Source organism: Rutidosis leptorrhynchoides, chromosome 3 (assembly GCF_046630445.1).
Source record: "Rutidosis leptorrhynchoides isolate AG116_Rl617_1_P2 chromosome 3, CSIRO_AGI_Rlap_v1, whole genome shotgun sequence".
Lineage (NCBI taxonomy): Eukaryota > Viridiplantae > Streptophyta > Magnoliopsida > Asterales > Asteraceae > Rutidosis > Rutidosis leptorrhynchoides.
Window position 1 is genome coordinate 423,441,512 of NC_092335.1, and position 72,089 is coordinate 423,513,600.

The following is a 72,089-nucleotide window of genomic DNA, read 5'->3' on the forward strand; positions in this document are numbered from 1 at the left end:
CAAGCAAAAACGACTTTCCTACAGTAAAACATTAATTGCTACAGTAAAAATGACTTTGCTACAGTAAAACACTATTTGCTACAGTGAAACCGTATTTTGCTACAGTGCTACAGTGAAAACGACTTTGCTACAGTGATTTGCTACAGTAAAACACTATTTGCTACAGTAAACACTATTTGCTACATTAAAACACTATTTGCTACAGTAAAACACTATTTGATGTCGACGAACTAGCAAACAAAAACAGAAAAGGCGGCCATGCGATCGCATGGTAAAAACACTGAAAACTCATGCGATCGCATGAGCTACAGTAAATCGAAAAGTAATATAAATACGCAGTTTGTTCGACGATGTTTTTCACATTTCTCTTAATATTTATATTTATATTATAATTATAATTTTAAATTTAAGTTTAATAATAATAAGGTATATACGAGGGTGTTTTTAATTCGGGTTTCAAACCGCTTTAAGCTAAGGAAATATTGGGTATTGTTCGGGGTATTGTTCTTGAATCCAAGGCCAACCATACAGTCGTCTACCATCATTACGTCTACGCAATTTGCCAACAATATTGAGTCTCAATATTGAACTGTGAGTTATAGTCTCCCTTTTTAAATACTTTAAATATTTTTGGGCTGAGAATACATGCAATTTATTTTAAACGCAATAAGACACAAGTACATACAAAATTCTACACTGAGTTAAACCGAAAATCCCTTAGCTTTGGTAACTAGTAGCTGCCAGTACATAGGATATGGACTGGTGGGCGCGAATAATTGTATATGGATCCATAGGGCTTGACATCCCCGTCCGAGCTAGAGCGCTAGCCTTTTAACGGACGTATGTTATTTGAGTTTAAGACACGTTGGTTTGCGTGTATTAAAACGAATGGGGTAATTATCACTATAGCGTTAAGTTTAGTTACCAGGGTGCTCTGTTACGTAGAATCTATTGATAAACTTTTGATGAAATCTTGTGGTCTATCTTTATACATGTTTATGACTCGAGCAATTAAACCTATAACTCACCAACATTCGTGTTGACTTTTTAGCATGTTTTATTCTCAGGTCCTTAGAATGCTTCCGCTGTGATGTGCTTGTTGCCTGCATGGAGTCTCTCATGCTTTGTACAAAGTTTATTGCATTCAAAATAAAACTGCGTTGTGTAATAAATAATTGGACTGTGATGTCAACCTGTAAATTAAAGACTTATGTATTTCGGGGTTTTGCTTATACCTAAGCACTTGCCCACATGTTTATAACTTTCTATGTTTAGAAAGTCACTTATTTTAATGAATGCAATATTTTATCAAAACGTATCATATAGAGGTCAAAACCTCACTGTGGAATCAATGATTAACGTGCCGCGTCAATAGCGATTTTGACGGGTCGTTACAGTTGGTATCCGAGCTTGAGGTCATAGGGAACCAGAAATTACATTAGTGTGTTTAACTGGTAATTGTTAGGATGCATTAGTGAGTCTGGACTATGACCATATTTGTTTTTACTGATTTTTGCATATAATTTGGTCAAAAACATTATATGTAATATATTATATGCTAACGTAATTGTTGTTTCAATTATGTGATAGATGACTTCCTCTAATCCTATCATTTTGTACGACTCGGAATCGGACACTGAATCTATTCTATCCACAACTGAAAAGGGCGTTCCAATACCTATTAAAGAAGAAATTGTGTTAGCCGGGGAATCTCAACTCCCGGTAAACCCAGAGGAGGTTCCAGCTCCACCCAACTCTAGTTTTCCGGAGCCACAGTATCGTTGGCATGGACCCATGATCCCTGGAGTAAACGAGGATCGTCCATTTCTAAACAAATATGGACATTGGTCCAGATATACCGCCGACGGGCGGGTTGTGCCGATTACGCCTGGCAGATTTCGGTTCATGACCACCGGTACATATTCTTGCAGTTCGTCATCATATTCTCCTACACATGACTCAGACAGTTCGTCATCAGACGAGATCAGTAAGGAGGAGGATTTCGCTAATGAAATAAAAGAGATCACTAAAGAGAAATTCCAACTTGCTATAGATAATAAAAACAACCACAATAATAAAATGTCCTTAATTATTAAAAAAGAACAGGACCATTCGATCCGTAACCACCCTTATTGTATTAAACCCACTGAGGTAACGGGTACCTCAAAACCCCAACTAAAAATAAAATACACTGCCAGAATGTCTGTCGGACCATGTGCACACAAACAATTGGCAGAGAGAACCAAATGGGAAGAAGTTTCTGATAGTTCTGAATGAACGACCTCGCAACCATAAATCTTCCATGCGCTATTTTATTGCTTATGTGTGCTACTCTATCTTGTTATGTAAAATAAGCATATGTAAAATATCAGTATTGTATGGTATTGTATTATTTTGGTTTATTAATAATAAATGCATGGAATGATTATTTGTATTATTACTACTTCTTATTATTATTATTACATAATAATGTAGTAACTCGCTATAATTTTCATAGTGGAATATTATTAGGATTTTAGTAGTTAATTCCTTGTACTAGCTATTATGTATGAACTTAACGGGTAGGTAATACCCTAGAAATAATTATAAAATGCTAATAAGAAGAAAAGGCTTTTATAATAATCGGTTCATATTATTAATATGCTACGATTAAATATTGACAACTCATTTTACCTATAATATTCTATATGATTAAATTATATCTGTTGTGTTTATTGAAGAAACATGTCTCAAATGTCGGATGCTGAGTTTGAGCAACTAGTCGAGAAACGTGTGAATGAAAGAATTGCTGCAGCCGAGGCAGCAAAAGCAACAGCCGAAGCAGCAGCCAAAGCAGCAGCCGTAAACACAAACTCACGAAACGGATGCTCATATAAAACTTTTCAAGGATGCAAACCACAGACGTTTAGTGGAACTGAGGGACCAGTCGGTCTAACCCGATGGTTTGAAAAGATGGAGTCCGTTTTCAAAATCAGTAATTGTGCGAACGGAGACAAGTCAAAGTATGCTTCGTGTACGTTGCAAGACGGTGCACTTACTTGGTGGAACAATTATGCTAAAGCAGAAGGAATAGATACGGCATATGATATCTCTTGGGAAGAACTGAAAAAGATGCTAATCGAGGAGTACTGTCCTCGAAACGAGATCAGAAAAATGGAATCTGAGTTACGTAATCTGAAGGTTATCGGCGCGAATCTCAATAACTATGAAAAGCGTTTCATGGAACTAGCCTTGTTGTGTCCCGAATTGGTGCCAAACGAGAAACGAAAGATAGAAATGTATATTGACGGTTTATCGATCAATATCAAAGGAAATGTTACATCGTCCAAACCAAATACGATGCAGGAAGCCATGACAATGGCACACCAACTCATGGACCAGATCACAGAGAGTTCGATTAAGGCACCAATTACCGAAGTCAAGACAACTGAAGGAAAGAGGAAATGGGAAGACTATAAGGGTAAAAGTACTCACCTGAAGAAACAAGAAGCTTTTAAAGGTTAACAAGATGGGGCAACTGCAAGTCCAAACTATAAGGGACCTCATCCGTTCTGCAAAAGGTGTTACACACATCATGCAGGCTATTGCCAAGTGGTCTGTGATAAGTGCAACAAGAAAGGACATGTGGCGAAAGATTGTTATGCCACCGTTTCTGAAGTAAAGACAAAATTGACCGATGTCAAGAAATGTTATGGATGCGGGAAGTCTGGTCACTTTATAAATCAATGCCCTGATAAGGAGAAGAACAAAGAACCCGCACGTAGGAGGGCATTTAATGTTAGTGCCAGTAAAGCACGTGAGGATCCTAATCTTGTCACGGGTACGTTTACCGTTAATAATCAACTAGCTTCTATTGTGTTTGATACGGGTGCTGATAGAAGTTATATGTGTAAAGACTTTAGTTTTAAACTAAAATGTGCATCATTACCTCTAGACGATAAATATACTATTGAATTAGCTAATGGTAAACTGATAAAAGCCGATAAAATTTGCCATGGTTGCGAAATGAATCTCGCTGGTGAAACCTTCAAAATCGATTTGATACCCGTAGAACTAGGAAGTTTTGACGTAATCGTTGGCATGGACTGGATGTCCAAAACAAGAGCGGAAGTTGTTTGCGCTGAGAAAGCAATCCGCATCCCTCGTAAGGATGAAACGTCATTAATGATTTATGGGGAGAAGAGCAACTCAAAGCTGAACTTTATCAGCTGTATGAAGGCCCAGAAACTTATAAGAAAAGGTTGTTATGCTATTCTGGCACATGCAAAGAAGATCGATACTGAAGAAAGAAGCATTAATGACATGCCGGTTGTAAGAGAATATCCCGGAGTATTTCCAGAAGAATTACCGGGGCTACCTCCACACAGATGTGTAGAATTTCAGATTGATCTCATACCAGGAGCTGCACCTGTAGCCCGATCTCCATATAGACTTGCACCTTCAGAAATGCAAGAATTACAAGACCAGTTGCAAGAATTATCGGACCGTGGATTTATTCGTCCTAGTTTTTCACCTTGGGGTGCTCCTATTCTGTTCGTCAAGAAGAAGGATGGATCTATGAGAATGTGCATAGATTACCGAGAATTAAACAAATTAACGATCAAGAATCGGTACCCATTACCGAGGATTGATGATTTGTTTGATCAATTGCAAGGATCAAGTGTTTATTCTAAGATTGATCTACGCTCCGGATATCATCAGCTGAGAGTGAAGGAAGAAGATGTTCCTAAAACAGCGTTCAGAACCCGTTACGGTCACTATGAATTTTTAGTCATGCCTTTTGGATTGACTAATGCTCCAGCAGTATTCATGGATCTAATGAATCGCATCTGTAGACCGTATTTAGACAAATTTGTCATTGTTTTTATCGACGACATATTGATTTACTCGAAGAACAAGGAAGAACATGAGCAACACTTAAGACTGGTACTAGAGATACTCAAGAAAGAAGAATTGTACGCAAAATTTTCGAAGTGTGATTTCTGGTTACAAGAAGTACAATTTTTGGGCCATGTTGTCAGTAAACATGGAATTAAATTTGACCCCGCCAAGATCGAAGCCATTAGTAAATGGGAAACACCGAAGACTCCAACACAAATCCGCCAATTCTTAGGTCTTGCTGGTTACTACCGAAGATTCATTCAAGATTTCTCTAGAATCGCCAAACCCTTAACTGCATTGACTCAAAAGGGAAAGAAGTATGATTGGTCCACGGAACAGGAATCCTCATTCCAGTTATTAAAGAAGAAGTTAACGTCTGCACCCATTTTGTCATTACCAGAAGGAAATGATGATTTCGTGATCTATTGTGATGCTTCACGCCAAGGTTTAGGATGTGTATTAATGCAACGCACAAAAGTCATCGCATATGCCTCACGACAACTAAAAATTCATGAAAAGAACTATACGACCCACGATTTAGAACTTGGAGCAGTAGTTTTTGCACTCAAAATATGGAGACACTATCTATATGGCACCAAGTGTACAGTGTACACCGACCATAAGAGTCTTCAGCATATTTTTGATCAAAAACAACTCAATATGAGGCAACGTCGCTGGGTAGAGTTGTTAAACGATTACGATTGTGAAATCCTTTACCACCCCGGAAAGGCTAATGTTGTAGCTGATGCCCTAAGTCGAAAAGAAAGAGTAAAACCTCTTAGGGTCCGAGCTTTGAATATTACAATTCGTACTGATCTCACAAAACAAATTCAAGCAGCACAGTTAGAGGCTTTAAAAGAAGAAAACGGAAAAGGCGAAATAAGCAAAGGGTTAGAAAAACAACTTGAAGAAAAAGCCGATGGAACCCTGTATTTTGCTGGTAGGATATGGGTACCAAAACATGGTAACCTAAGGCAACTAGTACTGGATGAAGCACACAAAACGAGGTACTCAATTCACCCAGGAAACGGAAAAATGTACCACGATCTCAAGAAGTTTTATTGGTGGCCTAATATGAAAACAGAAATTGCTACTTATGTAAGCAAATGTTTAACGTGTGCAAAGGTCAAAGCTGAGCACCAAAAGCCGTCAGGATTACTGCAACAACCAGAAATTCCGCAGTGGAAATGGGAAAGAATAACCATGGATTTCATTACGAAATTGCCAAGGACTGCAAGTAGTCATGATACTATTTGGGTGATAGTTGATCGTCTAACTAAATCAGCTCACTTTCTACCAATAAAGGAGACAGACAGTATGGAGAAATTAGCACGCCTATATTTGAAGGAAGTAGTTTCCAGGCATGGTGTACCCATCTCTATCATATCTGATCGCGACACCCGATTCACATCACGTTTCTGGCAGTCATTACAAAAAGCATTGGGAACTCGATTAGATATGAGCACCGCTTATCACCCACAGACAGATGGTCAAAGTGAAAGAACAATACAAACATTGGAAGACATGTTACGGGCATGCGTGATTGACTTTGGAACCAGTTGGGATCGACACTTACCGTTGGCAGAATTTTCATACAATAACAGCTATCATACGAGCATCAACGCAGCACCATTTGAAGCACTTTACGGTAGAAAGTGCAGATCTCCTATCTGTTGGAGTGAAGTAGGAGAAAGACAACTTACTGGACCAGAAATTATTCATGAAACCACCGAAAAGATCATTCAAATACAACAGCGATTGAAAACGGCCATGAGTCGCCAAAAGAGTTATGCTGATGTAAGAAGAAAACTGCTAGAATTTCAAGTGGGCGACAAAGTCATGTTGAAAGTGTCACCCTGGAAAGGCGTTGTACGATTCGGTAAACGAGGAAAGCTAAGTCCTAGGTATGTAGGACCCTTTGAAATCACCGAAAGAATTGGAACAGTTGCTTATCGATTAAAGCTACCGCAAGAACTTAGTAGTGTTCACAACACATTTCACGTGTCAAATTTGAAGAAATGTTTAGCTGAAGAGGATGTCGTAATTCCTCTTGATGAAATACGAATCAATGATAAACTCCATTTTATCGAAGAACCTGTTGAAATCATGGACCGTGAGGTCAAACAATTAAAACAAAGCAAAATACCGATAGTTAGAGTTCGTTGGAACGCAAGACGAGGACCCGAGTTTACTTGGGAACGTGAAGATCAAATGAAGCAAAAGTATCCACATTTGTTCACTGATATCGCTCATGAAACAGGTACTACTCAAAATTTCGGGACGAAATTTTCTTTAACGGGGAGGTACTGTGATGACCCGAAAAATTTCGACTAATTTAAACCAATTCTCTTTATGATTTAATATTATGTAAATATACATATATGTATGTATATATATATATATATATATATATATATATATATTATAAGATGTACAAACAAAAACGACTTTCCTACAGTAAAACATTAATTGCTACAGTAAAAATGACTTTGCTACAGTAAAACACTATTTGCTACAGTGAAATCGTATTTTGCTACAGTGCTACAGTGAAAACGACTTTGCTACAGTGATTTACTACAGTAAAACACTATTTGCTACAGTAAACACTATTTGCTACATTAAAACACTATTTGCTACAGTAAAACACTATTTGCTACAGTAAAACACTATTTGATGTCGACGAACTAGCAAACAAAAACAGAAAAGGCGGCCATGCGATCGCATGGCAAAAACACTGAAAACTCATGCGATCGCATGAGCTACAGTAAATCGAAAAGTAATATAAATACGCAGTTTGTTCGACGATGTTTTTCACATTTCTCTTAATATTTATATTTATATTATAATTATAATTTTAAATTTAAGTTTAATAATAATAAGGTATATACGAGGGTGTTTTTAATTCGGGTTTCAAACCGCTTTAAGCTAAGGAAATATTGGGTATTGTTCGGGGTATTGTTCTTGAATCCAAGGCCAACCATACAGTCGTCTACCATCATTACGTCTACGCAATTTGCCAACAATATTGAGTCTCAATATTGAACTGTGAGTTATAGTCTCCCTTTTTAAATACTTTAAATATTTTTGGGCTGAGAATACATGCAATTTATTTTAAACGCAATAAGACACAAGTACATACAAAATTCTACACTGAGTTAAACCGAAAATCCCTTAGCTTTGGTAACTAGTAGCTGCCAGTACATAGGATATGGACTGGTGGGCGCGAATAATTGTATATGGATCCATAGGGCTTGACATCCCCGTCCGAGCTAGAGCGCTAGCCTTTTAACGGACGTATGTTATTTGAGTTTAAGACACGTTGGTTTGCGTGTATTAAAACGAATGGGGTAATTATCACTATAGCGTTAAGTTTAGTTACCAGGGTGCTCTGTTACGTAGAATCTATTGATAAACTTTTGATGAAATCTTGTGGTCTATCTTTATACATGTTTATGACTCGAGCAATTAAACCTATAACTCACCAACATTCGTGTTGACTTTTTAGAATGTTTTATTCTCAGGTCCTTAGAATGCTTCCGCTGTGATGTGCTTGTTGCCTGCATGGAGTCTCTCATGCTTTGTACAAAGTTTATTGCATTCAAAATAAAACTGCGTTGTGTAATAAATAATTAGACTGTGATGTCAACCTGTAAATTAAAGACTTATGTATTTCGGGGTTTTGCTTATACCTAAGCACTTGCCCACATGTTTATAACTTTCTATGTTTAGAAAGTCACTTATTTTAATGAATGCAATATTTTATCAAAACGTATCATATAGAGGTCAAAACCTCACTGTGGAATCAATGATTAACGTGCCGCGTCAATAGCGATTTTGACGGGTCGTTACACACACCATGAGGATGACGTGACTTCAGAGGAATTCGTCACTCTCCGTAACAACGGAGACAATGTTAGCTTCTTTGGAGCCATTTGCCGGATTAGCTCCACCGGGACAATTAACCCTTACATGTCCAGTCTTCCCGCACTTCCAGCATGTCAGATTCTTTCTAGAGTTTCTCTTCTGCCTATCCGAACACAACACTATCGTATCTCCTGATGACGAGACCCCGTTACCTTCCAGTCTTTTCTCCTCGGATAGGAGCTTGCTAGTAACGTCTTCAAACTTCAGAGTTTTCTTCCCATACATCAAAATAGGTTTCATGTGTTCATAAGACGATGATAAAGATAATATCAACCTCAAAGCTTTATCTTCATCATCCGTTTTAACTCCAATAGCCTCCAGTTCTGAAACAATACGTTAAGAATACTTAGATGATCTGAAATCTTTGAACCCCCATCCATACGCAGAGTATGAAATTGTTCTTTAAGACACAACCGATTTGAGATGCCCTTGCCCTGGTACAACTGCTCTAGTTTAACCCAAAGCTCCTTTGCCGTTGATAACCCGTGCACATTTGCAAGCACGTTCTTTGCAAGACATAAACGAATCGCACTTGCTGCCCTCAAATCCATATCATCCCATTCTTCTTCATCGAACTTACTGCTAGAATCACTGCCAGGAACAAGGGTGGGTTTACCCTTCAAAGCCTTGTGTAAACCGGACTGAATCAACACATCCTTGACTTGAACCTGCCATAAGCCAAAATTGATCATCCCATCAAATTTCTCTACATCAAACCTCATTAGACTTAACTTCGACATCGTATCCGTATCCTATAGACAACACTTTCTCTGATTTTGCTCAAGTTTCGAATAGCCAAAAGATGTAGCAGGTAGCCAGGACCCTTTAAATCAGAAATCCACAACTCGCCACTAACAAATCCAACTATTACTACGAATCAGAAAAAATATTGTCTAACCAGATACCCTATACGATCAATAGAACTCGTTTCTGATGTGGACGATCCACTCCCGTGGCAACCACAGAGCATACTCCGACTCCTATAACCGAGACCTCCGTCAAACCTGACGCTCTGATACCAGTTGTTGGGAAATTACGGTCTCACTAATTCCCACCACCCAGCCCAACAATAATAGTAAAGAAATAAGAACAATACACAACACAAGATTTAACGTGGAAACTCCAAAACAGGAGAAAAACCACCGCCCCCAAAGAGAGAAATACACTATATCACAAATTGTTACAATGATATAGACGACTCTCTTAAACCAACTACACTCTCCAAAATATTTAACTAATACAACTCTCAAACAAGAGTAAGAAAGAAAGAAATAATCAAATACTTAAAGTGTATTGATTGGTGCAATTTGGAATGAAGACTTAACCCCTCTTATATAACCAAGTCACTCACCCCTCACATCTTCCTCCCACCAATGTGGGATAAACATATCTTCTACTAGCCAAAATAAACCAACAAAACTTTCAGAATGAAGTATTAGAAAGGAACTTACTGTATCATTAACGTGTTACGCATCCAGTGCATCAATCAAGGGTACCTCTAGCATTTGTTTTTCAGTCTACAATACAAACAATTAAAGTCACATTGTTATAATTCAAAGAAAGATAAATACAAGTTTAAATAGTCATATATTACCTTGCTTTTCTTTTTAACGTCATGAAGCTTAACTTTAAAAGTGCACTTTTAACTTTTAAATAGTCACATTATTAGAATTCTGTTGAAGAGTGCACTTTTAACTTTAAAAGAATCTCAGTAATTTTGATCAAGCATATCAGTAACAAAAGGCATAGATGGAAAACAAATAAAACTTATAAAAAGACATTATAGATGTAAGACCTAAAATATATACTTACACTGTGAAAGAATATGAAATATTAAGTGTTGTTCGTTTTGGAAAACGAGGAAAACTAAACCCGAGATACATTGGGTCATTCAAGATTATTGATCGTGTCGGACCGGTAGCTTATCAACTTGAATTACCGCAACAATTAGCGGGCGTACATAATACCTTTCACGTCTCGAATCTGAAGAAATGCTTAGCTAAAGAAGATCTCATTATTCCTTTAGACGAAATTAAAATTAACGAAAAACTACAATTCGTTGAAGAACTCGTCGAGATAATGGATCGTGAGGTTAAAGGACTTAAGCAAAACAAAATACCAATCGCTAAGGTTCGATGGAATGCTCGTAGAGGACCTGAGTTCACCTGCAAGCGTGAAGATCAGATGAAGAAGAAATACCCGCACTTATTTCCAGATGATACGTCAACACCTCCAACTGCTTAAAATTTCGGGACGAAATTTATTTAACGGGTAGGTAATGGAGTGACCCGAACTTTTCCATGATTATATATTATATGAGATTAATATTTACATAAATAAATGTTTCCAACATGTTAAGCAATCAAACTTGTTAAGACTTGATTAATTGAAACGGATTTTGTGTTAATGTTTGACCACTCAGTTTGTTCGATGATTCACGAACTTTTATAACTTGTATATGACATGATACTATATATATGAACATGTATATATGTTTAACATGATGAAATGATAATTAAGTATCTCATTATGTATATTAACGGGTAGGTACTGTAGTGACCCGAACTTTTCAATGTTTATATATATTAAATGAAATTGTTATTTACATGATTAAGTGTTTCCAACATGTTAAGCAATCAAACTTGTTAAGACTTGATTAATCTAAATAGGTTTCATATAGACAATTGACCACCCAAGTTGACCGGTGATTCACGAATGTTAAAACTTGTAAAAACTATATGATGACATATATATGATTATATATATAGTTAACATGATATTATGATAAGTAAGTATCTCATTAGGTATTTTAACAATGTGTTATATACATAAAATTGAGTTTATTGAATTAAAAAACTCGAAACGATATATATAACGATTATCGTTATAACAACGTCTTACTAAATACATATGAATCATATTAAGACATTGATACACTATGTTTAATCATGATAAATGATAAGTAACATGTCATTAAGTGTATTAACAATGAACTACATATGTAAAAACAAGACTACTAACTTAATGATTTCGAAACGAGACATATATGTAACGATTATCGTTGTAACAACATTTAACTGTATATATATCATACTAAGATATATTAATATATCATAATATTATGATAATGTAATAATTTAACATCTCTTTAGATATAATAAACAATGGGTTAACAACATTTAACAAGATCGTTAACCTAAAGGTTTCAAAACAACATTTACATGTAACGACTAACGATGACTTAACGACTCAGTTAAAATGTATATACATGTAGTGTTTTAATATGTATTCATACACTTTTGAAAGACTTCAAGACACTTATCAAAATACTTCTACTTAACAAAAATGCTTACAATTACATCCTCGTTCAGTTTCATCAACAATTCTACTCGTATGCACCCGTATTCGTACTCGTACAATACACAGCTTTTAGATGTATGTACTATTGGTATATACACTCCAATGATCAGCTCTTAGCAGCCCATGTGAGTCACCTAACACATGTGGGAACCATCATTTGGGAACTAGCATGAAATATCTCATAAAATTACAAAAATATTAGTAATCATTCATGACTTATTTACATGTAAATAAAATTACACATCCTTTATATCTAATCCATATACCAACGATCAAAAACACCTACAAACACTTTCATTCTTCAATTTTCTTCATCTAATTGATCTTTCTCAAGCTCTATCTTCAAGTTCTAAGTGTTCTTCATAAATTCTATAAGTTCTAGTTTCATAAAATCAAGAATACTTCCAAGTTTGCTAGCTTACTTCCAATCTTGTAAAGTGATCATCCAACCTCAAGAAATCTTTCTTATTTACAGTAAAATATCTTTCTAATACAAAGTAATACTCATATTCAAACTTTGATTCAATTTCTATAACTATAACAATCTTATTTCGAGTGAAAATCTTACTTGAACTTGTTTTCGTGTCATGATTCTGCTTCAAGAACTTTCAAGCCATCCAAGGATCCTTTGAAGCTAGATCTATTTTTCTCATTTCCAGTAGGTTTATCCACAAAACCTGAGGTAGTAATGATGTTCATAACATCATTCGATTCATATATATATAACTACCTTATTCGAAAGTTTAAACTTGAAATCACTAGAACATAGTTTAGTTAATTCTAAATTTGTTCGCAAACAAAAGTTAATCCTTCTAACTTGACTTTTAAAATCAACTAAACACATGTTCTATATCTATATGATATGCTAACTTAATGATTTAAAACCTGGAAACACGAAAAACACCGTAAAACCGGACATACGCCGTCGTAGTAACACCGCGGGCTGTTTTGGGTTTGATAATTAAAAACTATGATAAACTTTGATTTAAAAGTTGTTCTTCTGGGAAAATTATTTTTATTATGAACATGAAACTATATCCAAAAATCATGGTTAAACTCAGAGTGGAAGTATGTTTTTCAAAATGGTCATCAAGACGTCGTTCTTTCGACTGAAATGACTACCTCTTACAAAAACGACTTGTAACTTATATTTCTGACTATAAACCTATACTTTTTCTGTTTAGATTCATAAAATAGAGTTCAATATGAAACCATAGCAATTTGATTCACTCAAAACGGATTTAAAACGAAGAAGTTATAGGTAAAACAAGATTAGATATTTTTTTATTGTTGCAGCTACGGGAAATATTGTAACAATTCTATAAAAATCATATCCTAGCTAACTTATATTGTATTATACATGTATTCTAATATATTATGTAATCTTGGGATACCATAGACACGTATGCAAATGTTTTGACATATCATATCTGTGAAAACCCGTCCTAATCCATCCGGACGAAGTCCATATCGATTATAAACGATTCACAACAGTTGATTACATCGTGAGGTACTTGACCTCTATATGATATATTTTATAAACATTGCATTCGTTTTTGAAAAGACAATCTTTCATTTCATTGAAAGTTAATAGGCATGCATACCATTTCATAATATATCTAACTATAATTGACTTAACAATAATCTTGATGAACTCGACGACTCGAATGCAACGTCTTTTGAAATATGCTCGGAATGACTCCAAGTAATATTTATAAAATGAGCAAATGCACAGCGGAAGGTTTCTTTCGTACCTGAGAATAAACATGCTTTCAAGTGTCAACCAAAAGGTTGGTGAGTTCATTAGTTTAACATAAATAATCATTTCATAATTTTAATAGACCACAAGATTTTATATTTCTATTTCTCATAAACATACGTCTCATGCATAGAGACAAAAATATCATTCATATGGATTGAACACCTGGTAACCGACATTAACAATATGCATATAAGAATATCCCCATCATTCTGGGATCTTCCTTCGGACATGATATAAATTTCGAAGTACTAAAACATCCGGTACTTTGGATGGGGCTTGTTGGGCCCGATAGATCTATCTTTAGGATTCGCGTCAATTAGGTTGTCTGTTCCCTAATTCTTAGATTACCAGACTTAATAAAAAGGGGCATATTCGATTTCGATCATTCAACCATATAATGTAGTTTCAATTACTTGTGTCTATTTCGTAAAACAGTTATAAAAATAGCGCATGTATTCTCAGTCCCAAAAATCTATATAAAAAGGGAATAATGAAACTCACCATACTATATTTTGTAGTAAAAATACATAGGACGACTTTGAACAACTGAACAATGCAGGGTTGGCCTCGGATTCACGAACCTATATCATTTGTATATTTATTAATATACATAATTTGTAATCGAGCAAATATATTATTATTAGTGATGTAATTCATTTATATAGTAGATTACTAAGTTTCATGATATATGTTTCATTTTATATATATATATATATATATATATATATATATATATATATATATATATATATATATATATATATATATATATATATATATATATATATATATATATATGTATATTAATATAGTTAAATATATTTTTATATAAAAATCATTTATTTGTTAAATTAATAATTGTAATAATACTAGATTAAGGATAATAATAATAATGATAGTAATAATAGTAATAATAAAAATAAAAAATTTAATAAAGATGATACTTTAATAAAAAAATGAGAATCTTTCTAAAATGATTCTTTTAATAATAAAATAGTTGTAAGAATAATAATAATGATTCTAGTAGTAAAAATAATAATAATAATAATAATAATAATAATAATAATAATAATAATAATAATAATAATAATAATAAAAATGATAGTTTTTAATAAAAATAACATTTTAATAAAAATGATAATTCATTTAATCATACCTTAATTATTTTCATAACTATACCTACATATTGTCTAATCTTATTTATTTCAAAATGCGAGAATCATATACTTCATATCATTATAATTATAATTATATCCATTAATATAATCATGTTTTAAACAATAATAATATTAATAATACAATATTAATAACAAGTAGAAAATAATAATACTACTACTAATAATGATGATAATAATAATAATAATAATAATAATAATGATAATAATAATAACAATAATAGTAGAAATAAAAATAAATGTTTATACCTTTAAAAGCCTTAAAAAATAAACGCCATAAACGGAGCTCGAACACGCAACCTCTCGCTTATTGATCAACACTCTTAATCATCCATCTATCTTTGTTTCTCTATTATTATTTGGATTTTATATATATTTAATACGTATTTTCTGTTTTCATAAAATTGATTAATGGATCATAATCCCATTTATTAAGTCTCGGCCCAACACAGTAATGGCCCTATAACCAAATCCCATTTCACGGCCCAAAGTAGTTTCCTAAGCCTAACTCAATACAAAAAACCTCGGCCCATCACATAAAAATAATTAAATGGTTTGTAGCCGCCTTGTCTCGATCCCAGGACCTCTCGTTAACACGACCATACCTTAAACCACTCAACCGAATGTGCTTTTCTGAAATATTTCTAGGATTAAAACTGTATAACGCGTTCTATTTTCTTGGTTATCTTCTTCTTCAACGTTACATAATCATCATCATTTACGTACCTTTTCATCAGCTCTTCATCCTTCGTCTATCATCATCATGAACCCATCATCGACATCAAAAGGGCTGTAGCAGCAGCAGTAGATTAATGGATGATGATGGTGGCGGTTCATGGTGGAGGTGGTGGTAGGTTATTGATGTAGTGTGGCGATGGTGGTTGTGGGTTTGAAAATGGTAAGTGTTGTCGACGGTTTACTAACAGAAACAGAAATAAGCTTAAGCAGTAGCAGTAAAACAATAACTGTGCCAATAACTTGATGGTTTTCATGATGGTGATATGATGGTGGAAGGTTTCGGTCAGAAATGGAAAAATATAGCGGTTTAACGATGATGATTGGTTCGGCTTTAGCCTGCTCGAAACAGAAATATATAGATTGAAGAGACAGGAAGTGGTGACATTTGTGATGATTTTGATGGTGGTGGTTTACGAATGTGGGAGGTTGAGTGGTTGCCATCATGGTGGTGATTAGTGATGACTCGCGGTGGTTTGTTAATGGAAGAGGTGGTTGACAGTTTTAAAAGGGTGGTAGTTGATGGTTCGAATGCAGCATAAATGGAAAAGATGGTGACGGTTCTTGATGGTTGTGAGGGCGGTTTAAAGTGATGATGGGTTGGTGATGGTGGCGGCTGAAGGTTGTGGTGTGTGGTGATTCAAGGGTGGCGGGTCACGTAGACGAGAAGGTGACTTGTTATATGTTTCCGGAAGGTTTTGTATTTTGGGTTGGAAGAAGCAACAAAATAAGTTAAAGAATTTAGTGGAATTGAGGTGTGAAAAGTGGTGGTAGATTATTAGAATGATAAAAATAGGAAACTAATATGGTTGTAAAGGATTGATCGTAGTTTGGGGTCTTTTGAATGATAACATGAGGTTTGTCATGGTTGGTCTTTGGTTAGCAAGTAAAACTAACAGCAATACTAGGTAGCAAGAGAAAGAAAGATTAACATGTGTAAGGTAGTTGTTAAGAAGGAGAAGAACACTAGTAAAAAAAATAAGCAGGAGAAAAGATTGATTGAACAAAATAGATATAGTGGGTTTTGCCTACTACATATCTTTCTCTAACTCTATATGCAGTGAATTCCATTATGTAAAGTAAGTAATTGATGTAGCAAGTTGGTGATAAAGCATGTACAGAAATATTAAAATAATTCCCACGTTTAAATTTAAAAAGCCGCCACCCTCTTGTAGTTTAGTTAACGACAATTTTATGAGGGATATTATATCGCACTCCGTTGTTAATCAGTGGCGAAATAAAAGTGTTCAGAAAAATCCCAAATTTTTAAATTCAATGTCTTTATTTATTTTGGTCATTATGGTATAAAATTCGAGCATTAACTTGTTAAATAAAAATTACCTCAACTGTCCCTCTCAATTATGGGTGAAAAATAAAAAGTGTTAAAAATTAATTATTTGCTTCTAAATGTGTTTTTAATAAGCCAAAAATTTATATAGCTCATTTTTGGATCACCGTTTATTTTAAAATCACATAAGTTTGTTTATAACTTGTTTATTATCATTCGAATGATAATTCAGTGATATTATCATTTTTTAAATAAATTCAAAATATATATATATATATATATATATATATATATATATATATATATATATATATATATATATATATATATATATATATATATATATATATATATATATATATATATATATATATTCAATACACATTATATAGATACATTTAAGTTATAATATCACATATTAATTTATTAATTCAATTAACTAAATTTTGTAATATTACAAATTACCATTATATATATATATATATATATATATATATATATATATATATATATATATATAATATATATTTAAAATATATATTTCTATTTATAAATAAACGTTTGTGAATCCTCGGGAATAGTCGATGGTCAATTGAATATATGAAATAGTTCAAAACATTTGAGACTTAGTTTAACAGTCTTTGCTTATTGTGTCGGAATCATATAAAGATTAAGTTTAAATTTCGTCGGAAATTTCCGGGTCATCACAGTACCTACCCGTTAAAGAAATTTCGTCCCAAAATTTAAGTGAGGTGGTCATGGCTAACAATAAAAATGTTTTCATGCCGAATCTGAGTTGATAAATAGAGTTTTATCAATATTGGTTAATAATAATATAGATAAAAAGATTTGATTAAGTGAAGCGTACGAGTGAAGTTCTCACAAAAGATTGAGATAAAGATTTAACTTTTGATGTGGTCACATTTGAATTTAGAAAATAAGGTGCGTCTTAGCTTTTGATGTTGTCTTGGTTGAATTCCGGAATTCAAGGGATTTAAAGAAAATCTTCGAAATCTAAAAGATTTAATTCTTCAGCGAGTAAGGAAGTTAAGATCTCTATAATTAAATACAGTGATCTGTCTCGATTACTCTGTCTGATATTTCCATTATAAATTAAGCCCTTTCGCTCCATTATTCTCACCATTCCTATACTTTCATTCTTAATTCTTACTTCTAAAAGATTGTGAAAATGCTTCATCCAGTTCAAATCCTTGATATTTTCCTGATTATCATTTCTGTCATCCTTCTTTTTAATCTTCCACCAGAAGAATCTATCTACTTCTACTATTACCTTGGGGTGATACTATTCTTAATTATACCGTGTCTTTATATTGCTATTCGTATTAATATCCCCGGTTTGTAACCTCCGTGTTATTATTAGGCTTTATATTTTCTCTTATATTTTGGCGCTCTTTGTCTTTTTATTATCTTCTCGACCTCTAGTGAAGCAAGTAACGGTTCAGAATTCATAAGTATGGAATTTCGAATGTACTTAATGTTCTGAACAAGAAGGAACGTAATAGCACGATTTGATTTGTCAAATTACCAGAATCACTGAGAATAGAACTATCAAGAATATATTTTCTTGATATGTTCAGAAGTTAAGCAGAATGAAAGAGTTATGTAACATGGCACATGATGACGTTATGATCTGTGAATCATCACGTTCCTTTAACAACTCAGCATGACTTACTGTAATATAATCACGTTGATCAAGTGTCATTATATTATACTAACTCATGCATCAGTTCCCAACATTACTTCAATAATATTCATATTTTAAGCTCGAAAGTTTACAGAATATAGAAACTAACAGTTTCTATATGATGCAACACTGATATCATGAAGAGATTTATGATTTCAGATAAGAATAGTTATGATAATATCTTCAGAAATATGGAGGATATTTATAATGAAGATACGATATTATCTTTGAATATTTAAGATCAGAGGATGATGGAGACTATTGTCCGCAAGGGTTTAGAGTAAGGAGCAAGATATTCTCTAAAGACTTCAGCAGACATTGAATCATTTGGATTCTTTGAGGTCAAACTTATTCTTTGTGATTTGTCCACGACTTCCTTCATAGTTTCGCATAATCTGCTTTTCGGTACTAAATTTTCTATTGAATGTTTCCAATATGATGATACACAGGAAGCACGAAGAGGTATATAATTTCGGACGAGAATATTTATGAAAATATCCTCAGAAATATCGAAGATATTGATAATGATATTTTGGAATTTCTAAGTTCGATGGTTGATAGGGAAAGATTTTTCGCAAGATTTTAACATGACTTCGGAGCAAGATATTCTCTAAAGATTTCAACGGATCCAGAATTATCTGGATTATTTGAATATAGGGTATGGTCCTTGTGTTTGTCCTTGGTCTCCTTCATGGTTAGCTCAATCCGTTTTCCAGTTCCAACGTTTCTGAGCTTTTCCAACATACTATTCTTTATCATCAAACTTTCGATGACTAAGGTCGTTTACGGTTGCCTACAGTTTCTGCTGCTTCATTCAGCTTTTTCAACATTCAGAGTATCGATTCATAAACTGGGTGCCTTTTCAAAATTTCAGAATTGAAGATCGTAATTCTAGGAGATAATTGTTATATGTATACATATAACTATTGATGTAGGAATGCTACAAGATTCGAAATACTGATTGGTGATTCTCGGTAATTGGTATGGCAATTATTGTTACGGGGTATAGATGAATACAGGATGGGGTTTCAATGAATATAATGATTTTTTGGAAAGTTCAAATTCATTGAAGTTGCTGGTAATTTTACTGCTAATGTGGTGAAATATAAACGGTTCTCCGGTAACGATGACGACAGGCAAACTTATATATCGAGGTTATAATAAGGCTAATTCGAATGGAAGTTGAAGTTGATTTGTTGAAGCTGTGATAAAATTGGCTAATTTGAAAAAGAGTTGGAATGTTATTTTCGGTAATAACAATGCCAAAAGAGCTGACACAGACACGTTTTAAACTTTTACTTAGGGTCCGGGAGTCTTCAGGTGCATAACTATATACGTCAATCTTTTCTTTCATAGATGAAGTGCGGTTGGTTCATCCTTTTAATTGAGGTGTTTTCAAGAATCATGAAAGGTTTGAACACAGATTAGAATTGTCAAGATACAAATGAGGTTTAAGATGAAATCAAGTGACAAACTTGAAGAATTGTTTAGTTTCATATGTTATAATCAATATTTTAATTCGTTTTAATTGTTCAATAATGATAGTCCACAGTTGATAGTCCACAGTTAGCAGTTCAATAATTATATAATATTTGAATTAATTAATATGTATCGTGACCCGTGTACATGTCTCAGACTCGATCACAACTCAAAGTATATATATTATTGTAGAATCAACCTCAACCCTGTATAGAGAACTCGTTCATTACTGCATATAGAGTGTCTATGGTGATTCCAAATAATATATAGATGCGTCGATATGATATGTCAAAACCTTGTATACGTGTCCCGATATTTAAAGTGCGTAAAAAAAATAACAGAAAATAAATGACGATAAATAAAGTGCGTAAAGTAAATAACAGAAATTAATTGACGATAAATAAAATTACGAGAATGTAAATTGCGATAATTAAATTGCGAGAAATAAACTGCGATAAATAAAAAAAAATGTAATCAGTTAGCTAGGAACAGTTAGCGTGGATTCTTAATAAAATTTTCTCATGATTAATTTGTTTGTTTCTAACAAATTTTTATTTTTGTCCAATGTTTTTTTCATTATGCCACTTGTTAGATTCTGACAAATCAAAATCCAAATATGAAATTGGATGAAAATGGTTATTCTGTGGTGAAAGGATTTGTATAACGGTGGATGTAAGTAGGATAGTAAATGACTGTTGAATCAGCTTGGAAGAATGTACAGTGTAACTTATTAATGTGAATCTAAAATATTCCTCGGGTATTACCTACCCGTTAAAATATTTTCATCATTAACAGTTTGTACGAAAGAATTTTTAATTACAATCTTTATGAAAATATACTTACATATATATTTCCTTCAGATGTAATCATAGATTTAATGAGTTAATATAATATTAATCTCATTTGATTTAACGCTATAACTAGAATACATAATCTCTAAAACATTAGAGATTACATAATCGTCATGAAGAATGAAGATGATTGATGTAGAACGATACGTATAACGATGCTTGTACTCGAGATACTGAATGAGATGTTGAGGCATGGATTATTGGTGGTACTGGTGCTGTTACTGATGGTACTGTTGGTGCCGATGATGTTGCTGAAGCTGGTAAATTTTGCACTATATTCTTCGAATTTATTACTCGGGCGCGAAGCTCGTTGACTTCTTCCATTACTTCCAGGATGATTGTCAGTCGGAACGAGCGGATGAATAAGGTTTAGAATCTGAGTTATGATATAGTCATGGTGAGATACTCTGAGAGAGAAATTGGTGTTTCGAGCAGGTTCGTCGGTAAGTCTTTCAGGTTCATTGTCAAGAGAGCAATATGGTGGATGGAAGGGATCACCTTCTTCTTATCTCCAATAATTAAGTAGACTACGAACCCATTAAATGAATTGGGGATAGCCGATTGGTTGATTCGTTCTGGTGACGCTGCTTCCAGAGCTTAGGTGAACATTCATGTCAGAATAGCTGTCGGAATAACTATCGGAATAGCTATCGGAATCTGAGGGACTTGAACTGGTTGAGGGATTCAACTCGTACGATCGGATGAAGGATTTTTGATAAGAAATAGATTATATGATGTAGATTAGTACCCTGCAATACATAATTTACATATGCATATATAATACTAAAATCCCCTAAGTTACGGAGGAATCTACGAAAGTTGTCAGGCAAAGGTAACAATAACAAATACGCTAAGATATGAACTTATATATACACTGTCTATGCAGTAGAGGCAGTAAGATGTGTCTAGACTAAGAGTGATAAGCAAGTGATTCCCTAAGAATAATAAGCAGGTAATTTTCGACACAAAACGATAAGTAAAACTTTTGACATGCAGACACGGTCGAAGTCCAGACTCACTAATGTATCCTAACAACTTATCAGTCAGACATACTAATGCAGACCTGGTTCACTAAGACCACCGCTCTGATACCAACTGTGAAAACCCATCCTAATCTATCCGGACGAAGTCCATATCGATTATAAACTATTCACAACAGTTGATTACATCGCGAGGTACTTGACCTCTATATGATACATTTTACAAACATTGCATTCGTTTTTTAAAAGACAATCTTTCATTTCATTGAAAGTTAATAGGCATGCATACCATTTCATAATATATCTAACTATAATTGACTTAATAATAATCTTGATGAACTCGACGACTCGAATGCAACGTCTTTTGAAATATGCTCGGAATGACTCCAAGTAATATTTATAAAATGAGCAAATGCACAGCGGAAGGTTTCTTTCGTACCTGAGAATAAACATGCTTTCAAGTGTCAACCAAAAGGTTGGTGAGTTCATTAGTTTAACATAAATAATCATTTCGTAATTTTAATAGACCACAAGATTTTATATTTCTATTTCTCATAAACATACGTCCCATGCATAGAGACAAAAATATCATTCATATGGATTGAACACCTGGTAACCGACATTAACAATATGCATATAAGAATATCCCCATCATTCCGGGATCCTCCTTCGGACATGATATAAATTTCGAAGTACTAAAACATCCGGTACTTTGGATGGGGCTTGTTGGGCCCGATAGATCTATCTTTAGGATTCGCGTCAATTAGGTTGTCTGTTCCCTAATTCTTAGATTACCAGACTTAATAAAAAGGGGCATATTCGATTTCGATCATTCAACCATATAATGTAGTTTCAATTACTTGTGTCTATTTCGTAAAACAGTTATAAAAATAGCGCATGTATTCTCAGTCCCAAAAATATATATAAAAAGGGAATAATGAAACTCACCATACTATATTTTGTAGTAAAAATACATAGGACGACTTTGAACAACTGAACAATGCAGGGTTGGCCTCGGATTCACGAACCTATATCATTTGTATATTTATTAATATACATAATTTGTAATCGAGCAAATATATGTGATGTAATTCATTTATATAGTAGATTACTAAGTTTCATGATATATGTTTTCATTTTATATATATATATATATATATATATATATATATATATATATATATATATATAGTTAAATATATTTTTATATAAAAATCATTTATTTGTTAAATTAATAATTGTAATAATACTAGATTAAGGATAATAATAATAATGATAGTAATAATAGTAATAATAAAAATAAAATTTTTAATAAAGATGATACTTTAATAAAATAAAAATGAGAATCTTTCTAAAATGATTCTTTTAATAATAAAATAGTTGTAAAAATAATAATAATGATTCTAGTAGTAAAAAAAAAAAAAAAAAAAAAATAATAATAATAATAATAATAATAATAATAATAATAATAATAATAATAATAATAATAAAAATGATAGTTTTTAATAAAAATAACATTTTAATAAAAATGATAATTCATTTAATCATACCTTAATTATTTTCATAACTATACCTACATATTGTCTAATCTTATTTATTTCAAAATGCTAGAATCATATACTTCATATCATTATAATTATAATTATATCCATTAATATAATCATCATGTTTTAAACAATAATAATATTAATAATACAATATTAATAACAAGTAGAAAATAATAATACTACTACTAATAATGATAATAATAATAATAATAATAATGATAATAATAATAACAATAATAGTAGAAAAAAATAAATGTTTATACCTTTAAAAGCCTTAAAAAATAAACGCCATAAACGGGGCTCGAACACGCAACCTCTCGCTTATTGATCAACACTCTTAATCATCCATCTATCTTTGTTTCTCTATTATTATTCAGATTTTATATATATTTAATACGTATTTTCTGTTTTCATAAAATTGATTAATGGATCATAATCCCATTTATTAAGTCTCGGCCCAACACAGTAATGGCCCTATAACCAAATCCCATTTCACGGCCCAAAGTAGTTTCCTAAGCCTAACTCAATACAAAAACCCTCGGCCCATCACATAAAAATAATTAAATGGTTTGTAGCCGCCTTGTCTCGATCCCAGGACCTCTCGTTAACACGACCATACCTTAAACCACTCAACCGAATGTGCTTTTCTGAAATATTTCGAGGAATAAAACTGTATAACGCGTTCTATTTTCCTGGTTATCTTCTTCTTCAACGTTACATAAGCATCATCATTTACGTACCTTTTCATCAGCTCTTCATCCTTCGTCTATCATCATCATGAACCCATCATCGACATCAAAAGGGCTGTAGCAGCAGCAGTAGATTAATGGATGATGGTGGCGTTTCATGGTGGAGGTGGTGGTAGGTTATTGATGTAGTGTGGCGATGGTGGTTGTGGGTTTGAAAATGGTAAGTGTTGTCGACGGTTTACAAACAGAAACAGAAATAAGCTTAAGCAGTAGCAGTAAAACAATAACTGTGCCAATAACTTGATGGTTTTCATGATGGTGATACGATGGTGGAAGGTTTCGGTCAGAAATGGAAAAATATAGCGGTTTAACGATGATGATTGGTTCGGTTTTAGCCTGCTCGAAACAGAAATATATAGATTGAAGAGACAGGAAGTGGTGACGTTTGTGATGATTTTGATGGTGGTGGTTTACGAAGGTGGGAGGTTGAGTGGTTGCCATCATGGTGGTGATTGGTGATGAATCGAGGTGGTTTGTTAATGGAGGAGGTGGTTGACAGTTTTAAAAGGGTGGTAGTTGATGGTTCGAATGCAGCATAAATGGAAAAGATGGTGATGGTTCTTGATGGTTGTGAGGGCGGTTTAAAGTGATGATGGGTTGGTGATGGTGGCGGCCGAAGGTTGTGGTGTGTGGTGATTCAAGGGTGGCGTGTCACGTAGACGAGAAGGTGACTTGTTATATGTTTCCGGAAGGTTTTGTATTTTGGGTTGGAAGAAGCAACAAAATAAGTTAAAGAATTTAGTGGAATTGAGGTGTGAAAAGTGGTGGTAGATTATTAGAATGATAAAAACAGGAAACTAATATGGTTGTAAAGGATTGATCGTAGTTTGAGGTCTTTTGAATGATAACATGAGGTTTGTCATGGTTGCTCTTTGGTTAGCAAGTAAAACTAACAGCAATACTAGGTAGCAAGAGAAAGAAAGATTAACATGTGCAAGGTAGTTGTTAAGAAGGAGAAGAACACTAGTAAAAAAAATAAGCAGGAGAAAAGATTGATTGAACAAAATAGATATAGTGGGTTTTGCCTACTACATATCTTTCTCTAACTCTATATGCAGTGAATTCCATTATGTAAAGTAAGTAATTGATGTAGCAAGTTGGTGATAAAGCATGTACAGAAATATTAAAATAATTCCCACATTTAAATTTAAAAAGCCGCCACCCTCTTGTAGTTTAGTTAACGACAGTTTTATGAGGGATATTATATCGCACTCCGTTGTTAATCAGTGGCAAAATAAAAGTGTTCAGAAAAATCTCAAATTTTTAAATTCAATGTCTTTATTTATTTTGGTCATTATGGTATAAAATTCTAGCATTAACTTGTTAAATAAAAATTACCTCAACTGTCCCTCTCAATTATGGGTGAAAAATAAAAAGTGTTAAAAATTAATTATTTGCTTCTAAATGTGTTTTTAATAAGCCAAAAATTTATATAGCTCATTTTTGGATCACCGTTTATTTTAAAATCACATAAGTTTGTTTATAACTTGTTTATTATCAATCGAATGATAATTCAGTGATATTATCATTTTTTAAATAAATTTAAAATTATATATATATATTCAATACACATTATATAGATACATTTAAGTTATAATATCACATATTACTTTATTAATTCAATTAACTAAATTTTGTAATATTACAAATTACCATTATATATATATATAATATATATTTAAAATATATATATTTCTATTTATAAATAAACGTTCGTGAATCCTCGGGAATAGTCGATGGTCAATTGAATATATGAAAAAGTTCAAAACTTTTGAGACTTAGTTTAACTGTCTTTGCTTATTGTGTCGGAATCATATAAAGATTAAGTTTAAATTTGGTCGGAAATTTCCGGGTCATCACAATATCGACCCATGTATATATATTATTTGGAACAACCATAGACACTCTATATGCAGTAATGTTTGAGTTAGCTATACAGGGTTGAGGTTGATTCCAAAAATATATATACTTTAAGTTGTGATCTAGCCAGAGACGTGTATACACTGGGTCGTGGATTGATTCAAGATAATATATATCAATTTATTTCTGTACATCTAACTATGGACAACTAGTTGTAGGTTACTAACGAGGACAACTGACTTAATAAACTTAAAACATCAAAATGTATTAAAAATGTTGTAAATATATTTTGAACATACTTTGATATATATATGTATATATTTGTTATAGGTTCGTGAATCGACCAGTGGCCAAGTCTTACTCCCGACGAAGTAAAAATCTGTGAAAGTGAGTTATAGTCCCACTTTTAAAATCTAATATTTTGGGATGAGAATGCATGCACTTTTATAAATGTTTTACGAAATAGACACAAGTAAATGAAACTACATTATATGGGTGAATGATCGAAGCCGAATATGCCCCTTTTGCTTGGTAACCTAAAAATTAGTAAACCGATCTACTAATTGACGTGAATCCTAAAGATAGATCTATTGGGCCTAACGAACCCCATCCAAAGTACCGGATGCTTTTGTACTTCGAATTCGTTTTTATCATGTCCGAAGGATTTCCCGGAATGATAGGGGATATTCTTATATGCATCTTGTTAATTTCGGTTACCAGGTGTTCACCATATGAATGATTTTTATCTCTATGTATGGGATGTATATTGAAATATGAAATCTTGTGGTCTATTATTATGATTTGATAATATATAGGTTAAACCTATAACTCGCCAACATTTTTGTTGACGTTTTAAGCATGTTTATTCTCAGGTGATTATTAAGAGCTTCCGCTGTTGCATACTAAAATAAGGACAAGATTTGGAGTCCATGCTTGTATGATATTATGTAAAAACTGCATTCAAGAAACTTATTTTTGATGTAATATATTCTTATTGTAAACCATTATGTAATGGTCGTGTGTAAACGGTATATTTTAGATTATCATTATTTGATAATCTACGTAATGCTTTTTAAACCTTTATAGATAAAATAAAGGTTATGGTTGTTTTAAAAATGAATGCAGTCTTTGAAAAACGTCTCATATAGAGGTCAAAACCTCGCAACGAAATCAATTAATATGAAACGTTTATAATCAATATGAACGGGACATTTCAGAACTTTATACATAAAACAAGACTACTAACTTAAGAAATTCAAAACGATATCTATACGTAACGATTATCGTTGTAATAACGTCTTAATACTTATATATCATATTAAGACATATTAGTACATCATGTTATCATGATAATGTAACAATTTAACATCTCATTAAATATAATAACAATGAGATTAATTACATTCAACGAGATAGTTAACTTAAAGGTTCCGAAACAACACTTACATGTAACGATTAACAATGACTTAACGACTCAGTTAAAATATATATACATGTAGTATATTAGGATGTATCATTACACTTTTGAAAGACTTCATGACACATATCAAAGTACTTCTACTTATCAAAAATGCTTACAATTGCATTCTCATTCATTTTCATCAACAATTCTACTCGTTTGCACCCGTATTCGTACTCGTACAATACACAGCTTCGAGATGTATATACTATTGGTATATACACTTCAATGATCAGCTCTTAGCAGCCCTCATTTACTCAACAAAAATTTGGAACCACCATTTGCCAATTAGTATGAATGATTACACAAAATTGCAAACTAATGTGACCTTATATGGCCATGCTAGTTCACGTTTTTCATCACCATCATTAACACTTTCATTTTTCAATTTTCATGCATCAAACTACTCTCTCTCAAGTTCTCTCATATTGTTCTAAGTGTTCTTCATCATCTTCATCAAAATCTACATCAATCTAGCTCATGAATCCAAACATAAAACAACTTACAAAACAACTACTCAAGAACACTCTCAAGTTTGCAAGTCTACTTCCAAGCTTTCAAATCCATTCCAAGTAATCATCTAAGATCAAGAAACCTTTGTTATTTATAGTAGATTATCTTTCTAATTCAAGGTAATATTCATATTCAAACTTTGATTCGATTTCTATAACTATAACTATCTTAATTCAAGTAGAAATCTTACTTGAGCTTGTTTTTGTGTCATGATTCTACTTCAAGAACTTTCAAGCCATCCAAGATCCTTTGAAGCTCTAGATCATTTCTTGTCATTTCCAGTAGGTTTACCTACTAAATTTGAGGTAGTAATGATGTTCATAACATCATTCGATTCATATTTATATAACTATCTTATTCGAAGATTTAAACTTGTAATCACTAGAACATAGTTTAGTTAATTCTAAACTTGTTCGCAAACAAAGTTAATCCTTCTAACTTAACTTTTAAAATCAACTAAACACATGTTCTACATCTATATGATATGCTAACTTAATGATTTACAACCTGGAAACACGAAGAACACCGTAAAACCGGACATACGCCGTTGTAGTAAAACCGGGGGCTGTTTTGGGTTGGAAAAATAAAAACTATCTTAATCTTTGAATTTGAAGTTTGTTTTCTGGAAAAATGATATTTCATATGAACATGATACTATATCCAAAAATCATGGTTAAACTCAAAGTGGAAGTATGTTTTTCAAAATGGTCATCAAGATGTTGTTCTTTCGACGGAAATGACTACCTCTTTCAAAAACGACTTGTAACCTGTATTTCCGACTATAAACTTATACTTTTTCTGTTTAGTTTCATAAATTTCAGTTCATTATGAAACCATAGCAACTTGATTCACTCAAAACGGATTTATAACGAAGAAATTATGGGTAAAACAAAATTGGTTAAAATTACTAGTTTTAGTTACGAAAATTTTATAACAAATCTATACTAACCATAACTTAACTAACTTATAATGTATTATACATGTATTCTAACATATATTATGTAATCTTGATAGACCATAGACACGTATACAATGTTTTGACATATCATATCGACGTCATCTATATATATTATTTGGAATAACCATAGACACTCTATATGCGGTAATGCTCGAGATAGCTATACAGGGTTGAGATTGATTCCAAAATAATATATATACCTTGAGTTGTGATCGAGTCTGAGACTTGTATACACTGGATCGTGGATTGATTCGAGATAATATATATTGACTTATTTCTGTACTACTAACTGTGGACTACTAACGTTGGACTGTTAACTTAACAAATTTAAATCATTAAAACGTAATAAAATATGTTGTGAATATATTTCGATCATACTTTGATATGTATGTATATATTTGTTATAGGTTCGTGAATCGACCCGTGGCCAAGTCTTATTTCCGACGAAGTAAAAATCTGTGAAAGTGAGTTATAGTCTCACTTTTAAAATCTAATATTTTTGGGATGAGAATACATGCAGTTTTATATATGTTTTACAAAATAGACACGAAAACTACATTCTATGGTTCAATTATTAAACCGAATATGCCCCTTTTTAGTCTGGTAATATAAGAATTAGGAAACAGACACCCTAATTGACGCGAATCCTAAAGATAGATCTATTGGGCCCAACAAGCCCCATCCAAAGTACCGGATGCTTTAGTACTTCGAATTTATCATGTCCGAAGGGAGTCCCGGAATGATGGGGATATTCTATATGCATCTTGTTAAGGTCGGTTACCAGGTGTTCACCATATGAATGATTTTTATCTCTATGCAGTTTGCGAAATGCCTGATATGAGATGGATGTTTATGAAAAGTGAAATCTTGTGATCTATTATTACAAATTGATATACATATATGTTAAACCTATAACTCACCAACATTTTTGTTGACGTTTTAAGCATGTTTATTCTCAGGTGATAATTAAGAGCTTCCGCTGTTGCATGCTAAATTAAGGACAAGATTTGGAGTCAGCATGCTTGTATGATAATGTTTAAAGAAAAACTGCATTCGGAAAATAAATTGTTGTAATATATTATCGTAACCCATTATGTAATTGTCGTATGTAAACGTTGTACTTTAGATTACCATTTTGGTAATCTATGCTATGTCTTTTAAACCTTTATCGATAAAGTAAAGGTTATGGTTTGTTTTAAAAATCGAATGCAGTCTTTGAAAAACGTCTCATATAGAAGTCAAAACCTCGCAACGAAACCAATTAATATGAAACGTTTATAATCGATATGAACGGGACATTTCAACATGTATTTCGTATACGTATGTAACGTAATTATCCCGTAAAGAGATTGGAAGATGAAGATGTAACATTTGGTTATTGACGATGATTTCAAAAATCGTTGGAAGATGAAGATGTGTAAAGATTTTTTTTTGCTGGATGACTAGGTTTTGGGTGGCGTGTTTTAGGGTGGTTGGTGCTTTTGAAAAGAAGAGGAAATAGTATCCATGAAGTGCCAGCGTGTTTTAGAATACTCCCTATTATTTAATTTAATTAAAACTAATTTAGTGAATGATGTCATGTAATAGTATCCATGAAGTGTCGGTCGATTTTTATTTGTTAAGGTATGGTTTAAATTATACAGTGATGTCATACAAATAGGCATTTATAAGCATTGTATATGTATGCATGTTCATAAAATACATATGCACATTTATATGTGATTCAACTTGCTCGCATTTGAAAATTTTTGTAATTTGATGTTCACAAAACACATATGCACATTTATATGTGGTTCGTGCTCTTTATTTATTTATATATATATATATATATATATATATATATATATATATATATATATATATATATATATATATATATATATATATATATATAGTGTCGGTCCATTATGTTAGATACACAATTGTGATTGAAAATAAACGTTTATTAAATATAAATAATATAAATAACATAAAGTAGATATAGTATAACAAGCGATTGGTTAACCGCGCGTTCCTGCGGTTGTTTTCGTTGTCGAATGGCTTTGTGGGTTTATAAGTTAACATACATAATAGTTATATAAATAAATGTTACAAACAATAGTTTACATACATAGCATACATAAAAGTTCACATACGTACATAAAGGTTTACTGACATAGAAGTTTATATACATAAGCTAACATACATTGTGAAATTACACAGAAAAAAAAATATATACATGTGACAACAGCAGAGTAGCAGAACCTCACCAATGACATCCAGAAACCATGGAAGACTAACCTGAAGAATGAAAAGCAGTAGACAAACTATAGACCGACAACCGTCAAATGTTAGCCGACAAAGTAATGTGTTCACCAGCAGACCCAGAAGTAGCAGTAGCTGAAAAAGAGAAGACAATAGTAACAAAAAAAATTCCAAAAGGTTTTTTTTTACACATACATAATAACCCTACCATATACATAGACACCAAAAGTTACACCATTAAAAGGCAACGCAGCAAGGAATGATGAAACATTAACCGGACCACAATTGACAGTAGTATTAACATATGAAACCTCATTGATCTCTCGTTCATGTCCATACCATTGTGGCGATGTATTGTAACATACCATCACACAACTAATTAGTATAACACCGAGTAGAATCAAATTTAAGTTGTATCAATTTACACAATATTAATACGATATCATTATAGCAATCAACAATAATGAAGACAATTGGACACAAATAACCATTACCTTGATATAAATGGGGTATTTTATTCGAGAAATTGCATCGTCATCAGCAGTTAGCATCTTATTCTGTTAAATGATGAAAACAATCAACCATGTTGTCAATTGATCTTCTTGAATTAGTATAAGAAATTGATGATCAAATTCAATGATTATAACGGAAGCCCTTAACTTCTCACCAGTATAAAGACAGTGTCAGCTTCATGAATTATAAACTAAAATATAACAAAAAAGTACATGTTAATGATTAAAAAAACATATTTGTTACTACATGTCATTATTGTCGATAAATTATATATTTGCAACCATGTTATATTATGATTAGCTAAGTTGTATAACACAAAAGATACAAATTAACAATACTTGGTAAGAAACATGGCAGAGAAACACAAAACCCGATACACACCTTCGGGCTGAGCTGCAGCAAGAAATTTACACAACGGGGTATATGACAGTAGGAAGATGCAGGGACTACCAGAGACTTTCCAAGCGATTCATAAGTTTCCATGTCGAAACTTGTTGGTTGTTCATAACAGATGTTATATCACTGAATTGAAGATGTCGATTTACCTTTAATAGTAAAAGCTAAAATAAGAAACAATACATGAGAACAATGAACATAAAAAAAATTGCAGTAACATACGTACGCATAACAATCTATAAATTAAAAAAGATACGAATAAAAACTATGAAAAAATTGAAAAAATAAGAGAAGGTAGTAAAAACCTGCTCGCTGATGACAGAGGATTGCGTTTCGAAGAAGACAGGAAGGCAAGCCTCCGAATCTCGTAGTCGTTCGATGAAAGCAACCTACTAAAGCGGTTAAACGATGAAATCAACCGATTAAAATTGAAAACCTCATAAACCCGAAAAACACCAACAAAATCGAAAACCCTTGCCTAAAATCGGAAACCGTAGCCTGAAATCGAAAACCCTAGCGCAAAAACACCTGGCAAAAGGTTAGCCCCACGATGAGGCGGCCAACTCTTTTTTTTTTTAAGTTCTAGTGTAAAATATTATACATTAGGAAGGAAGGGGTTATCCCGAGGAGATAAAGTTGCCTTTTAAAGATGGATCTCAAAAACTAACCTCAGCAATATCAATCGTCAATCATGTTTCAAAATCAGTCTGAGTTGCTCTTGTAGCTTGAGGAACCTTTCTTAGCCTTAATTTTGATAGCACCTGCAATAAAAGCATGGCTCAACTTTAATATACATGTGAATTAAATACATCATATAGTCACTGAAGAGTTAGCATACATAGGTGGCATTATTTTCAATAGCAGATTTGCAAGGTTTGGCTAAAAGGGATATATTTAGCTAACCTCCATAATCTCACACTCCACAAATTAAATTTAAGTTAAATCATCCAAAATAAAAATGACTTTTGAAAAAAGCATTGATGTAAACATTGTCAAGACACTGTTTTATTTGGCTTTCAAAGGATTGTAAAATATCAAGAAACGTATAAAGTTTTACATAATATATCTAGCCATGTAATTATCCTCATATATGCATATATGGTCTATTTGGTGTGATCAACTGAATGGTTATGAGTGTGATAGACGTTTGTTGTTCTAGTTGAAGAGGATAATAATACATAAACATTAAAAGGCTTCAACTGGTTTCGTTTAAAGAAGGTTAATACTAAATGTCCATAAGAGGGTTGTGCACATACCTTTCTCTGTAATTTAGGGGAATCACATTTATAATCACATACCAACATTGTAAACCATCCAAGATAAATTAAATCAATCATAATTAAATAAATCAAATAACAAAACAAAATAAACAAATACCTTATTATTGAGGTGAGGTTACAATGTAGATATTGTAGAGGAAACAGATTCGAAGTACACCTAAAGAACTTATACTAAAGACGTATTATAAAGAGTATGAGAAAAGAATTCAAGTACAACAGTTGACCTGAGTGATTTATTGTAACAGTATACAAAATGCAGACAAATGAAAATCGATCAAGTGAAAAAGAAATTGATTTAAGTGCGCATAATATTATACAGAGCTACGATACACATACAAATTTAACACAAACTTCGATTACAGTTCAAGATGTATAATAAAAAAGAAAAAAATATATAAAAAAAAAAGAAAGAAAACTACCTGCTTGCTACGCAGGTACACCTGCAGAGAAAACGAAACAAAATTTTACTGTATAAATAATCAAAAAAGGAAATGGATGGCAGTTCAAGAAGTTTAAAACAAAAATAATAAAAAATTAAATAGAATCATACCTGGTAGCTAAGCGATGGAGACGACCTAAACATTACAAACTGGGCAAATCATTCTCAATTCTTGGTGTAATTTTGTGATAAAACCCTAAATAAATTGCCAAAAAAAAAAAAATAATAAAAAAAAAAAAATCCTGGAAGATGGAATACGATCCAACTAACCTATCAAATTGGTGGTGTCGCCTGGAGATGATTGTTGTGTGTGGGATTTGATGGAGAAACTACCAGAAGGTAGTAGGGGTGGAGAATAGAAGCGGTTGAGGTGATGTAGTAGAAAGGAAGAAGGGTGAAGGATGTGGTAGAAGCATCTGGATATGATGTGTAAATAACTATGGAAGGTTGTAAAATGACGAGACTACCCTTTTCAATTTAATAATCGAGTCTACAGTAAAAGGCTTTCACTCAAATGTAATAATAACAAGCATATGGTCAGCCGCGCTTTGCGGCGGCCGGCCACTTGAACGTTTCGTGCGAGTAAAGTTTACTAAGATATTCAGTGTAGTATGCCATCTTCATATATATATATATATATATATATATATATATATATATATATATATATATATATTGCAATTACATGCATTAAATTTTTGCTGTTTAAAAAAATTACATGCATTGAATATACATAAGTAGGATTGTCCTTCCAAAACTTCGGCTGACTTTCAACTCTTTTGATCCTTTTCTCCTTTAGACTCAAGGAGAAGCAGCAATAATAGTGGCAGCTTAGCAGTGGCAGCAACAAAATGCATAATGATGTAAAACAATAACACACTATTAAATATGTAGATAGTTGAATAACATTTCAGGCATGTAAATACCTCGTACACATTATATTTGTAATGTTATAAATCAAGTACAGTAGGTGGGCAAAGATCTATATAGTTGGGTTAGGGCAGTCTCATCTCTACTTTGTACTAATTACTACTAATTAATCTTGCCGAAAGCCATAATATTTCAATTGCTTAAGTTACGAACTTCTAAAGTCATTAGTACTTTCAAAGTACAGTTTACTATTGCAATGAATCAAAATTCTATAATAAAAAATTTTAGATAACAATACCTAGGCATACTCAGTTGACCTTTAGATGCACATACAGTTCACCAACTCGAAGAACTAATTTATACTTTGCATCCATTAAAAGTTTGAGGATTTAGAAAGGTTGATGAAATAGGTTTTTAAACTTTTTATGGTTGAAAGATAGCATAATATGAAGTCTTAACTATAGTTTTTCATAAGCATTTGCTAATCCACCAATGACCATTCCTTACATATAAGGCTGTATTTTTCTTATTAATTAATCTATATATCATTGCACAACATGGCCAGTTGATGTTGAGTTTGTCTAGAGTTGTCAGTATGATCATTGTAAGTAAGAACCTAATTTTTTTATTCGTTATATAAACCCATTTCCTAAAACCCTTACTTTCACCACATCATTTTTCTCAACGGCAAAACAAAATTATTATTTTGAGAAGCATCTAAAGTTATTCAAATAACCTTCCTTCTTGAAAATGATAAGTATACGATGAAATAGATGGCCCAGTTTTTGTGTACCTTTAAGCTTAATTCGATATAAAAGGAGACCCAACAGCAGCTGTGGCGCTGCAAACGCATGCCTCTGTAAGTTTGCCAGTTGAAGGGCCTTCTCCATCAGGAACTACTACAAATATCAGCATAAAGTGGTATTAGCAGTCGATAAGACTCATGAAAAATATCACATTCTAAAGTAATCAAGGACATAAAATACTTGTAATGGCATAACCTAGAAAACTCGAAAAACAGTTTGAACTGTCTATTATGACCACATATAAATAACAAGAAGAACATACAAAGTAACTTCAAATGCTAGGTAAATAAACATATAAATAAATTAATAAATATGATTAGAAAATAAACAATTAGTAACTGTATAAAAAATAAAATTAAAGAGTAATATTTAATCACCTTACAATGAGCAAGAAAACAGCACCTTTGCCACATAGTTCCCCCTACAAAGGTTGGATGATGTTTACGACAAAAGCGTTCGAGAATTACCTGCAATAAAACGAAGTAGCGATAATAAATGCAATTATTTTTAATTACTTTTGTTAGCTAATAGTAATTGTGATTATCATAATGGCATTCGGATATTACCTGAAATTAACAAATTTTCGCTTATCAACTCCTATTGGAGATGAAAAGTGAGGTAATTACTAATAAGTGTGTTTCTTCTATTTTCTTCAAAAAGCAAAAACCATTATATATTGTACTCCGTAGTATACATACAGAGAGATATATAAGAGAATATATAGAGTGTGGAGAAGATTTAGCAAATAAAATCAAATCAAATAAAATAAAATAAAATAAAATGGACTAATAATAATATATAAACGGAATGATACCTACACAAAAGTGATATTCTGAAAAAATCAATACTGCGATTTAAGGTAAAATTGGGTGAAAGGGTAATTTTGTAAGTGATAGAAAATCCATACTTCTTCACCATCTGGGATTTAACATGTGTATTTCTTTGTTACATATTCAAGATTCAAAAACACTATTTGGCAAATTTCTTTCACTGTCAATCGGGTAACAAAATTATTTGTTGAACCAATCTGTCAACTATGTATTCTTTGTTACATATAGCAATAATGGCGGGTAAGATTGTAAATAGCAAATAATCGGAATTTACTCAAGAATAAATAATACACAAAAACATTATCTTACAATTTCTATACTTACAGACTGTAAAAAAGGCAGAGAAGATGACAGTGGATGCGGCGGTGTCGGTGACGATGACGGATGCGGCGGTGATGATGACGACGGTAAGGAGAGGACGGTGGTGGTGACGATGGTGGAGTAAAACCGAGTGGTCCGAGTGGTGAGATTAGAGAGCAGATAATGGCGTAAATACATCTTTCAAATTAGAAGAGTTGAGAAGTCTGTGGAAGATGCAGAAAACCCTAATGTGTAAAGTTACTAAAATACCCTTTTTGAATAAAATAATCGAGTCGACAGTAAAAGGGATGTACGCGATTGTAATGTAACAAGCGTGTGGCCAACCGCGCTTTGCGGCGGCCTAAGAATCTAGATAATCAACAATTTCACAATATTTTTATATAAAACATACATGAGTGCTACTGTATTAGTTAGTAAAAAATGATATTACAAAAGTTGTTTTGATGGTTCAGTCAAATACATACTAAACCATGGGATACAATGTATGTAATTTGAAAGTTACACCGCACATAACTAAAAAATAATCAACAAACAAACTCACATGGAAACAACAGCAGTGTAACCCCTCCTCCATAGCACCCCATAACTCTCCACACTAATCGGTGACATTAAGTTTTCAGTCTGCTAGTTGCACATCATTTTTCAAAGATGTCAACACTACCCTTAATGCTTGAACTACAAACAAACAAAAGAGCTATATGAAATATATACACACACGCATCCCCTAATCCAACCGAGAGCACAAAATAGAAGTAAAATAGCTTAAATAACATTAAAAAAATCTCCTTTCTATAGATCTCTCTATTAAATCTCTATTGTACAGATCTCTTTATGAAAGTAAAATAGCATTTGCTCAGGTTTTCTAGTAGCCATACCAACTGCTCAAATCCACGTAACATAATCCTTTTCAAAACAACATTAAACATCGTTAAGTAAAGCATTCAAGATCATGAAGTTTGTGTATAAATTTAAATTAGGTCATACCTCAACCACGACCTCAACCACGAATGTGTGGAGTAACCATCATTTCGACTTTCTAGTGATCATACCTTTATCTGCAAGATTTTGTGTATCTTTCATAATATTTTTAATACATAAACTGCTATAAAAAATGCTAGTTCACTAATAAAGATGTTAAAATCATCTTTGAATGAAAATAAACAGCTCGATCTTTTTGTTTATTTAGCTTCAAGTGTGAGTGATATTAAGAATTCAAACAGCAGCTGAAGCAAAAGTGACATCATGCAGCTTTTGATCTTATAGTAATCCAAAACATATACTCTAATTAATTTCCACTACCATTATTGATCATGTCAGGGCAAATAATTGTTATCTACTGTAGTATTTAAGGTTCTACAACACAGCCATGTTCGCTATATCAAATCTTCCAGCTGTTGTTTTGGCATCATCTATAGAGTGCAACACATAAGAACTAACTCAATAAGTCACTTGAATAATAAACAGATTATGTATTTTACAAATCATGCTCATTTATTTAAAATGGTCAAATTAAAAATTAAAAAAAATGCTAGAATTAAGAACGTAAATATCAATCAATGGTCTACCTGATGGTTAAAGGAAAATGAAATTCCAACTCTTTTGAAACCATCTGCAATTCTTTTACTCGAGTAATGGTTTTCTAAATAAGCACATTCATTTGACAATGCTAGAAGTCTTCTACATAACATACCTCAAACATTCTCATCGACATTACATCGAACACATTGAGTGCGTCCAACACATCGAACACATTGCTATCTTTTGTTGCACAGCTGTCGGTGACCGGTAAACAAACGATAGTAAGGACAAAAAACGAAGTACGAACCGATTAGTTACCATAAAATTGAAGAAGGATTATCCACAGCAAAAACCTGAAACCACAACACATAAACACAAAAAACACTCCAAATAGATAAATAGTAGTCAATTTTTTTAAGAACAATTTGAGTCAGGTACATATTCAGTTATCCCTAATTGTTTGTACAAATAGTATAGTAAATTTATGCAGTGAAATAGACCTCGGAACGTTATCGTTGGACGACGGAACAGAACCGGAAACGGCTGCAGCGTCTTCTGAGGAAGTAGCTGATATCATACAGACATAAAAAAGTATAAAATACATTACATTTGTCACAATATAATTCAGATTAGACAGAAAAGGAAAAAAAAGTTAAAAAGTTAACTATGCTTAATGTTTCATGTTATTGTAAAGTTCATAGCTTTTTATGTCATCAATAAAAAAATAAATTACACAACAATCAAGTTAAAAAGGCCGCATAAATAATGTAAAACATGGAGTTAATTTTAACCTAAGCTTACATTTATTTGAGGCGTTCAACACGCCAAACAGGCTCCCATCACCGTTTCTCTACTCTTCCACCATCCCCACTTCCGCCGATTTGGTGACCGCCGCTGTTGATAGATCGCGAAGACGGTGGTGACGGCGATGGCAGAACCACCGACCGAAGATGGAGATTGTGATGGCGGAAATAATCACTTTTGAGTTTATACACTGAATCAACGGCAAAAAATTACCATTAATTGTAACAAAAAAAAAATTACCTTCGCCAAACTTCTAAACAACCTTTTTTCCGAATTCTGCCTCTAGAGACAGATAACACAGCAGGGTAGGGGCTTAATTTTGAGCTAGAACAAACCCTCAAACAATAATATATGAACTAAAACGAACAAATATGATAACAATTTAAACCCTAACCTTCATATCGAGAGTCCCGATTCCAAATCGTTTCATTTCGTGCAAAAAAAAGAAACGAAACCCTAAAGCTCCATACGCATCGATCGCGTCAGATAACAAAAATTGTTGACGGGATGGACGGTAACCCTCCGAAAACCATCATTAAAAGTTTTTTAGAACGATGTAGAGGTTGAGAAATGGCAGTGTAAGAGAAACCAATTTGGAATGGAGATTGAGAAATGGCGTGGAGAAGAAATCAAGAAGGGGATGGAATGATCTGGAATAGATTATAAAAGATGAAAAGACCAAAATATCCTTGCTGTTATTGAATAGTAAATGGAATTTGCTCAATTGTAATATTACTAGTTTTCGAACCCTCGCTTCGCGGCGGGGGTTCGATTTTTAATATATTTTATTGTGTTTAGTTACGGAGCCTGCGAGTGAAAAATCAACATATATGAAAAGTACCCTAAATATTCAACGTTTTTTTAAAAGTGTCCGTTTTGCGTATAGTTAGTGACATTACAACAACAACAACAACAATACCCAATCCAACGAAAGTGGGGTATGGGGGAGGTGAGTGTAGACAATCATTCCTCGTACCCTAGATTAGAAGGAAGTCACTACTCCACCCGCGGGTATAGAACCCGCGCCTAGATAAGGTCGTCCCTCCCTCTACTCTAGCGCAAAAGAGATTGCTTCCTAAAGGACCTCCGGCCCGAAGAGCTCATAAGAACGAAATAGAGAGGGCAAATGATACGTACCTGTACGAGTAATGAGCGCCTAGCAAGAAGCAACCATACACAGTAACCATAAAAGGGACACATATAGCAGTAATGCACAACAGTAGGGCAAAGAGCATGAATAAAATAGTGCACATAACCATTTAATTTCAGGTAGACATACAGACAAACAAGATATATACATATACATATACATATACATATACGCACCCACACAGACACACACATCGATATATATATACCACACGAAAGCATGAAAAAAAAAAAAAAAAAAAAAAAAAAAAAAAACAAACAAACTCATGCTTAAACATAAATACATATAGATACATTCGTAGATATATATACCTAGGTACAGATACAAGACAGACAAACCTACATACACCAATACATGCACTTAGATACATAGATACATATATATATAGATACAAACATATACATCGGTACATATATATAGCCTAAAAACATATACATAGATACAAAGGCATATAAACCATGTAGAGGGGTATAAATAGTGTGGTTATTGAATATCTGGTTATAGTTATATATGTAGTTGTATAATAAAAGTAACTAACACAATGAAAAAAAAAAAAAAAAAAAAAAAAAAAAAAAAAAAAACCTACTCAATAATTCTAATTCTACTCCTCCACAGGCTCCTATCAGAAGATATATGTTCATAAAAGTATTTCGCGTTTAAGGATGGTGTCGGAAAAATTTAACTCGTTGCGAGCGAGAAGATATGACCTGTTGAATATTTGAGTGGAGTTTATTTAAGATATTTTATGAAAATTTTGATTTAACGCTTTAACCCCTGTGTTGGGGGCCGATTTTAATTTTTGAACAAAGTGGGGGGCTTTTGTGGTGTTACTTGAGAAAGAAGGGGGAAAAAAGGTGAAAAGACAAAAATATCCCTGAGACTATTCATAAGTTTTGTCTAGTAGTTAATATGGTAATATAGATATAGACAAGCGTTTGGTTAGCCGCGCTTCGCAGCGGCCGACCATTTAAATCTTTTATGCAATTACAGTTTACTAAGGCAGTAAGGCATTTGATGTACCTGGTAAACATTAGTAGTTTGGGAGTGTTATGATTTATAAAAGCATGTCAAGTAGCATGTGGTAGTTGCATGTTCCCAAATTATAAGTTACATATAGACATTTTACAAAAGTATTATACATTGTCTGCGAGCATATATCTTATTAGTAGGTAAAAATAAAAAGTTACTTTCTTTCCTAAAATAAGGATTCTCTTTTCAAATTGTCTTAACTTTAATAAACATCCCTTACATCTAAGTTATAACTAATTAAAACTTCTAATATAACTAAAACTACAACTACAATTACGTGGTTTTGAAGCTGCAACTCGTGTTTGGTTGGTATCCTGCCATCATCCTGAGTTGTGCAGGTTGTTGAACTGCTGCTGCCTATTGTTGTTTTTCCTGCAGGAAGTTATGTGCGTTAGTTTTTGTGGGCACTGTTTTGTTTTTTTTATTGGTGTTTGGGGATTCAGTGGGTTACCTTTTGTGTTGGTTTCGGTTGTTTTTGTGGCTGCAAACACATCGTCTGCCAGGAAGTTATGAGGTTTGCTTCTAACAGAAGAACCGTAATGGAATTGCAAAAATGTGAGTTGTTCCTTCAATGGTTTTCGGTAAAGGTGGTATTTCTCTGAGGTTCTCGTCCTAAATTCGTGTAATTTCATCTAACATGAACTGACTGCTATGATCACTGGTCTTGGCAACGACTGATATAGCTCCATGTCAAAACTTACAGCCAGAAATTAGCTTACGCGTAATATATTTTTCGTATATGTGAGCTAACGCGTTCCTCATACCAGAAATTAGCATCATAACTACTGCATCTATTATTAACAAAGTTCCCTAAATCCTGATAAAAGCTTGACACACCTGCTGATAAAAAAAAAGAACAATGCATCCTATAAAAAGACAATAAGATTAACTATAACAAAATAGATTAAAAACAAACGCCATCGGTTCAATAAACATATAACAAAGCATACCTTGGGAATTGAAAACTCCACAGTCGGTGCATAAGGGAGTATGGCATATCTGAGTGTTGACAGAAAATGGCTGTGGCGAAGACTCTTTATCAACGGGTTGTCACAAACAAATGCAAACGAACAAAATTAATGACACATGAACACAATGACATAAATAATGAATAAAATTAAGTTACCATTTTCAAGGAGATCGTTGGTTCGATTGAGCGACTTATCAGAAAAAAGCTCAATATAATGTACACCAGAAGTCGAAGCTTCATTTGTACCATCAACGAAGGATGGCTCATAAAAAATGACATTGGCAATACGATTACGATAAAGCGAGAAATCTTTAGCAGACATTTTTCTCGAATATACAACTGGCACATTTGCATTGGCGTTGCTATTATTAACAACTAAAACATTTCGTCGTTTTTTAGGTGGCATTATACTACTATGATATTAAAGACTCTAGATAAACTTATTTTAACCTAAACACTGATGGTAACTTATATCAATAACAATTATATTAAGTACAACAACATATAACCATGCACAGCTAAAAAAAGCAGGATAAAGAAAAAGGAAAAGCACACTTACATAACAATGTCATAAATCGAAATTGAGCCAATAAACCACGATAACAAAGGTCAAAGTACACCTGACAATAGAGACACACGAACGTTTGTTAGCAAAGCCAAAACCAAAACCTATGAAACATGAAAAATGTGCAGAGTAAGAAGACAAAAATAAAAGAGAGTTAAAGTTGAACAAAGTAAAAGTAAATAAGAAAAAAATATGTAACTGCCACAACAACAAAGAAGCAACAAATCACGAACATCATAAAGAAAGCATGAAAAATTGCATTTGGTTCTTAATGTTGTAAAGGAAAGGTGGTATTAATTGTGCATAATAGTTGTTGACTCGGATGGATTATATACACCATATTTTTTATGTATAAGGTAAGCAAAAGGATTGCACTTATGGTCATGAAAATGTGTAAATGGACATAACAAATAATAGAAAAACTTCAGTATTGATACCTTGCAGCAAAGAAATCGGATTGAGCGCCTTTCAAAAAAAGAAATCGAATTGAGCAACAACAATATTAAGAAACCTTGAGCTTCATTGTAAAATATCTAATAGAAGAAATTGATTTACATAAATAATCAAAGCATGTGATAAAGTAGCAGAATAGAGATGTGTGCCTCAAAAAACTTACTTCTGTACACAGCAAAATGAATCTCTACCGCAGGAGGCCATGAAGTACCTGTAAACAACCACCATGTATTAGTAATAAAGTTTCAGACAATAACTTTGAATGACAAAATAACTATGAAAAGAATAGAACCTATTGGCATTTGATCGAATACGTGATAGGCATTAACTTCAGTGATAGTTTAGCCAACAGCCGCCACTTCCTTCATCGACATTCTCTATATAAAAATTAGTAAGAATCATTCAAACCCTTTCAATCCTCCACAATCTCCGTTTAATCCAGGTAATTCCTCATGAATTCTCACATGAATCATTACAAAAGAGTTTCAAAGAAAATAATACTCATAGTAACATTGTACAAAAACCTGACGGATGTCAATTGTTTTCATCTCTTAGATATTTCTTTAAAATCCGGATTCATAATCTACAACTAAAAATTAATGAAACAAAAAAACACAATAGAAGAACCTTAGGAACTAACATTACCTGGAACATGAAATAGAGATAATAGATTAAAATTAATAGATCGAGAATAGGAGAAAGAAGATGATGAAAATGCCCTTGATGAGAAATAAAAGACCTGTGTAAATATGGAAGAACGTATGAAGAAGATGATAATGAGGGATTTGTGGCAAAAATGGCCAACGAAAACCCAGGAGAAGAAGAGGAGTCGGTGGTGGTTGGGATGTGGGCGAAGAAAGCGCGCGAGAGTTCATCAGAGGCGGTGGCGAGAATGGAGATGGAGGGAATGGAAAGTTAGGGATAAATATCTTTTAGCATGAAAGGACAAAAATACCCTTACTATTGATGAACAGTAAGAGACTTTTGCTCCATTGTAATATTAAACGAGGAAGTTGTCGTGTGAACGGAGATGGTGAGCGGCTGTCATCGTGTTCATCTTTGCTTCTTCTACATGGTGTTTAAAGAAGGTTACTTCCAACCAAACCATATGAAAACTGAAAAATAAAACTATAGTTTGATGTACTTTGAACAAAAAAAATCAAATAATCATACATGTAATCGAGAGTAATTTATCTACTAATCCTAATCAAATAAAAGTTACAGGAGGTTCATTGGCAATTGGCATTGACGTATTCCTTTTTCTCCTGTCGGAAGGGGATCTTGTCGAAAGCAAGGAAAGTCTTTTGCCCATTCAACCATTGAAACATACAGTTCCTGTGCCAAGGGGGAAAAAAAAAATCATCAAACATTCATTAGAAGGTAAAAGTCATCTTACAAAACCAAATCCAATCAGTCAACCATCATCATAATAATAATACACCAATTATGATAAGATGCTACAATAATTAAGATAGACTTTAGAAATCAAAATGGAAACCTTACACAGAAAAAGGCTACAGACATATCAATATAAAGCATAACCACCACAATTAATAATCGATAAAACCATAAGCTTATAAATTTGGCCCTATTTTTGGGTATCAATTGTCTTAAATAAGTAAAGTATGTAACATAAACCCTAATAATGACATACCCGCGAAGATGAAGTCGGAAAAAAGACGGCGTTAGTTGCGCCGGAGACGGTGGTAAGGAATTTGTGGAAGTCGCTGTAGATATTAAGGAGAAGAACAGAAGAATCTGGAAGGTTAAGAATGGGAGGAAGAAAGAAATTGGTGAGGAAACAATGGAAGGTGCTTGAATACTGTAAGAATGGGAAGAGAAGAAAGTGGCAGAGGATTCTAGAAGAGAGAATGTATGGGAGTGAATGTTTGATTCAAACAGTTTCCAGAGACATGGTGGATATAGTAAGGGTGGTAAATGACAGAAATACCCTTTTTACTCTTGATGAATAGTAGAAGAATTTGCGCAAATGTAATGTAATATTATTAATGTAATAAATAATAAATAATAATAATAATAATAAATAATAAATAATAATATAATACATAATATAATATAATAATTAATAATAATAATAATAATATAGAGTTGCATTGTGCAAAAAAAAAAAAAAATAATAATAATAATAATAAAATGTAACTTAGTTACTTACGTTTTATATGGAAATGAAGTATATAAAAGCTAAGAATATATAATTACCTTTAATCACCAATATAATTACAAAAAATTATGTAGCCTGGTGGCTAAACAGGAGGAACCTTTTCTTGTGGTCTTGGGTTCGAAACCCATATCGTGAAATGCCAATATAAGTTTTTCTGCAATGCTCGTTTAGTTTAGCTCGCATAACTCGCTCGAATATTATATAAACGAATAATCGAGTCATATAAGCTCGATTACTCTCTCGATCATTTAACGAGTATTCGAGTCATATGTTCGAATACTCGTTCGACTATTAAACGAGTATTCGAGAGAGTCGAGTATTAATTTTATGTGCTCGGCTCGTGAAACTAATCGAACACTAATTTTTGTTCGAACTCGACTCGAGTTCGAACTCGACTCGAGTTCGAACTCGACTCGAGTTCGAACTCGAAAAAGCTCGAATTCGAAATAAACGAGCTCGAACCCGAATAGCTCGTTAAAAGCTCGATTCGTTAACAGCCTCAGGCCTATCAAGGACTTTGCTTCTAAAAATATTAGGTGAGTATTTTTATTTAAATAATAGTTTGATTATATTGGATGACAAATATTTGAAAATAAAACACTTTGATACGTTGTCTTGAATTAAAAAATGTTAATGTGTGTAAGGGCTCTTTTTTTTATTATCGCTCAGGACATTCTAAATTGTCGAACGGTCCTAATTGCAATGTCGTTTTAGATAGGAATAGGTTATAATGAGAATTTCACTTCTAGTTTCGCGTGATAGAATGATACTTTTAAATTGGGATTATCACCAAAAAACTCATTTTTTTTGAACTTGTTTGCGTGAGAGCCCATAAAAAAAAAGTTTGACAATTTGCCCTCGCAAGGAGCAAGAAGCCTCTTGCTCCCTTGCGCCTTGCGTCCTTGCAACCTTAGTCACACTTGAGAGCAAGGAGCAAGGAGCAAGGTGCCTCTTGCTCCCTTGCTCCCTTGCTCCCAGGTGGAAGCAAGGACGCAAGGTGCCTCTTGCTCCCTTGCTCCCAGGTGGAAGCAAGGGCGCAAGGTGCCTCTTGCTCCCAGGTGGAAGCAAGGTGCATCTTGCTCCCTTGCTTCCAGGTGGAAGCAAGGACGCAAGGTGCCTCTTGCTCCCAGGTGGAAGCAAGGTGCATCTTGCTCCCTTGCTTCCAGGTGGAAGCAAGGACGCAAGGTGCCTCTTGCTCTCTTGCTCCCAGGTGGAAGCAAGGACGCAAGGTGCATCTTGCTCCCTTGCTTCCACCTGGGAGTAAGGGAGCAAGAGGCACCTTGCTCCCAGGTGGAAGCAAGGGAGCAAGATGCATCTTGCGTCCTTGCTTCCACCTGGGGGCAAGGGAGCAAGAGGCACCTTGCTCCTTGCTCTCAAGTGTGACTAAGGTCGCAAGGACGCAAGGACGCAAGATGCATCTTGCTCCTTGCGAGGGCAAATTGTCAAACTTTTTTTTATGAGCTCTCACGCAAACAAGTTCAAAAAAATGGGCTTTTTGGTGATAATCCCTTTTAAATTTACTCGCGTTTGCATTGTATGAAGATGTAATTTAGTGATTCAATAGACATGTTAAATTAATTGTACGATCCGTCAATCAAACTGTCGTGTTTGATTCAATATTCTAACACTAATAAATTATTTTGATATATTTTAGTTTAAATATTTCTTTGGAATAAAATGACCTATTGTGATTATTTTTTATAAAGTTCACATTTTTTACCGTTTAGATGGATAAAAATACGTGATAAACTAATAAGATGTTTTTTTCTACGTAATTTATATTTCAGAAACATATATTTTTAGAAGTATATGAACATTTTGAATATGTGGTTCTAGAAGGTTTAGTGAAGGTTCAGTGAAAAAATTAGTTCAATGTGAAACTAAATCGATTTATGATGTAAATAACACCAATATCCCAAATTCCCAATTAATGGAGTTTTTTTTTTTTTTTTTTTTTTTTATAGAACGGCTAATTTTATTACGGCTTCTAGTAAGAAATTAGAAGTAAAGGAAAACATTACAGGCTTACAATGGCTTCAAGAGCCAATTGTTCCAATTTATTTGATATTTACATCTACTTGACAACCATAAATAAGAAAAGTTTCTAATTGAATCATATAATTCATCTCTCCTCATGTTAGTCGCCGAAAAGATAACTCCATTACGAAACCTCCATAACACCCAAACCAAAGTCGCCACAATAACATTCAGGCGATCCTTAATATTTGCGGGTGCGGCCCAATTATCGAACCAACTTAGCCATTCGGCCCGTGAATCAAATCGAACAAAAATCACATTGGTCCACAAGCCAATTTTTCGCCATATATCTCTTGCAACAACACAAGAGAACAAAACATGATTCAAATCTTCAACTCCACAATTACAATGAAGGCACCCAATATCTTGAATATCTACACCTCGAATAAGAAGATTGTACCTTGTAGGAAGTTTATCAATCGCTACTCGCCAAATAAAAATATTCACTTTTATAGGAATGAACTTGATCCACCTTGTACTTTGTTGCAAATTTGGGAGAATATTTTCATCAACTATTCTTCTGGCTCCAGAAACATTATAATTGCCATGCATACTTGGGCCCCAAACAACTTTATCCTCTTCATTTGTTATCGAAACAGACTGCAACAAGGATTTTAATTCGTTTATATATTGTTCATTTCGACCCCCCACATTGTCTCTAGACCATTTCAAATTCCAAACATCATTTTCCCATCTTTCAGCAACAAAACAATTTGGGTCAACCACGTCTATATGAAATAATCTTTTGAATTTAGAACATAGCGGTTCGGTTCCAATCCAATGATCACTCCAAAAATGGGTATTCAAACCGTTACCAACATTAAATATAATTGGATTTTTAAGAATCGTACCTTTATCTTGGGCCATCACATAAGTTTTAACCATATTCTTCCATACTCCAAGTTTGCCATTAGAATGACCATCCATACCCAATTAATGGAGTAGTGGTTCATACACGTACACATACACATACAAACATGTGATTTGACAAATATAAATAGAAACTAGTTAAATGACCCGTGAAATCACGAGTTAATGTAAAAAAAAAAATATGTACTAATAGATAGATATTTTTAAGGAGCTATAATAATGTTTAAACTTTAAATATATAGAAAACAGAATCACAAGTTTGAAGATCAATAGTCATTACCAATACAAGTTTTAAATGACGCGTGAACTCATGAATTTATGAAATAATGCAAGTTTGAACATACTATTGTGGAGAATATTGTGACGACCCGAAAATTTCCGACCAAATTTAAACTTAATCTTTATATAATTTCGACAAGATAAGCAAAGTTGTAATGTTGAGTCTCGAAAATTTTGAACTGTTTAATATATTCAATTGACCTTCGACTATTCCCGACGATTCACGAACCACTATCTGTAAATAAATACATATATATTTAAATATATATATATATATATATATATATATATATATATATATATATATATATATATATATATATATATAAGAGAAACTTATGTGATTTAATTCATTTGTGTAAATAAAAATAATATATGATATTACTATAAATCTATATATATATATATATATATATATATATATATATATATATATATATATATATATATATATATATATATATATATATATATATATATGATTTAGAATTTATTTAATAAACGCTCGTAGCACTCGTTTGTCATCTTGATAGTATTAATCAAGTTAAAAACGAACTTATGTGATTTTAAAATAAACGGTGATCCGAAAATGAGTTCTATAAATTTTAGGCTTACTAAAAATGTATTTAGGACTTAGTTATTAAATTTTAACACTTTTTATATTTTACCCAGAATTGAGAGGGACATTTGATGAAATTTTTATTTAATAATTTAATAATCGAATTTCATACCATAATGACAGAAATAAATAAAGATAATTATTATAAAAATATGGAATTTTTCTGAAGACTTTTTATTCGCCACTGAGTGAACAACTGTGCACGATATAATAGTCCGTGAAAACTGTCGGCAGAGTTAAAATTTTATCTACACGTTTTATTATTATTTTATATTATAATTATTATTATATTATTATAAAATACTGTGTTTGTATGTATATTTATGTAAGGAATCTCTGACTTCATAGATTATATATATATATATATATATATATATATATATATATATATATATATATATATATATATATATATATATATATATATATATATATATATATATATATATATATATATATATATATATATTACAACCCGTATTGTTTTTCCAGGAAATCATATATCATCACCCTAAATCACACATACACAAGCCCATCTCAAGAAATCAACCATACCACCACCTTTGTTATTATTATTTTTCTTGCTACTATCAAACTGCTTGAATCCTTCTTGTTTCGATCACAAAACCGAACCACAACGTATTATAGAACACCCATTATACGATGGTTACTTGCAACTACTTACTATTCGGTTACCATCACCCCATCAAGAACCAACCATGTTATTGATGCGTGTTCTATCTCTGTTCGAACACCCCATCGATCAAACTCGGTCACCACAAACCATCACCATCACAACCGCCACCTCCACCATCACTAAACCACCACGGTTGGGTTGTTTTCGCTACTACTCAAGCTCGACTACTGCTGCTCGTTTCCTTGCTATTGCTCGTAAACTGTTTCTGCTATACGGTTGAGCTACACAAACATCATCACCTCCCTCGTACTCGACACCACCACCCTCACCATATGACCACCTTACACCACCTCTGGTCACCCTCTTAACCGCCACTATCACCAAAACCATAATGTTTGTATCGATTTCCTTTCGAACACCCATATCACCTCACAACCTTCATCGGACCAAATCACCACCTTTTCTCCATCTCACTCTCTCCCTCTCTTTATCATCGTACGAAACCCACCAGAGTAACACCACCTTAATCATCATCTTCATCGATGATCACCATCACAAAACCCACTTGCTTAACTTGCTTATTACAAACCCGCACCCATTTTGTTTTCATTGCTCGACAAAAATATCACCCACACTCGATCAACCGATAACCGAAGTACTTGTTTCCTGTTTTATGGATCAACCCAATTAAACCCTTCAACAAAACTCATCATAACCATGAATCATCATCAAACTCCAATACCCCTTCGTATTATTTTTTTAGTCGCAGGTAACCACCATCCATCACCTTCATAACTCTCTCTTGCCTCTCGGTCTAAGAATACCCCACACGGTTTCTTTTGAGGTATAAATATTATTATATTTATTAATATTATCTATCTATATCTATATTATTATGATATTTATTATATATATATATATTATCGAAAGGTTTTAAAGATGTGTTTGCATCATACATCTGAAAATCAAAACGGCTCAGATGGTTAAGACTTTCATTTAGTACGAGGTGACCCAAGTTCGAATCTGGGCCATGGCGTTTTGCTTTTCCAATTTTGTTATTAAGGCCCAACTTATATTATTGTTATTAATAAGTATTATTATTATTAATATATTAACATTATTATTAAAATTATCATTATTATTATTATTAGAATCAATATTATTAGTATTATCATTATTATTAGTATTAACATTATTAGTATTATTATTTTAGTCATTATTATTATTATAAGTATTATTATTATTAGTATCATTATTTTTAAATTTACCATTTTTATTAAAATTAGTATTATTATTGAAATTAATATTTTTATTAAAATTATCATTTTTATTATTAAAATTATTATTATTATTATTATTATTATTATTAGAATTATTATGATTTTTTATCATATTTTGTATTATTTTTATCATTAGTATTATTAGTAATATTAATATATCAAATAAAGATTTTATATATAAAAACATATTTATGACATAAAACATAATTATGTTAATATTTTTGTAATAAATATTAATTATCTATTTAAAGTATATAAAAATAAATATATCTAATTAAGTTATTGATGAAACATATAATTTATTAAAATAAAAATAAAATCACTAATAATATATAAATTTGTTCGATTACCATTATATGTGTTAATATATATATATAAATGATATAGGTTCGTGAATCTGAGGCCAACCCTGCATTGTTCAGTTCAGTCGTATGCATATTTTACTACAAAATATCGTATCATGAGTTTCATTACTCCCTTTCTAAATGTTTTCGCAATATATATTTTTGGAACTGAGAATACATGCGCTATTTTTTTTAAAATGGTTGACGAAATAGACACAAGTACTTAAAATCATTCTACGATTGAGTTACGAGTACACCGGATATCACCCCTTTTAGTCTGGTAATATAAGAATTAGGGAACAGACCCCCTAATTGACGCAAATCCTAAAGATAGATCTATGGGCCTTGACAAGCCCCAATCAGATAATTTGAACTGCTTTAGTACTTCGATTTTGGTATACAACCGCCAGCTTTAAAAGGTATGACCTGTTTGTGAGGTGTACACAACTGTCATATTTAAAAGAGTAGCCTGTTTGTATGCTTTGTGCATGCCATGCGAAATGCCTGTATGCGGGGGATATTCTAGATGCATTTTGTTAATGTCGATTACCAGGTGTTAATTTCGTATGAATGAATTTTACAGCAGTGAGCAGACCTGCACAAATTGTTTTCGAAATATGAGTATCTTGTGGTCTATAAAAATGATAGAATGAATATGATTATGATAAACTAATGAACTCACCAGCCTTTTGGTTGACACTTGAAAGAATGTTTATTCTCAGGTATTAAAGAAATCTTACGCTGTGCATTTGCTCATTTTAAAGATATTACTTGGAGTCATTCATGGCATATTTCAAAAGACGTTGCATTCGAGTCATTGAGTTCATCAAGATTAATAATTAAGTCATTCATAGTTTGGATATAATATGAAAGGATATGCATATCTGTCAACTTTCGATGTAATGGAAGTTTGTCTTTTAAAAACGAATGCAATGTTTGTAAAATGTATCATATAGAGGTCAAATACCTCGCAATGAATTCAACTATCGTGAATCGTTTATAATCGGTATGAACGGGTCCTTTCAAATATATTTATTAAAGCATTGAGAAAAATAACCAAAATACGGAAATTTATAAAATGTATATAACAAATAATTACAACGAAAACGTACCACACATATTTTGTGTGGAACATATGCATCCGAAATAGTTAAAAATAAACTACAAACATTTTGATGTACTTAACTTGAAGACAATAAATGAACTACCTTAGTGTAACGACCCGACTTTTTCGACTTTTAATTATATTTATTTTTTTTCACGAAACTGCGTATTTGTGCGTACTGTGTTAGATTATATTCTGGGATCATTAATTATGTTAATTACTTGCTTTAATGCCTTACAACGTGTTTTTAAGTACTTAGTTACTTAACGTGATTCTTGATTTCATTTACGACTGTTAGTGTCACTTATTGATTAAAATGAGCTACGAACTTAGTACACGTTAAATTTTTGCCATAATTGGGATATTATGGCTACGTAAACGTAATTGTTACTTATTAAAGACAATTAATTGATTTTATGGTTCCTTAATTATGCTTAAGTGTTTACTCACCTTAATGGACTTCCATGGCCCAACCTACTCAACTTAAGTGGGCTAGTAATGGGTTAATTAGCCCATGTAATAATACTTAAGTCCATGAAATTAATAAGACAAGTATTATGCATGCTTATGTACCAATGCTTGCATTATGTCTCAAACCACCCAACATGTCACCATCACCATGTACTACCACCATGAGCCACACCACATAAGGCCAAAATAGTCCCCCCACCCTTACCTCCCTTGACCGTCGGCCACCACCCACCACCCCACCATTTTGTATTTTTTTCTTCTTATTTTTCTTTCTTTGATAAATACCCACATTCAAACACACACTCTTCTCTCTACTTTCTCACTCTAAAATTTCTCTCAAATACTTGAAGAACTTGTAAGTTCTTAACTTCTTTTTCTTTCTTTTCTTACTTTAATTCATAGATCATCATCATCATGAACAAAGATTCAAGTTTTGTAACTTGAATCTTCATAACTTTTGTTGATTTAAACTTTGTTTTGAAAAGTTTTCAAGAACGTGAAGGATTCAAGCTTCTTAGCTTTGAATCTTCATAATCTTGTTAGATCTAAGTTTATTTACTTAAGATCTCTTTATTTATGTTTAAAGATCAAAACTCATGTTTATGATCTTCATGTAACTTGTAGATCCAACACTTTACTTTATGGATCTTCAAGAAAGTTTGAAATACAAGCTTACTAGCTTGATGTTTCTATAAAAAGTTAAGATAAGATCAAAGTTTGTTAACTTATGATCTTCTTTTGTTTGTTGTAGTTTAGATTTGTGACTTGTGTTTTCAAGAAACAAAAGATGCAAGCTTGCTAGCTTGAGATCTCATAAGTGTTGTTAGGAATCCAAGCTCTCTAGCTTAGGGTTTCATTTTTGTGTTTGATCTAAGTTGTGTAACTTATGATCTTCTACTTGGTTTAAACAAAAGTTCATTTGATTATGTTAATCTTACTTTACAATATCTAAGTTTCATAACTTATGGTTGTGTAAAAGTTGAAAGTCTAAGTGTTATGACTTAGGGTTTCACCAAGAACATGAGATCTAGACTTTGTAGTCTAAGGTCTTTAATATTTAGCTAAGATCTAAGTTCTATAGCTTAAGGTCTTGCTTATTTAGGTTGATTCAAAGTTTATAGCTTAATAGAACTTGTGATTGTGTTGAAACTAGGAAATTGATGTAACTTTGGTTCATCATCTTGCTCAAACTCTTACATGAGTTGTATTTTGTTTCCTAGTCTTAACCTTGTGTGTTGATGGTTAAACCTTGGTTAAAGAAATGCTAAAACATCAAGAGTTGTACACTTGAGGCTTATACGCATCAAGGATGAGAACCGTGATGAGCATCAAACACCGAGAAACCCACCAGAGCACTTGCTTTCTATTTTTCAGGGTCTGATCAGGCTCCTGGGCTTCTGGGAAAGTTGATTTCCAGATAGTTCGGTTCGAGTAGATAACTTTTCATTTAGGCCTCGCCTAAATCCGATGTACGGTTTAGGATTTATAGCCTTCCGAAATTCACTACGCCTTGTAACGTTGTGCTGAAATTTCTGACCTACTCACACTTAAACCGTCGCCACGGTCAAACGAAGACGAGTTAGGTTCTGAAAATTGGTCAGCGGTTAGAGGACTCACATACGGAGCCATGACCACTGGCCTCACGTCCTTTCAGTTTGTATAGAGGTCGTAGCAGCTGAAAGAAGTCATCCTTTGTTTCAGTCTCTATTCTCGATTGAAAACTTACTTTAATTTTTACGTATGATGTTGATGATGATGATACTTAAGACTTAACTTATGTACTTATAAACCCTTTTGGGACGATTTACTGACTTAGTAACTTTTGATCTAGGTTGATGCAGTGACCCGAACTTTTCCATTTATATATATTAAATGAAATTGTTATTTACATGATTAAGTGTTTCCAACATGTTAAGCAATCAAACTTGTTAAGACTTGATTAATTGAAATAGGTTTCATATAGACAATTGACCACCCAAGTTGACCGGTGATTCACGAACGTTAAAACTTGTAAAAACTATATGATGACATATATATGGATATATATATAGTTAACATGATATTATGATAAGTAAACATATCATTAAATATATTAACAATGAACTACATATGTAAAAGCAAGACTACTAACTTAATGATTTTGAAACGAGACATATATGTAACGATTATCGTTGTAACGACATTTAATGTATATATATCATATTAAGAGATATTTATACATCATATTATCATGATAATATAATAATTTAAAATCTCATTTGATATTATAAATATTGGGTTAACAACATTTAACAAGATCGTTAACCTAAAGGTTTCAAAACAACACTTACATGTAACGACTAACGATGACTTAACGACTCAGTTAAAATGTACTACAGTTTTAATATGTATTCATACACTTTTGAAAGACTTCAAGACACTTATCAAAATACTTCTACTTAACAAAAATGCTTACAATTACATCCTCGTTCAGTTTCATCAACAATTCTACTCGTATGCACCCGTATTCGTACTCGTACAATACACAGCTTTCATTGCTCGACAAAAATATCACCCACACTCGATCAACCGATAACCGAAGTACTTGTTTCCTGTTTTATGGATCAACCCAATTAAACCCTTCAACAAAACTCATCATAACCATGAATCATCATCAAACTCCAATACCCCTTCGTATTATTTTTTTAGTCGCAGGTAACCACCATCCATCACCTTCATAACTCTCTCTTGCCTCTCGGTCTAAGAATACCCCACACGGTTTCTTTTGAGGTATAAATATTATTATATTTATTAATATTATCTATCTATATCTATATTATTATGATATATATATATATATATATATATATATATATATATATATATATATATATATATATATATATATATATATATATATATATATATATATATATATATATATATTATCGAAAGGTTTTAAAGATGTGTTTGCATCATACATCTGAAAATCAAAACGGCTCAGATGGTTAAGACTTTCATTTAGTACGAGGTGACCCAAGTTCGAATCTGGGCCATGGCGTTTTGCTTTTCCAATTTTGTTATTAAGGCCCAACTTATATTATTGTTATTAATAAGTATTATTATTATTAATATATTAACATTATTATTAAAATTATCATTATTATTATTATTAGAATCAATATTATTAGTATTATCATTATTATTAGTATTAACATTATTAGTATTATTATTTTAGTCATTATTATTATTATAAGTATTATTATTATTAGTATCATTATTTTTAAATTTACCATTTTTATTAAAATTAGTATTATTATTGAAATTAATATTTTTATTAAAATTATCATTTTTATTATTAAAATTATTATTATTATTATTATTATTAGAATTATTATGATTTTTATCATATTTTGTATTATTTTTATCATTAGTATTATTAGTAATATTAATATATCAAATAAAGATTTTATATATAAAAACATATTTATGACATAAAACATAATTATGTTAATATTTTTGTAATAAATATTAATTATCTATTTAAAGTATATAAAAATAAATATATCTAATTAAGTTATTGATGAAACATATAATTTATTAAAATAAAAATAAAATCACTAATAATATATAAATTTGTTCGATTACCATTATATGTGTTAATATATATATATAAATGATATAGGTTCGTGAATCTGAGGCCAACCCTGCATTGTTCAGTTCAGTCGTATGCATATTTTACTACAAAATATCGTATCATGAGTTTCATTACTCCCTTTCTAAATGTTTTCGCAATATATATTTTTGGAACTGAGAATACATGCGCTATTTTTTTTAAAATGGTTGACGAAATAGACACAAGTACTTAAAATCATTCTACGATTGAGTTACGAGTACACCGGATATCACCCCTTTTAGTCTGGTAATATAAGAATTAGGGAACAGACCCCCTAATTGACGCAAATCCTAAAGATAGATCTATGGGCCTTGACAAGCCCCAATCAGATAATTTGAACTGCTTTAGTACTTCGATTTTGGTATACAACCGCCAGCTTTAAAAGGTATGACCTGTTTGTGAGGTGTACACAACTATCATATTTAAAAGAGTAGCCTGTTTGTATGCTTTGTGCATGCCGTGCGAAATGCCTGTATGCGGGGGATATTCTAGATGCATTTTGTTAATGTCGATTACCAGGTGTTAATTTCGTATGAATGAATTTTACAGCAGTGAGCAGACCTGCACAAATTGTTTTCGAAATATGAGTATCTTGTGGTCTATAAAAATGATAGAATGAATATTGATTATGATAAACTAATGAACTCACCAGCCTTTTGGTTGACACTTGAAAGAATGTTTATTCTCAGGTATTAAAGAAATCTTACGCTGTGCATTTGCTCATTTTAAAGATATTACTTGGAGTCATTCATGGCATATTTCAAAAGAGGTTGCATTCGAGTCATTGAGTTCATCAAGATTAATAATTAAGTCATTCATAGTTTGGATATAATATGAAAGGATATGCATATCTGTCAACTTTCGATGTAATGGAAGTTTGTCTTTTAAAAACGAATGCAATGTTTGTAAAATGTATCATATAGAGGTCAAATACCTCGCAATGAATTCAACTATCGTGAATCGTTTATAATCGGTATGAACGGGTCCTTTCAAATATATTTATTAAAGCATTGAGAAAAATAACCAAAATACGGAAATTTATAAAATGTATATAACAAATAATTACAACGAAAACGTACCACACATATTTTGTGTGGAACATATGCATCCGAAATAGTTAAAAATAAACTACAAACATTTTGATGTACTTAACTTGAAGACAATAAATGAACTACCTTAGTGTAACGACCCGACTTTTTCGACTTTTAATTATATTTATTTTTTTTCACGAAACTGCGTATTTGTGCGTACTGTGTTAGATTATATTCTGGGATCATTAATTATGTTAATTACTTGCGTTAATGCCTTACAACGTGTTTTTAAGTACTTAGTTACTTAACGTGATTCTTGATTTCATTTACGACTGTTAGTGTCACTTATTGATTAAAATGAGCTACGAACTTAGTACACGTTAAATTTTTGCCATAATTGGGATATTATGGCTACGTAAACGTAATTGTTACTTATTAAAGACAATTAATTGATTTTATGGTTCCTTAATTACGCTTAAGTGTTTACTCACCTTAATGGACTTCCATGGCCCAACCTACTCAACTTAAGTGGGCTAGTAATGGGTTAATTAGCCCATGTAATAATAATTAAGTCCATGAAATTAATAAGACAAGTATTATGCATGCTTATGTACCAATGCTTGCATTATGTCTCAAACCACCCAACATGTCACCATCACCATGTACTACCACCATGAGCCACACCACATAAGGCCAAAATAGTCCCCCCACCCTTACCTCCCTTGACCGTCGGCCACCACCCACCACCCCACCATTTTGTATTTTTTTTCTTCTTTTTCTTTCTTTGATAAATACCCACATTCAAACACACACTCTTCTCTCTACTTTCTCACTCTAAAATTTCTCTCAAATACTTGAAGAACTTGTAAGTTCTTAACTTCTTTTTCTTTCTTTTCTTACTTTAATTCATAGATCATCATCATCATGAACAAAGATTCAAGTTTTGTAACTTGAATCTTCATAACTTTTGTTGATTTAAACTTTGTTTTGAAAAGTTTTCAAGAACGTGAAGGATTCAAGCTTCTTAGCTTTGAATCTTCATAATCTTGTTAGATCTAAGTTTATTTACTTAAGATCTCTTTATTTATGTTTAAAGATCAAAACTCATGTTTATGATCTTCATGTAACTTGTAGATCCAACACTTTACTTTATGGATCTTCAAGAAAGTTTGAAATACAAGCTTACTAGCTTGATGTTTCTATAAAAAGTTAAGATAAGATCAAAGTTTGTTAACTTATGATCTTCTTTTGTTTGTTGTAGTTTAGATTTGTGACTTGTGTTTTCAAGAAACAAAAGATGCAAGCTTGCTAGCTTGAGATCTCATAAGTGTTGTTAGGAATCCAAGCTCTCTAGCTTAGGGTTTCATTTTTGTGTTTGATCTAAGTTGTGTAACTTATGATCTTCTACTTGGTTTAAACAAAAGTTCATTTGATTATGTTAATCTTACTTTACAATATCTAAGTTTCATAACTTATGGTTGTGTAAAAGTTGAAAGTCTAAGTGTTATGACTTAGGGTTTCACCAAGAACATGAGATCTAGACTTTGTAGTCTAAGGTCTTTAATATTTAGCTAAGATCTAAGTTCTATAGCTTAAGGTCTTGCTTATTTAGTTTGATTCAAAGTTTATAGCTTAATAGAACTTGTGATTGTGTTGAAACTAGGAAATTGATGTAACTTTGGTTCATCATCTTGCTCAAACTCTTACATGAGTTGTATTTTGTTTCCTAGTCTTAACCTTGTGTGTTGATGGTTAAATCTTGGTTAAAGAAATGCTAAAACATCAAGAGTTGTACACTTGAGGCTTATACGCATCAAGGATGAGAACCGTGATGAGCATCAAACACCGAGAAACCCACCAGAGCACTTGCTTTCTATTTTTCAGGGTCTGATCAGGCTCCTGGGCTTCTGGGAAAGTTGATTTCCAGATAGTTCGGTTCGAGTAGATGACTTTTCATTTAGGCCTCGCCTAAATTCGATGTACGGTTTAGGATTTATAGCCTTCCGAAATTCACTACGCCTTGTAACGTTGTGCTGAAATTTCTGACCTACTCACACTTAAACCGTCGCCACGGTCAAACGAAGACGAGTTAGGTTCTGAAAATTGGTCAGCGGTTAGAGGACTCACATACGGAGCCATGACCACTGGCCTCACGTCCTTTCAGTTTGTATAGAGGTCGTAGCAGCTGAAAGAAGTCAGCCTTTGTTTCAGTCTCTATTCTCGATTGAAAACTTACTTTAATTTTTACGTATGATGTTGATGATGATGATACTTAAGACTTAACTTATGTACTTATAAACCCTTTTGGGACGATTTACTGACTTAGTAACTTTTGATCTAGGTTGATGCAGTGACCCGAACTTTTCCATTTATATATATTAAATGAAATTGTTATTTACATGATTAAGTGTTTCCAACATGTTAAGCAATCAAACTTGTTAAGACTTGATTAATTGAAATAGGTTTCATATAGACAATTGACCACCCAAGTTGACCGGTGATTCACGAACGTTAAAACTTGTAAAAACTATATGATGACATATATATGGATATATATATAGTTAACATGATATTATGATAAGTAAACATATCATTAAATATATTAACAATGAACTACATATGTAAAAGCAAGACTACTAACTTAATGATTTTGAAACGAGACATATATGTAACGATTATCGTTGTAACGACATTTAATGTATATATATCATATTAAGAGATATTTATACATCATATTATCATGATAATATAATAATTTAAAATCTCATTTGATATTATAAATATTGGGTTAACAACATTTAACAAGATCGTTAACCTAAAGGTTTCAAAACAACACTTACATGTAACGACTAACGATGACTTAACGACTCAGTTAAAATGTATATACATGTAGTGTTTTAATATGTATTCATACACTTTTGAAAGACTTCAAGACACTTATCAAAATACTTCTACTTAACAAAAATGCTTACAATTACATCCTCGTTCAGTTTCATCAACAATTCTACTCGTATGCACCCGTATTCGTACTCGTACAATACACAGCTTTTAGATGTATGTACTATTGGTATATATACTCCAATGATCAGCTCTTAGCAGCCCATGTGAATCATCTAACACATGTGGGAACCATCATTTGGCAACTAGCATGAAATATCTCATAAAATTACAAAAATATGAGTAATCATTCATGACTTATTTACATGAAAACAAAATTACATATCCTTTATATCTAATCCATACACCAACGACCAAAAACACCTACAAACACTTTCATTCTTCAATTTTCTTCATCTAATTGATCTCTCTCAAGTTCTATCTTCAAGTTCTAAGTGTTCTTCATAAATTCTACAAGTTCTAGTTTCATAAAATCAAGAAATACTTCCAAGTTTGCTAGCTTACTTCCAATCTTGTAGAGTGATCATCCAATCTCAAGAAATCTTTCTTATTTACAGTAAGATATCTTTCTAATATAAGGTAATACTCATATTCAAACTTTGATTCAATTTCTATAACTATAACAATCTTATTTCGAGTGGAAATCTTACTTGAACTTGTTTTTCGTGTCATGATTCTGCTTCAAGAACTTTCAAGCCATCCAAGGATCCTTTGAAGCTAGATCCATTTTTCTCATTTCCAGTAGCTTTATCCAGAAAACTTGAGGTAGTAATGATGTTCATAACATCATTCGATTCATACATATAAAGCTATCTTATTCGAAGGTTTAAACTTGTAATCACTAGAACATAGTTTAGTTAATTCTAAACTTGTTCGCAAACAAAAGTTAATCCTTCTAACTTGAATTTTAAAATCAACTAAACACATGTTCTATATCTATATGATATGCTAACTTAATGATTTAAAACCTGGAAACACGAAGAACACTGTAAAACCGGATATACGCCGTCGTAGTAACACCGCGGGCTGTTTTGGGTTAGTTAATTAAAAACTATGATAAACTTTGATTTAAAAGTTGTTCTTCTGGAAAAATGATTTTTCTTATGAACATGAAACTATATCCAAAAATCATGGTTAAACTCAAAGTGGAAGTATGTTTTCTAGTCATCTAGACGTCGTTCTTTCGACTGAAATGACTACCTTTACAAAAACGACTTGCAACTTATATTTTCAACTATAAACCTATACTTTTTCTATTTAGATTCATAAAATAGAGTTCAATATGAAACCATATGATAAGGCTAAAAAGGAACATATATTTCATAGCAATATCCCTCCTAAATAATAGGTTTTCATATGTAATTGTATTATATTTTCATTGTAATTGTTTAAATAAATAAGTGCGAAGACAAAAGGCGAAAACGAATATTTGAAGACACAAACGTCCAAAAAGCTCAAATGTTCAAGATACAATTCAAAAGGTTCAATTTATTGATGAAAAACGTCTAAAAATGACAAGAGTACAAGTTACAAAACGCAAAGTACAAGACATTAAATTGTACGCAAGGACGTTCGAAAATCCAGAACCGGGACCTGAGCCAACTATCAACGCGCGACGCAACGGTGCAAAAATTACAAGTCAACTATGCACATAAATAAAATATAATATATAAATAATTATTAAAAATTATATATATATTATATTATTATTTAATAACGTCGACAAGCAAGGTTCCAAAATTGTGTGAGCTGTATTTTCAAACTCCACGACTCGCGAAGTTTGAAGGCCAAAAACTCCACGACTCGCGGAGCTGTCAGAAATCAAAACGCCTATAAAAGGCCATGCATTCGTTCGGTAAAAATAATATAAATAATAATAATAATACTCTGTAATAAATAAATAAATAAATATATATATAATATATATAGTATAGGGTAGTTTTATATTAGATTAGTTCGGGTTATGTAAAGGTTATTTTACGGGTTTTTGAAGTCGAAATTCTGTCCGCGTAACACTACGCGATAAATACTCAATGTAAGTTATGTTCTCATTTTTAAATTAATGTCTCGTGCTTAAGTTATTATTATGCTTATTTGAGCCGAAGTAATCATGATGTTGGGCTAAATATTAAAGACGGGGTAATTGGGCTTTGTACCATAATTGGGGTTTGGACAAAAGAACGACAATTGTGGAAATTAGACTATGGGCTATTAATGGGCTTTATATTTGTTTAACTAAATGATAGTTTGTTAATTTTAATATAAAGATTTACAATTGGACGTCCCTATAAATAACCATATACACTCGATCGGACACGATGGGCGGGGTATTTATATGTACGAATAATCGTTCATTTAACCGGACACGGGAATGGATTAATAGTCTATGGAATTATTAAAACAGGGGTGAAATTATGTATAAGGACACTTGGCCTAATTGATAACAAAGTATTAAAACCTTGGGTTACACGCAGTCGATATCCTGGTGTAATTATTAAACAAAGTATTAAACCTTGTTACAGTTTAAGTCCCAATTAGTTGGAATATTTGACTTCGGGTATAAGGATAATTTGACGAGGACACTCGCACTTTAAATTTATGACCGATGGACTGTTATGGACAAAAACCAGACGGACATATTAAATAATCCAGGACAAAGGACAATTAACCCATGGGCATAAAACTAAAATCAACACGTCAAACATCATGATTACGGAAGTTTAAATAAGCATAATATATTTTATTTCATTTTTCCTCGTACTTTTATTTATTGTCATTTTAATTATTGTTATTTATTTTATATTGTTAGTTAAATATCGTCATTTACTTTACGCTTCGCTTAAAATATAAAATCGACAAACCGGTCATTAAACGGTAAAACCCCCTTTTATATATTATTAATATAATATATTTTGTACGAATATAATTGTTTAAAATATAGTGTGAAATAAGCCAGCTCCCTGTGGAACGAACCGGACTTACTAAAAACTATACTACTCTACTGTCATAACCCGTCCTTAACCATAAGAACGTGTTAGATAACGTATGATTTCATAGCGAGGTATTGACCTCTATATGCGACATTTTTAAAAGAACAACTGCATATATTTTACATTACAAACCATAATTCTTATTTTTGATACAAGCTTTAGACAATAAAAAGATGATTATCGTTTAGCGATAATCTTAGACTTACAAACTTTACATATGATGATAACAACACGATTTCTAGCATATTTTACAATACAAATCCTCGGATATGCAGTTTTGTTTTTGACACAAATATGAGTACGCAAGATCCTGCTTAAATTCAACATGTTACAGCGGAAGCTTCTAAATATTACCTGAGAATAAACATGTTTAAAACGTCAACATAAAGTTGGTGAGATATAGGTTTAATGCCGGCATCGATATAAATATAGACCACAAGATTTCATATGTAAACATTTTAATAAGAATATTCTAAGTGGTTGAGCACTTGGTAACCATACTTAACATTTAATCACGTCGCATATTCCCTTTATTATGAAATCTTACTACACCGTACCAAGTGTAGTCACGAAACGAAGTACTGTGCAACCGTTGAATACTGGTCGTCCAGTCCGGTTGGGGTTGTCAGGCCCGATAGATCTATCAACAGGATTCGCGTTTACAATAACGCTGTAAATAATAGTTACCAAGCTACAAGGAAGTATGCCAGTGGTACAACTCAACGTAGAATATATTTTTCAGTTACTTGTGTCCATATCGTAAAACATAAAATACATGTATTCTCATCCCGAAATATTTAGAGTTTAAAAGTGGGACTATATACTCACTTTCGTCTTGAAGATATGTAATTTTGACTTGGTCTCCGGTTGATATCACGAACCTATCCATATATAATATATCAATACCTTTTTTTTTTAAAACAATCGTCACATATATATACTTATTATACTTTTAATACTTTTAATAATTTCTTAGTCCGTAGTTAGCAGTCCGATGTTAGTAATTCAATTTTAATGGTTCATTTTTAGGTGTTTAATAAACCCTCAATGAAATAAATAAAACCCCCATCGTATATGTATTGGTCGAGATTAATCTTGACCCACGGTACCGGTGTTGTCAAATGACGTGTTGCGTACATAAAGTACCGGTGTTGTCAAATGACGTGTTGCGTACAATCATGGGATCTTATGATTAATCTTCTCGTATTGTTTACGGGTGATCCTGAACCATATAAAATTAAATTATGAGTACATATATATAAAATATCATGTTATTTTAGAAAGATGTGATTTTTTTAATTTTCTCCAATTATTTTCGTGGCTAAACTAGTCTTAGATATCCGATCTTGTTTTGGTCATAGTTTCTTCGTTACAACTCCGTTTTCGTTGGTTCAACTTGCCACTTCCTTGGATCGAGTCCCTCTTTAAGACTATGAACTGTAAATACCTTAGTTTGTATTCGAAATCACAGGTCATAGGTCAAACTTTAGTAAAACTTATGAAGTTAATCATTTTCCATCATGTAAACAACCTTAAATGATTATTTTTCTAAAAATACTTATACTTTGAGTTAAATCATGAAATTTTTATGTGTTATCATATTCATAGCAAATATCATTTTTCCAGAAAATAAACCTCCAATTCAAAGTTCAAGATAGTTTTTAATTATCCAACCCAAAACAGCCCCCGGTTGCACTCCAACGTCGTAAATTCAGTTTTTAAGGTGTTCTTTGAAAAACCAAGTTATACCTTGTTAAATTAGCATATATTTATGAAATATTACAGGTCTTGAAGTATTTTAAAAGTTAAGTTAGAAGGATCTATTTAGTTTGCAAACATGTTTGAAAACATTCAAACTATGTTCTTGTTGTTAAAATTTTATACCATAAAATAAGATAGCTATATATATATGAATCGAATAAGGTTATGAACAAAGTTACTACCTCAAGTTACTTGGACAAGATTGCTGTAAAAGAGGAGTAAGAACCTAGAACCAAAAGAGTGATGGAATTGGATGAAAGATTGGAAGTAAACTTGTGTTCTTGAAAGGATTCTTGAAGTGTTTTTGTAAGGTTTTTCTTATGGTGTTTAAGTGATGTTTTTATGGCTAGATCTTCATGGATACTAGCTGAATGGTTATGGAGTTTCTTAAGAGTGTGTTTTTGTTAAAGGAAATGTGTAGTAAAATGAAAATGGAATGGAGTATAAATGGTGGTGTAAAAGGTGTATAAGTTTGTAATTTTGTGAAAAAAATCTTTTAATCATGTGAAATTGTCATACTAGATAACAAAAGTAGTTACCTTATACATAAGGCATTGAACAAGGGCTGGTTGGTGGTGATTTGATGTGTATATACCAATAGTAAATACGTGTAGAGGTTAGGTATGATACGAGTACATGTACTCTAGATATACGTATAGAAATTTTGTGAAAAATGGAATGAGAATTCAAATATAGCTATCTTTTGTGAATACACTTATATTGTTTTATGTATTTAAGTCCTTAAAAAGTGATTAAATACATTACTTATACGATATATGTATAAACATTATAGGTCATAAGTATTTATGTCAAATAATGTTACGTATGGTTATCGTTTTAAAAACTTAAGTTAGTAGTTTCAAAATATACTTGTAACTTATTGTTATTAATACAAAATGAGGTATTAAAACATTCTTAGATCATGTTAAATATGTATATATACATATATATACACAAACGTATAATTATCATATATTGTATAGTTCGTGATATCATCGGTCAAACTAGACGGTCAAACGTTGTGTAAAACTCTTTTCAAAAACATAAATCTCAACAACTTGGATTGCTTGTCATGTTGGTAAGGTTTAATTTCTGTAAATATTAATCTTATAAGTATAGAATGATCGAAAAAGTGCGGGTCATTACAGTACCTACCCGTTAAATAAATTTCGTCCCGAAATTTTAAAATTGTACCTATTTTGCGTCATCGGGAAACAAGTGTGGATACTTTTGTTTCATTTGATCCTCTCATTCCCAAGTAAACTCAGGACCTCTTCGAGCATTCCAACGAACCTTAACGATCGGTATGTTGCTCTGCTTGAGCTGTTTAACTTCACGATCCATGATTTCGATTGGTTCTTCGATGAATTGTAGTTTCTCGTCGACATGGATTTCTTCAAGAGGAATGGTGAGGTCTTCCTTTGCAAGACACTTCTTAAGGTTCGAGACGTGAAAGGTATTATGTACTCCGGCGAGTTGTTGCGGTAACTCGAGTCGATAAGCTACCGGTCCAATGCGTTCGATGATCTTGAACGGGCCTACATACCTTGGGTTTAGTTTACCCCTTTTTCCAAAACGTATTACACCTTTCCAAGGTGACATCTTTAACATAACCATGTCACCGATCTGAAACTCTAATGGTTTCCTTCGAACATCGGCGTAGCTCTTTTGGCGACTACGGGCTGTTTTCAATGTAACATCCCGCGTTTTTCCGTTAAATTTATTTTAACACCGTCTTTTTTTTTTTTAAATAATATCTTTCGTATTTAAATTCGTCGACTCCGTTGACGAACGTTCATAATATTCTCGTTATTTAATTATAACATCTCTCGTTAACTTGCGTTTTAAAAATATTCGATCGGTTAAATCCCGCACCCGCTTCTAAACTCGAGGGACTAAAATTGACACGGGGTAAACTAGTTGACTAGGTCAACTAGTCCACCCCAATCACCACCATTCAACCATCTCCCTCCCTCTCTCTTTCTCTCTAGCAAGAACACACACACAAACCCCAACTTCATAAAATCATCATCTAAAATCGATCTAGGAGGCTTACAACAAAACAAATTACATTTTCGTGATCCTCTCTTCATTCTCTACGATTTGATACTAACTTCATCGATTTTGGGTAACAATTCTAAAACTCTAGATTTCTCTAAATTCGTGTTTTTGACTTGAAATGGTGTTAGTTAGTGTCTATGGCTCGTGTATAACATGAATATATGTTTTGTTTGCTCGATTCGTTGTTTTGAGTAACTAGTTTGAACATTTGAAATGGGTGTGCTAAATCCTTGATTTTGGATGAGTTAAAGTTGTTTAATTGTTAAAGTTCATGTTTTAATTGTGTTACTAGTATCATTAGCTACATTTTGATGTGTAGGTTGATTAAGAAAACTTCAAAAACCCGATTAAGGATTTTGTGATGTTTGACTAGGGTTTGATAGACTTTGAAATGATCTTTTGATGCGTTGAATGCTTGTTAATGTTGTTAGTAAGTGTTTAGATGCAATGTATACTTAATTACCTTCGAAACGGCATATCGTATGTGTAAATTGGATTCCCGAATCATAAAATACGTTTTACGAACTTGAAACTTTGAAAATAAACCTTTCTTGATCAATTGACGAGTTTTCGGTTATTGTAAATGATGTTTTTGTTTGATGATATGTGGTTAGTTGTATTGCTCGTCAAAATACCTTTCCGAGGATATAAGATACATGTTTTGGTTGTTTGCGGATCATAATTGGTGAGTGTTTGATGTTTGGTTCGTGCATACTTTGAAAAACTGACCAGAAATCTCTGCCCAGATGGTTGCGCGGCGCGCCCCATCCCCGCGCGGCGCGCGGATTGGCCTGGCCAGAATTCTGCTCACTTTGTCACTTTTCACGCGAAATGTTTGACTAGCTATCGACCTCCGATTCACATGAAACTTGTTTTAATATACTTGTATATGAATATTTAGCATAGAAAAATAGTCCGGGACCCGACCCGAACGCGTTGACTTTTTCGTTGACTTTGACCAAGTTTGACTTTTAGTCAAACTTAACCAAACTTTTATACAATCATTCTAACATGCTTTTATACTTGTTTCTTGTATGAAACTTGACAACGTGATTCACATGCTATATTTAATCGAGTCGTATTGAGCCATAGGACTAATTGAACACATTTCACCCGACCTTGTGTCGTAACCGGTTAATTGATATAACTTACTTGTTTAGGTCAAGGCTAAGCAACTTTCATGCATACGTTTACTTGTTGAAGTACCTTTATACTCGTGCACTCGAGGTGAGATCATAGTCCCACCTTTTCAACAACTTTTATACTTTTAAATCGTGGGCTGAGAAAACATATAATTTGTTACATCTTGTATTACTTACTTTTATGTTTTGAACACAAGTGTGAAAACAAACATTCCACGTGCGAGTTAGAACAAAAATGCCTCAATTCGATTATCATTAGTTACACTTGCAGGGTGTAAGCGAGAACTTATATTGTGTGGCCATACGGGTTTAACAAACCCTCATTCGGACGGTTCGCTACCGTTATGCGGATGAAATATATTTTTGTGTTTTAGTGCGGGTTCTAGCACTGTGTGATGGGGTAACGTTGGTTAAGTTTTGATAATTGAGTGCTCGCGTATAATAACACTTTTGGAATGCAAATGATTTGGATAATCTACGTTATGGAAATACAAAATCTTGTGGTTCAAAAACAACGTTTAATACTTACTAAACCTATGATTTCACCAACATTTTCGTTGACAGATTTTTCTATGTTTTTCTCAGGTCTTGCACGATATGTGATACATGCTTCTGCTCACTATTTGATACTTGCATTGGATGTCGAGTATACATGCATTACTTGGAGCGTCTTTTGACTTTACTTTAAACCGTGTCGCCTAGATTTCAAATGTACTTATAACCTTGTAACTTAACTTTTGGTTGAACAATTCTTGTAAACTTTGAAAACAATCTTTATTTTGAAATGAGGGCGACATGTTTTGGTCAAACATTGTCATAAAGACTTATGACCAGGTAATGGGACCCACGTAGTCGACGCCGTCACTTGACGATTTTTCGGGGTCGCTACAAGTGGTATCAGAGCCTTGGTTGTAGGGATTTAGAGTTCATTTGTGTCCACCCCGAGTCATAGGGTACATAGGTGAATCTAGACTACAACCGACATATAGACAGAAGTAGGAATTACTTGACTATTTGTGCATTTATACTCGAACTCTTCTATCATATCTAACTCGTATTCGATCTTGATCTTATGTTGATAAATTTTGTTGACGCGCCACCTTGACTTTATGAAGTAATGTTAAATGCACATGAGAATCAGGGTAATATAATTTCCGGGATTATATTACGGTGATTCATATGGACATTCCGACATTATGACATAAAGAATTTAAGGCGAGTCAAGGAAAATTTTCTCTACATCATCATTCCATATCATGATTAGTATTATTGAGAATACTAATCAACGATATTCTTGTGTCTTGAAGGAACAATGCCTCCCCGTCGCGGGCCACGTAATGAAACTTCCGAACAAGCTTTTCAACGCATGATAGCCGCCGCCATAGGTGCGGCTATGGCTAGTATCTCCTCCGACATCAATAACAACCACAACCACAATAACCATGGAGCCGGTAATTCAAACGAGGGTTGCTCCTACAAAACTTTCATGGGGTGCAAACCTCACACCTTCGATGGGACCGGAGGACCGGTTGTGCTCACCCGATGGTTTGAGCAAACAGAAGCCGTTTTTTAGCATAAGCAGTTTTCGGGACCAAGACAAAGTCAAATATTCCACCCACACTTTTGCCGGTATCGCCCTCACATGGTGGAATACGTATGTGCTGTCGGTGGGTATCGATGAAGCCCACACACTCTCATGGGCCGACTTAAAGAAAAAGATGATCACCGAATACTTCCCGCGCGAAGAGACCCGTAAGCTCGAACACGAACTAAGAACTTTAAAAGCGGCCGGGAATGACCTAAAGGCATATAATCAACGATTTTCTGAGCTATCCTTGATGTGCCCAAACCTCGTGACCCCCGAACCTCTAAGGGTTGAACTTTACATGGATGGTCTTCCCAAGAGCATCAAACAAGGAGTAATGTCATCCAAACCCAGTAATCACCAAGAGGCCCTGAATATGGCCCGTCAATTGATCGAAACGGTAGACGAGATTGAAGTGCCGGCACCTAAAGCCGAGGATGAGTCGGGTGACAACAAAAGAAAATGGGAAGCCCCCCAATCGAGTAACTACAACAACAACTTTTCCAAGGAACCTCTCACCCCCGTCGGCAAGAAAAGTTATGCCGGGACACGACCTTTTTGCAACAAATGCCACAAGCATCATTTTGGTGAATGTGGCAAGCTAATTTGCCATCGGTGCCAAGGTAGTGGTCATATTGCCAAGTATTGTGGAAGTACCGCCCCCGTCACTCAAAAGGGGCCCGACGCACCAAAGCCGAGTATTTGCTACAAATGCGGCCAATCGGGTCATTTTAGGAATGAATGCCCAAAGAATAAAGCAAAAACCAACGCGCGCCGTTGAACTTACGACATCGACACCTAGGATGCCCGAGACGATGATGGACTAGTCACGGGTACGTTTCCTCACAACAAACCGTATATTTCATACTTATTCGATTCGAGTACCGTTAGACGTTTTATAACCAATGATTTGACTCGTGCTCTTTATATTCCACCTCTTTCCCCCAGATACTATTTAGACGATTTAAGTGACCGACGGAAAATATTGTGTGCCTATAAATTTTATTGGATGATATACGTTAAGACTTTTGACTTGACACCTATAGAACTAGGGAGCTCGGAACCTTTTCGTTAAAAAAAAAAAAAAAAAAAAATGCTTCCTCATCATCTTGTATAGATTATTGTGAACTGAGTAATTTTCGGTTGGAAACCGATACCCTCTCCCTCGCATCCATGACCTCATGATTATTTGCACGAATCCCGTATGTTCCAAATCGACCTCCGTTCCGGTTATCATCAATTGGGGGTTAAGTGAGACGATGTCTCCTAAGCCACTTTCCGAACTCGCAACGTTAGTTGTAAAACTCTCTTAGTACCGTTTGATTTATTTAGGGCTCGCCCGTATCCATAAACCTCTTGAACCGCGTATGCAAATTCATATAGACTAATCTGTTATTGTATTTATAGATGACATCTTAACTTATTTAAGTAAAGAAGGAAAACGAACAACATCACCATCTTACGCTCGAACTTTTGAGAAAAGAGCAACTTTATACCAAATTCTCCGAGTGAGAATTTCTGTTGAACGAAGTCCAATTTTCTAGACCATGATGTTAATGGTCAAGGCATTACAATCAATCTCGAAATCAAGCCACATGTAATCAGGAAACTCTCCCAACTCAGACTTGTATTCGTAAAATCTTAGATCTCGCCTGTTATCACCGAAGATTCATTTCTGACTTTTCTCGTGTTACCCGACTTTTACACTCGTTAACTCACTAAGGGAAA

At 32.9% G+C, this 72,089-nt stretch overlaps 3 protein-coding genes across 11 annotated transcripts; all 3 read right to left on the reverse strand.

The window, feature by feature from the left end:
• Positions 1–31,389: 31,389 nt before the first annotated feature.
• On the reverse strand, positions 31,390–33,127 carry LOC139897826 (uncharacterized). The gene is made up of 7 exons (XM_071880529.1): positions 33,048–33,127; positions 32,810–32,892; positions 32,685–32,717; positions 32,365–32,528; positions 32,138–32,173; positions 31,965–32,027; positions 31,390–31,605 (listed from the first exon to the last, which is right to left on the reverse strand). The coding sequence occupies exons 4-7, from the start codon at positions 32,464–32,466 to the stop codon at positions 31,390–31,392; spliced, it is 417 nt and encodes a 138-aa protein (XP_071736630.1). The 5' UTR covers positions 32,467–32,528; positions 32,685–32,717; positions 32,810–32,892; positions 33,048–33,127.
• A 1,657-nt stretch (positions 33,128–34,784) lies between these two features.
• Positions 34,785–37,102, reverse strand: LOC139901441 (uncharacterized). Its single transcript, XM_071884156.1, has 3 exons — positions 36,929–37,102; positions 36,157–36,241; positions 34,785–35,864 (listed from the first exon to the last, which is right to left on the reverse strand). Exons 1-3 carry the CDS (start codon positions 37,100–37,102, stop codon positions 35,770–35,772), a joined length of 354 nt encoding a protein of 117 aa, XP_071740257.1. The 3' UTR covers positions 34,785–35,769.
• A 4,510-nt stretch (positions 37,103–41,612) lies between these two features.
• On the reverse strand, positions 41,613–44,306 carry LOC139897827 (uncharacterized). 9 transcript variants are annotated; one of them, XM_071880530.1, is made up of 8 exons: positions 44,154–44,306; positions 43,707–44,059; positions 43,578–43,625; positions 43,399–43,494; positions 42,553–43,016; positions 42,377–42,460; positions 41,878–42,266; positions 41,613–41,798 (listed from the first exon to the last, which is right to left on the reverse strand). In XM_071880530.1, exons 5-7 carry the CDS (start codon positions 42,800–42,802, stop codon positions 42,142–42,144), a joined length of 459 nt encoding a protein of 152 aa, XP_071736631.1. In that variant the 5' UTR covers positions 42,803–43,016; positions 43,399–43,494; positions 43,578–43,625; positions 43,707–44,059; positions 44,154–44,306; the 3' UTR covers positions 41,613–41,798; positions 41,878–42,141. The 9 variants fall into 9 exon arrangements, with proteins under 9 accessions (XP_071736631.1, XP_071736632.1, XP_071736637.1 ...); XM_071880531.1 differs by having other exon boundaries at positions 43,707–43,791; positions 44,060–44,306; XM_071880536.1 differs by having other exon boundaries at positions 42,553–42,735; positions 42,956–43,016; positions 43,707–44,306.
• Between the last annotated feature and the right edge of the window lie 27,783 nt (positions 44,307–72,089).

Excerpts from the sequence above, each read along its gene's own strand:
- LOC139897826 (XM_071880529.1), bottom strand. The coding sequence starts at position 32,466 with ATGGAAACTTATGAATCGCTTGGAAAGTCTCTGGTAGTCCCTGCATCT. Across the intron at positions 32,174-32,364 it reads TGCTGCAGCTCAGCCCGAAG|TTTATAATTCATGAAGCTGA; the intron begins GTGTGTATCGGG and ends GTTATATTTTAG. Across the intron at positions 32,028-32,137 it reads CTGACACTGTCTTTATACTG|AATAAGATGCTAACTGCTGA; the intron begins GTGAGAAGTTAA and ends ATCATTTAACAG.
- LOC139897827 (XM_071880530.1), bottom strand. The coding sequence starts at position 42,802 with ATGCCACCTAAAAAACGACGAAATGTTTTAGTTGTTAATAATAGCAAC. Across the intron at positions 42,461-42,552 it reads CAACGATCTCCTTGAAAATG|AGTCTTCGCCACAGCCATTT; the intron begins GTAACTTAATTT and ends CCGTTGATAAAG. Across the intron at positions 42,267-42,376 it reads TGGAGTTTTCAATTCCCAAG|CAGGTGTGTCAAGCTTTTAT; the intron begins GTATGCTTTGTT and ends TTTTTTTATCAG.
- LOC139901441 (XM_071884156.1), bottom strand. The coding sequence starts at position 37,102 with ATGTATTTACGCCATTATCTGCTCTCTAATCTCACCACTCGGACCACT. Across the intron at positions 36,242-36,928 it reads CTCTGCCTTTTTTACAGTCT|GTAATTCTCGAACGCTTTTG; the intron begins GTAAGTATAGAA and ends GTTTTATTGCAG. Across the intron at positions 35,865-36,156 it reads GTGCTGTTTTCTTGCTCATT|TTCCTGATGGAGAAGGCCCT; the intron begins GTAAGGTGATTA and ends TATTTGTAGTAG.